This window comes from Danio rerio, chromosome 21, assembly GCF_052040795.2.
Source record: "Danio rerio strain M-AB ecotype USA chromosome 21, GRCz13ab, whole genome shotgun sequence".
Classification (NCBI taxonomy): Eukaryota; Metazoa; Chordata; class Actinopteri; order Cypriniformes; family Danionidae; genus Danio; species Danio rerio.
The window spans coordinates 48,255,530-48,327,618 of record NC_141041.1 but is presented as its reverse complement, the minus strand read 5'-3'; the positions used below and the strand labels follow the sequence as shown (position 1 = coordinate 48,327,618).

At 39.0% G+C, this 72,089-nt stretch overlaps 2 protein-coding genes and 1 long non-coding RNA gene across 12 annotated transcripts in view; 2 read left to right on the top strand and 1 right to left on the bottom strand.

The window, feature by feature from the left end:
- Window positions 1-8,790, top strand: part of jakmip2 (janus kinase and microtubule interacting protein 2) — a 55,768-nt gene extending 46,978 nt beyond the window's left edge. For 2 of the 7 annotated variants that reach the window (XR_015520739.1, XR_015520740.1), the window contains exons 20-23: window positions 2,689-2,754; window positions 2,969-3,042; window positions 5,456-6,034; window positions 8,344-8,790. Coding sequence is in view for 4 of the 7 variants with exons in the window: in XM_087301915.1 (XP_087158041.1) it covers window positions 2,689-2,754; window positions 5,456-5,605 (216 nt within the window). In the remaining 3 variants the exon portion in view is untranslated. Of the gene's footprint in view, window positions 1-2,688; window positions 2,755-2,968; window positions 3,043-5,455 lie in introns of all 7 variants that reach the window. The other 5 variants (XM_087301917.1, XM_087301918.1, XM_087301915.1 and 2 more) reach the window with 3 other exon arrangements.
- Window positions 8,791-17,513: 8,723 nt separating this feature from the next.
- dpysl3 (dihydropyrimidinase like 3) lies at window positions 17,514-67,726 on the top strand. Of its 3 annotated transcripts, NM_001020512.1 has the most exon segments (15): window positions 24,240-24,349; window positions 31,439-31,527; window positions 35,528-35,712; window positions 39,098-39,262; window positions 41,773-41,834; window positions 44,267-44,347; window positions 44,900-44,968; window positions 46,028-46,148; window positions 50,312-50,468; window positions 51,320-51,461; window positions 53,416-53,586; window positions 59,022-59,201; window positions 62,066-62,222; window positions 64,359-66,768; window positions 66,815-67,726. In NM_001020512.1, coding segments are annotated over 14 exon segments (1,704 nt in total). In that variant the 5' UTR covers window positions 24,240-24,310; the 3' UTR covers window positions 64,445-66,768; window positions 66,815-67,726.
- Window positions 53,945-70,570, bottom strand: LOC141379920 (uncharacterized). 2 transcript variants are annotated; one of them, XR_015520817.1, is made up of 2 exons: window positions 58,993-59,216; window positions 53,945-56,708 (listed from the first exon to the last, which is right to left on the bottom strand). It is a non-coding gene; the product is annotated as an uncharacterized LOC141379920 (long non-coding RNA). The 2 variants fall into 2 exon arrangements; XR_015520818.1 differs by lacking the exon at window positions 58,993-59,216 and adding an exon at window positions 70,449-70,570 and having other exon boundaries at window positions 54,128-56,708.
- Window positions 70,571-72,089: the final 1,519 nt, after the last annotated feature.

Below are 72,089 nucleotides of genomic sequence, written 5' to 3'. Positions count from 1 at the left end.
GTAAAAAGTGGATTTTGTGATCAGTTTTAAGTTGAAAAGTCTTTTTTTTTGCCTTGTTGTAAAAAAATAAATGATTGAAGAAGAAGAGAAGAACCCAGTCCAGTCCAGGAAACAAGCAGAATACTTTTATTGAGACGTGTTGGTTAATCTGCAGTCATACAGCGTCTTTAAGAAGTCCATGTGTCTGCAGAGCCTACTGGAAGTTTGCAGTCTGCGAGTTTTATCACAAGTCTGATTTAAGACAACGCTGTTCTGTCTATAATGTGTTCTTAGGAGGAGGGGAGATGGCTAAACAAAGCATGCAAATTCAGTATTGGAGTCAGCATGGCAAATTGGCATATATGTTTTAGAAACCGGCCCAGCTACTGACCACACAAGTTAATCAACAAAAGGGTTTCTGTAGCATAAAAGCAACACCCGAAGACAGAGTCATTAAAAACATGCCCGTAGCAGTTGCATCCCTTTATCTTAGCCAGTAGTCAGAAAGACAAAGGGTAAATATCCCGCATGGCTGGGCTGTTAATGAAATGGTATAATCAAAAACCAAAGCATATAACTTTTCAGTTATATGTAGATTATTGTTTATTTGAAATTAGATTATATGAATTGATATTCCCACAGCTCCTCCATTAATTTCAAATAATATTTCCCAAGTGATATTTAACAAACCAATGAAATTTTTACAGTATTTCTTATAAAACAAAAAAAATTCTTCTGGAGTCATATAAAGTCTTATTTCTTATAGTTTATTTCTTGAATGAAAGCAGTTTTTAATTATTTTAAAAACTATATTAAGGTCAGTATTAATAGCCTCCTCAAGAAATATTTACAGTAGATTGTTTTGATTGTCTACTCCAGTGTTTCTCAACTGGTGGGTCGCAACCCAAAAGTGGGTCGCAGAGTGTGTGGTCAAAAAAAAACAACAAATGTTTAATTTTTTACTTATTTTGCTTACATAAGACTTTTATTTTGAAATGCGCGAGCAACAACTGTACCGTTTGACATGTGAAATTTCATTTAATTATAGCAACAAATATGTCGAAGCGCAAGTACAACCCCGAATATGTAAAGTATGGGTTTACATATATTGATGACAGAAAAGGCTTAAAGCCTCAGTGTGTCATATGTAGTGATGTGCTCTCACAAGAGGACTTTTAGAAACGTTTCTTTTAGAATCGTTTTTACTTTGTAATATTTCTATAATTTGATGCATTTTGTTAAATGACATTAATAAAATATTGTTTATTTGTAAGATTTTCCTATTATTTATCGGTCACTACTTGTGTATGTTAACAAATAAACACAAATTAATTATAATTACTATAAACTATATTATTGTTCCTAAAAATTTGGGTCGCGGGTTGATGACCATGTAAAAATGTGGGTCCCATGGCCAAACCAGTTGAGAACCACTGGTCTACACAACAAACCAGTTATACAATAACTTGACCAATTATTCTAACTTTCCTAGCTAGCATAACGTAGTTAAGTCTTTAAATTAAACTTTAATCTGAGTACAACTATCTTGCAAAATAACTAGTCAAATATTATGCTTATATAATATTATTACTTTGATATTAGCGTGACTGAAAACTAAGTTTGATCAATGTGTTACATCTGTTCTCTGGTACTTGCAGACTGTTTGTATATTCAGGACTGCATTTCCTAACGTAAATCTGTGCACACTCAATTTCTGATTAATCAAACCCCTGCATAGCTGAAGACTTCATATATTTAAAGTAAAAAAATCGCTATTAAAAACATAAGTCAAATATAATCAACAGTGGACATTTTGATGTCTTAACATGACTGAGGTTGAATTTTTAAATTACCTGTGTCAATTTGGGGCTTTACTTTTGACGAATGTGGGAAATGTGGCCAGAGGGGGGGCCAAGCATGTTGACACGAGCCGCCACTGCATTTACTACAGGATTATTACCTGCCTATTATTAAGACATGAACTGTTTATTAGCACTTATAAAGTATGATCTCATTTTACTGCTCATCCCTTATCCTAAACCCACCTAATACCCTACTAAGCATTAATATGCAGCTAATTAGTAGTTTATTGAGCTTATTAAGTCTTAGTTAACGGTTTGTCAATAGCGTAAACTGTACATTAAAATAAAGCGTGAATGAAAAGTCAAATGTAATACAAACAGAAGATAATACGCATAATAACCACTCATAAGGACTTCTATATTCGTTGGTTTTGTGTGCTGTTGCTGTATGCTGATCTGATGCAATAGCCTTTACATTCAGAAGAGGGCAGCAGATTATCAGCACATAACAAATGCTTTGTGTAAATCCCAAACTTTTTTAACCCCAATTTACATTTCAAATGATTATACTATTTATGTTAAAGGAAACACTCCACATTTTGTTTGTTATAAGCTCATTTTAGAAGCTCCCTAGAGTTAAACAGCTGTGCTTTAACACTTTTGAATCCATTCAGCTGATTTCAGTCTAGTGGGAGCACTTTTAGCTTAGCTTAGCATAAATCAGTGAATCAAATTAGACCGTTAGCTTCAAATGCAGACAGAGAGTGCAGCACTTGCTCAAAGTCCCAGAAATCATATTTACAGTTCAGATGTAAAACTTGTTTATCTCTGAGATTCCCTAAATGAGTAGTAGAGGATGTTTAAGTTGGACTTACAGCGTCTGATGTGTGTTTTTTTGTGGATGCAGAGGATCAGAGACCTGGAGGATAAGACTGACATTCAGAGAAGACAGATTAAAGATCTAGAGGAGAAGGTAAGACACGTGTGGATGCTTTATTTTAGAGGATCTTCTGCTGGAATGATCACGTCTGTTCTGATATTGTGTATTTTCCTATATCCTGAAACCCTAATTAATACATTTCTCTAATCTTTCTTTCTTTCTTTCTTTCTTTCTTTCTTTCTTTCTTTCTTTCTTTCTTTCTTTCTTTCTTTCTTTCTTTCTTTCTTTCTTTCTTTCTCTCCTACAGTTTTTATTTCTCTTTTTATTCTTCTCTCTTGCCTTTATTCTTTGGCCTTGATGTCTGTGACATCTCCTGCAGAGGTGAGTGGAGGAGCGTTTCTGCTTGCTTTCGTTCTTTCTGTTCTTAAAAAAAATATTTGTTTACACTTGACTTGCTCGTAAGACTATCATGACACCTTTATAATCATGCGTTTATGCTAATAAAATCACTCTAATTCACTGAATGTATTTGTTTATATTTTATTCATTCATATTTTACTAATGCATAAGACTGAAACACACTGTAAATTAATTCTCTCATTTTATACAGAGCTAGTAGTATTAGTATACACAACTGTTTCTTCAGATACGCACTCAGGTATCGGTTAGTGATCCGTTCAATTTGAACGAATCTTTTGTGTGACTCGAGAATGATGAGTCCTCTCTGGAAGTGATTCGTTCATTCGCACATGCACACATTTGTGCAGGTGGAGGAGAAGATTAGTTCCTTTTTCGAATCTTCTATTAGGTTTAAGTCGTTCATTCATCACTTGAAAGGCAGAAAGCAATCATATACAGTTAGAGCTGGAAAAATCTTGGCTAACCATGGCTTCTTTCGGCTCAGACTGTGAGCATTGGTTAAAGCCCCGTTTAGATCATATGATTTTTTTTGTCGGTTATGAATGTCACTATGTCAGATAATGGGATTTTGTCAACCCAGGCTCATTCTGAGAACGTAGTCCCGTGGATGTTTCTGGAGACCGTGAAATACGTCCAGGGAGGTACGTATTTTTGCAGTTTTTGTTTTCGCGAATCTGCGAGAGGCTGCTGTGCGCGCTTTTTCACGTCTCGAACGTCTCCCGCAAGCGCCGTTCACGCCTGTGCCGTTTTTGCATGAACCCGCCAGAGGCCGCTGTCGAACGACCTTCCGTCTGTTTGTCTGAATGACAGAATGATTGACCGTGCGACCGGCCAACCGGCTGACCCACCCTCCTCCTACCCTAAATCCAACCAACGACGATTCACAAATGCCGTCCAGAAAAAGAAAAGCATCTCTGATTTTTACCACGTTTTCGGATTTTGACCACATTCTCACCGTGTGATGAACTCGTTCGCTTTATTTTTTGGATTTTGTTTTAGTTTTCTTACCTGATTTCTGGAACCGCTCTTCCCCAGACTCCAACCCGGTCGTCGTCGTGGTCAGCCCCTCTCTGCGCCTCCAGTCCGCCGAAGTACACAAAGAGCTAACCGGACAAACTGGTTGTAGCGGGAAAGCCCTCCACATGGAGGCGAGCGGCCGGCCGGCAAGCGCCGAAAGGAACGGCGTCACACCGCCCCGCAGCGTTTGCTTAAAAAAATTAAATGCAGCTGTACATACCTCCAGCACGTATTTCGCGGCCTCCAGAAACGTCTACGGAACTACGTTTTCAGAATGAGCCTGGATTTTGTCTTCTTGACTTGTGGGTAATAAATGTGCCAGACTACATGTTCCTTCACGATCAGTCATCCCATTACGTTAACCATAAGCGTTATACATGGATAGGATCAAACATGTATATCCTTTTTAATATTAAGATATTTTCTTGTATATCTAAAAGTATATTTTCCAGCCATGGGTTGCCTCTTAAACACTCCGTCGCCTGAACTTGCCGCAAGTGAGACGGAGAAAATGAAAGCACATCAGCAGCAAGGAAAAATCAGATTCTCAAGACATAATCTTTAAATAATTGAATAATGAGCAAATATAATAAATAATAAAAATAATGAGGTTTGTGATACAACAATTACAGTGAAGCATTAAATAAATCCTTATTTTCCACAAAGCGAAACAAATCATCCACCTGCACAGTTGAGTAGTGGAGGAGCACAGACAAAAATCAAATTCGTATATTTTCTTGGTATAATTTGTATCTTAATTTTAATGTATTTTTTAATGTTGGTGCATTATGTACTAGATCAGGGGTCACCAATCCTGGTCCTGGAGGGCCGGTGTCCCTGCAGGGTTTAGCTCCATCTTGCCTCAACACACCTGTCTGGATGTTTCAAGTATACCTAGCTAGACCTTGATTAGGTTGTTCAGGTGTGTTTGATTAGGGTTGGAGCTAAAATCTGATGGACACCGGCCCTCTAGGAACAAGTTTGGTGACCTCTGCGCTAGATAAACAAGAATAACGAATCACATCTGGTGCTTCAAAACCAGTCTGCTATATGCTTCAGTGCCAAAGCACAAACTGGTTTGTTAAATAAAATAAAATCTAGCCTAATTAAAATTAGAGAATGATCTAAAATCTCCCATCACTAGTATCAACTCAGTACTCTGTATCAGCCGATACCCTGAGCTTAGGTATCGAAATGGCTATTGTGAAGGGAAAAAGGGTATCAGAACATCCCTAACGGTTTCCTATCTGCACATTTGTGTCTACTTCAGAATTAGAAATGTTTTATTTTTTGCAAAACTTCCAACATTTTGTCTCATATTGTGTTTTTGTCTCCACACACACACGCACACACACAGGATTTGAAGCAACCTGGAGCTGTCGCATGCAAGCTTGAGTCGTCCGGTTGTAAAGACTCAAGGTGTATTAGTGGATCTTTTGTTTTGCTTGTGTGGAAGTGGGACAACTTTATTTGGGATCACCTGCTCTGGATTGGACCTCCGGATTAAACCGGGATGTTTGAAATCACACTTACAGATCAATACAAAGTTTGACTCCGTCATCAACCCAGATTGTGGATTATCTCTGCCATGCAGGGACCTGCTTTTACACCGTCTTTACTGCATCTGCCAACCCGCAAACCTCTTTCTTTCTCGCTCTGTCTTTCTGTCTCTCCTCCAACAATCACTTTGGGGAATTAAAAATGAACTGCTGCACAGGATTTATGGCTGCTGACTCAGGGCCTGTCGGTGCGGTGACTGTCGCAGGACCCCCTTAGGAGAGGTGTCTTCCTCACTGCCTGAACAAAAAAAGGACAAAGAGACAGACTGAGAGAGAAAGCAAGACCGTCCACTACAAACCATCCACACTGGCCGTTTCTGTTCACCCCTTGAAAGATGAGTACACGACTGCCTGGTGGCTTTTACTTCCTATATTGGGCCTCATTCTTCTATCACAAACAAATGTATCGTGTAAATCCTTCCTAAAGGCATAATTCAAAGCAAACATGACGGTAAAACACGAACGCGGTTATGAATGTAATAAAACATTTGCTTGTTTGTTGTAAAAATTCATAATAATGACAAAGAGTACTAATTTGAGCCATGCTGCCATTGTAGCTAGTGTATTTTGGGAATTTTTTTTAACGAAAATTTTGAGTGTGGTCCAAAAAAATCTCTGTTTTAAGGGGTATCTAGCCCTTCCCTTTAGCCCTACCCCCTAAATCTAAAGAGAATTGAGACACCCCTACCCCTTCACGTGATTGTGCGAGGTAAGGGGAAGGGCTAAGGGGTAGAATTAGGATTGGGCCTAAATTTGACGAAACATAACTTACGTTTTGTCTATTTAGTGGCTAATTCGTACGAATTCAGTTGTACAACGACGAGTTCAGTCATACAAAATTTCAAGAGTTCACACTTAGCTCATGATTTATACATAGCTTGTTTGGCATGCTGTCCCGGGAGAGAGCCCTGAGCTCAAGGGATCCTCGAGCCCAGGGCTCCCCCCCTTTTGCAGGGCGAGTGGAGATTGAGCTCAGGTCTATCTCAAACTCCCCCGCTGCTGAGGCCAAGGCGAACTTCCTGAGAGTGAGATGTTATAAAAAAGGTTTAGGCTTATTTTATCTATAATATAGAGCACATTTGGATGGTGGGAGGAAACCGGGGAACCCGGGGAAAACCCACGCGGACACGGGGAGAACATGCAAACTCCACACAGAAATACCAGATGGCTCAGCGACGACCCAACACCATTGGTATTCTTGCTGTGAGGCAACAGTGCTAGTCACTGGGCCACCATGCCATCCATTCTGGATAAAGGAGGAAGAAGAGGAGGAGGGGGGTTTCTTCCAAACGAAGATAGTTGTAGAAAGGAAATGAGGATATATATAGTGATTTGGGATCCTTTGATTGGAGGATCATAATCAGCTAATGTAGACCAGCTGGGTCAATCATGAGCACATGCTCCTCTCGAAATTAGTTTAAAATGAAACTTCACTTTTTAAAAGGAGGCGTGCCACCAAGCCACACCCCTAAACCCAACCGTCATTGAGTGATGAGCAAATCATACTATTTAGTACAGGGCCGGAGTGGGACTCGTTTTCAGCCCTGGAGTTTCAAGCCAGACCGGCCCACCTCAGTTCACGACTGATTCCAATTCAGTTACTAATGGCACTATCATGTCTTTTTCAAGAAAACTGCTGCTTTAGAAATTCAAATGTTCAACAGCCCTAACAGTATTTTATGTCTTAACAATAAAATCGAAAAAAAACAACAACAGATTTTTCATGGGAAATTCAATCCCAGATCTGTGCCATTGAATTGCAATGTGCTTACCACTGGACCACATTGGCGCCATTACAGTGAGAGTAAAAAATAACTAATGACTTGCGACCCTTAAGACACAGCACTACTTTCTTTTGATGGCTCAATCTTTTTCTCCTATTTTTAGATTTCTGATCAAGTTATGTCAGATTTATCAATGTAGTGAATCATTTGATTTTCATTGAGCAGGTGTTTTATTCATTTTATTCGAATTCTTATATTCACTAAGGTGCCGCTGTTTGGGGTCGATAGTTGCATTACATCATCATCATTAACGTTAGTTAACCTGCAGGCTGCATTTTTCTCACGGGGCTGCGAGAAAATAAATCAAAAGAGCGGCACTACGGTAAAATAATGATTAAAAAGAGTAAAGCTATGTTCAAATAAATAAATAGAAGAAAAAAGTGTGACTGCTGAGAGTGCAAGCAGCTAGGGACACCGGCCCTCGCGGCCAAAAAACAGACCGGCCCACCGGGAATTCTCCCGGTCCTCCTGATTAGCCAATCCGGGCCTGATTTAGTATCAAAGAGTTACGAATTGGCGTGAAATTGCATTGGTAAATTAATTGTGAATTTTCATATTTGGCTGAACTATCCCCAGGGGTCTCCTTTATTTCAAACCAATCTCCCGTCCTTCTCCCGTATTGTCCTGTATGCCAGAAAACTCCCGGAATTCAACCCCATCCCAACCCCCACCCCCCTTGCCCCTCAGCTTGTTGGTTCAGTCCTAAATCACCATGCGTGCCAAACCCAACACGCAACCATCTTCATACGCGCTCCCCATGTGGCGCGCACCTTCCCCCCCGCTCTTCACTTCGTGTGCACCCCCCGATAAAATCTCCCAGATATTATGATACGAATGTTGGCCTGTATGTTTACGATTGATTTACACAGATTCTGCTTGTGGTTGAAGAATGAGGCCTATAGTCCAATACTATCCCATGATGATCAACAGTTCCTCCTTCTGACTGCTGTGTAATATAAATGTTTGTTGATATGTACATGTGTCTCTAGTTCCTCCCCATGTGAATACACTTCTCCTCCTGCAGCTTGAGCAGTAGAGTCACTTTGCAGTTTAGACTTTATTCACGACTGTAAATTGCAAATGTGTATTGTGGTGACGGCTGCAAGGTCAAATTGTTTCTCGATTGTCCCCTGTATTTAATCATCTCTTTCCCCAGAGCCTAATCCTTTTCTACTCTAAGGAAACAGCTGTAGAGTTACCAGCAGGACTTTCACTAACTGGTTTGTACTGAATGATCTTTCTAACTCCCTTTAACTGGCTGTGTCTCTGGCTTGTAAATATGTTTTGGGGCATTCTGTATTATACCAGGTTTGGCTTCATTTCATTAAAGTCTAAATACCTCCTCAGAATTATGATCGGCTGTGCTTTTTCTCCATCGCACATTGTCTAAAATACACAAGATTTTGAATCACGGTAGAATATGATACGTTTTAAACCACAAACACTTTAATCTAGTGCCTCGATATATCAAATTTATAATTAGACTTTATTGTAAATGTTTATGTCAATAAAAATGATGCATGATTAAAATGTAAATTCCAGGGCAAGAGATGAGTAGGGTTGTGGTTATACAGTGATCAAATGTAGGATAGTTTGGGTCAACAGTCGTGAATGTTAATGAGAAATTCAGATAATTAAAAGTATGAAAATTGTTCTTGTTTGACATGTTTGGACCCCCTTTGTGCTGCCCTTTTCTGTGCAGGAAAAAAAGTTAACACATCTTGTTGCTGGCAGGGGAATCCTTGTACTGTATGTCAAAAACCCACTGCTTTTCAAGAAGAAAAAACTGTATTTTTAACATAAATAAACACTATGTGATATGGTAAAGTTGATACTACGACTATGAGTAATTACTTAAAGTCGGCATGAAATGTAAGATTGTCCTTTTTTGCCCTATCATAACGTATAAAAAATGTTAGGCTGGTGCATGATTTCATCCTTTGGGAACCGATTAAATCATCCTAAAATACTGATATAGAAAAGCACTACAAGCACTGATAGCTCCACCCTAAAGCACTGATAGCCCCACCCTAAAGCACTAATAGCCCCACCCTAAAGCACTGATAGCCCCACCCTAAAGCACTAATAGCCCCACCCTAAAGCACTGATAGCTCCACCCTAAAGCACTGATAGCTCCACCCTAAAGCACTGATAGCACTACCCTACAGCAATGATAGCCCCACCCTAAAGCACTGATAGCTCAACCCTAAATCACTGATAGCCCCACCCTAAAGCACTGATAGCCCCACCCTAAAGCACTGATAGCTCCACCCTAAAGCACTGATAGCCCCACCCTAAAACACTGATAGCCCTACCCTACAGCAATGATAGCTCCACCCTAAAGCACTGATAGCCCCACCCTAAAGCACTGATAGCTCAACCCTAAATCACTGATAGCCCCACCCTAAAGCACTGATAGCACTGATAGCTCCACCCTAAAGCACTTATAGCCCCACCCTAAATCACTGATAGCCCTACACTAAAGCACTGATAGCTCCACCCTAAAGCACTGATAGCCCCACCCTAAAACACTGATAGCCCTACCCTACAGCAATGATAGCTCCACCCTAAAGCACTGATAGCTCAACCCTAAATCACTGATAGCCCCACCCTAAAGCACTGATAGCCCCACCCTAAAGCACTGATAGCACTGATAGCTCCACCCTAAAGCACTCATAGCCCCACCCTAAAGCACTGATAGCCCTACACTAAAGCACTGATAGCCCCACCCTAAAGCACTGATAGCCCCACCCTAAAACACTGATAGCCCTACCCTACAGCAATGATAGCTCCACCCTAAAGCACTGAGAGCCCCACCTTAAAGCACTGATAGCTCCACCCTAAAGCACTGATAGCCCCACCCTAAAACACTGATAGCCCTACCCTACAGCAATGATAGCTCCACCCTAAAGCACTGAGAGCCCCACCCTAAAGCACTGATAGCTCCACCCAAAAGCACTGATAGCCCCACCCTTAAACACTGATAGCCCTACCCTACAGCAATGATAGCTCCACCCTAAAGCACTGACAGCCCCACCCTAAAGTACTGATAGCTCCACCCTAAAGCACTGATAGCCCCACCCTAAAGAACCGATTGCTCCGCCCTAAATGACTGATAACTCCGCCCTAAATTATTAATAGCCCTGCCCTAAAGCACTGATAAATCCACCCTAAAGCACTGATACTCCCGCCCTAAAGCACTGATAGTCCCGCCCTAAAGGACTGATAGTCCCGCCCTAAAGGACTGATAGCCTCGTACTAAAGCACTTAAGCTATGGTCACACTGGACTCTTCTCCCCATAGACTTCCATTCATACGCACGCGAATGCGTCAGACCGGAAACGCAGGGTCATTTGTTAAGTTTCGCAGGTCGCTGCTGTGCAAAGTTCAAGCTTGGTGAACTTTGACCCTTTGCGAAATCGCATCACTTGACTGTGTGAGACCAATCGAGGATCAAAACATGACCTCTCTGAACAGAAATTTAAAACATGGAGCATTTCTGGAGATCACGAATTATGTAGCCAGAGCTACGTATGGCTGCATTTCATCTTTAAAATGAATGCTACAGGTGCGGTATGATGCCATTCCTTTTCCAATAACCAACTGACTGCTTACCCCCTTATAAGGGTGGCTTTACCATTGTTTCCAGTTTGCCAAGTGGCTCATCGAGTACATTGGCAGACTTGAGACGCAGAGGGAAGTTGACCACGACGTTGGGGTTCGAGTGCGGCGAAGAACGGTGCCAAAAATCAGGTAAGACAAAAACAGAAGCGGGCCAATTGGTGCTTTAGAAAACACTATCAGTTGGGCTTAGGGAAGAACACTGCAAAAAATGCTTTTCTTACTTACATTTTTTTGTCTTGTTTCTAGTCCAAATATCATTTTGGCATATTATTTCTTAAAACAAGACAATATGTTTTGCTTGTCTAGAAAATGCTTCTTGATTTAAGAATTTTGTAGATATTTGGACTAGAAACAAGACTAAAAATGTAAGTAAGAAAAGCATTTTTTGCGGTGGAGGAGAGTCGATCGCGCAGTCAATTGGTCTGTGATTCAGTCGACAGCGCCCTCTGGTGGATTTACGTGAGAACATCAGGAACAAATGGCATTTGTGAGAGAAATTTGAGATCTGAAAAAGCGCACAAAGCGGCCTCTGATGGATTTGCGAAAACAAAAACTGCAAAAAAAAATTGCTCCTGGGATGTATTTGGCGTTCTCCAGAAATGTATACAGGGGTACATTTTCACATCGAGCCTGGGATGTATTCACCTTATTCCTTTCAGCCATTTGAACCTTTTTGGCTCGTGTCTTATTCACTTCCATTCATTTTTGGACATTAAAAACTGCTCGTTTCGCTGTTTGATGTTGCAAACTGATATTTCCTGATTATATTATTCTACTTGGTCTGTATAGTCATGCAAACATTTGTTTGTAGAGCAAGTAGTTTGACCGTTTTCTGCCGTTTACTATTCCTAGTCATTTCTCCCATAGGCGAGTGATTCGGAAGTTCTGAAACAATCGCGAAAACAGGCGCACTTCCGCATCTTACAATAAGGTCAATACAACAGTTAAACAGAGGACGGTTAGTTTGGTCTGGTAAGAAAGAGTGAACTACAAGCATATTAAGTATTAGTTGTAACCTGTCTGTAACCAGAGAAAGTTCCTGCAGCCTAAACCTGTTGTGTTTCTCTTCTCGCTGACACTCATGCAATATTAACAGCTTCTCTGCTTCCTCTGACAAGAGTAACTTCAGCCACCTCCGCTGAGATAACCCTCTATGGAGATCACGCTGAGTCGAAAGCGTATTGAGAGTAAAATTGTGAGTTTGTGGATTCAAATATTCAGGCTGAATTTATGCTCAGTGGTTAGCACTGCCCCTGCACAGCACAAGGGGGGCTGGTTCGGAGTTTGCATGTTCTCCCCGTGTTGGCGTGGGTTTACTCCGGGTGCTACGGTTCCCCCCACAGTCCAAACACATGCGCTATACAGTAGGTGAATCGAATAAACTAAATTGTCCCAGCTGAGGCTCGAACCAGCGACCTTCTTGCTGTGAGGTGATCGTGCTAACCACTGCGCCACCGTGACGCCCCCTCGCTGGAATTAAAAAGGAAATAAACAGTGTTAAAGGGACAGTTCACACACACAAAAAAAAATCGGTCATCATTTAGTCTCCGTTCACCTGTTCCAAACATATTTAAGCGTCTTTCTTCTGTCGAACACAAAGTAAGATACTTGGAAAAATGTTGGAAACCTGTAACCATTGACTTCCATGGCATTCGTTTGGAAGTCAAGGTTTTCAGCTTTCTGTGTTCATTTTATAACCACATGAGGGTGAGTAAATAGAGAGTAAATGTTCATCTTTTGGGTGAGCTATCCCTTTAAAACAGCAGGTGAATGTTGTCTGACAGAAATACAAAAACCAGAGCTCCCCGTTAATAAGCCGATCATTTCATTAAGGCTTCTCTAAGTGAATTTACAGCACTCCAGACGGATGTAGCTGCTCGGAAATCTTTGCTTGCTTATAACATTGATTATAAATGAATAGAAATGGTGTTTTGAATGGGGAAGAGTATGTCGCTGTTTGGCATTCAGCTCTTATGAAGGGCCGGGGTGAATGTTGGTTCACAGTAGGCCTACAGCAAAATAATCACATGAAAAATGCTCAATTGAACTATACAGCTGAATCAGAATTACATTCGCCCTCCTGATTATTTTCCCCCAATTTCTGTTCAACAGAGAAAAGATTTTTGGTTTAACACGTTTCATAACGATAGTTTTAAAAACTCACTTCTAATAACTATTTTTGGAGATGCTAGTATTCAACTAAAAGTGACATTTAAAGCATTAGGGTATTGTGTGGGTTTTCTTGGCCTTTGCTACACGGTGAGCACAGTAAGATGCGCCGCCTATTGGAGTCGTCTTTGAAAATAGTCCTCAGGTTTGTCCTTGCAGCTGGGATGTTTGGTTTCTAAATGTCGTTTTAATTTAGAAGGTTTCATGCTTTCTAGTGAGAGTCTGGGCCTGTCACCCTCATACACTCACACACTCATACACTACGGACAATTTAGCCTACCCAATTCACCTACAGCATGTCTTTATACTGTGGGGGAAACCGGAGCACCCGGAGGAAACCCACGCGAACGCAGGGAGAACATGCAAACTCCTTACAGAAATGCCAACTAGGCGGAGGTTCGACCCAGCGAGCTTCTTGATGTGAGGCGGCAGCACTACCTACTGCGCCACTGCTTCGCCAACAAACCGAAACTACAGATAAATGAATTAATTATTGCGCAGTTGAACAGAAGCGCATCGTGATCATCAATGATTTATTAAGCAGATAAGGCTTGTATAGGAACTGCATCCTATAGCCTCATGAGCACATCATTCATACATTTTTAATTCTTAATAGGCCAATGATCTCTTTTCTGCATTGTACCGGAGGAAGACATGAACCCTGAGAGACTCAGAATACAAGACCCTTCATCTAAAATGCAGATTATTAAAGGAACACTCTTTTTTTTTTTTTTGGAAACTTCAGCCGATCTCTGGCTCTGGTGGAAGCACTTTAGCTTAGCTTAGCATAAATCATTGAATCGGATTAGACCATTAGCATCTTGCTCAAAAAAATGCCCCCTACTTAATATTGCGTTTTAGTTGGAAGTACATCAACACACTCAAATAAAAGTCTCACAGACTTTAATATCATGTAACTTTTGTTTTTCACAGTGGGACAAACTATTTAAGCAGAAAGCGCTGGCTCATATAATCCAGTCCAATGTGCCTCTTCCGGTTTTATATGTGTTGATTCCTTGCTTGACATTGAATGGTGTCATCTTTGTTTTTGTCTGCGCCTCTGGCTGGACTGAAATGTCATGTTCAGTATCGTGTCCTACTTCACCGCCAGACACACTCCAACATGACCTCTTTACCAGGACAACAATCTATTGACAAACGGTTTCCATGTGTACATGAGAGCATAGTTCCTAGACATATCGGCCTAGAGGATTGCAGCTTTCCATCACTTTCCATTGATGCAACAACAGAAGAGTCATGCTTTAAAGAGGAAGATCGTCGAAAACTCTTCGGTTATTTTTAAATTAGATGCTAATGGTCTAATCTGTTTCCATGATTTATGCTAAGCTAACATATCCAGACCTGAGATCAACTGAACGGATAAAAAAAGGTAAAACATTGTAAATCTGTGCAAAACAACTCTTTAGCTATATGGGAGTTGTAAAATTAGTGTATTAGTTGTAAATAATGTCAACCAGTTAAACTCTGCAGACTTGGTACCGGAGCCGTGACGTCAAAGACTTTCGCTTTAGGATTTAGGCTAGCATTGCACCAGATCCCCGTAAGTGGTTTCGATTGAAAGTGTAGGATCTGTATTTTATGCACATATGCATCACTTTGGTGTTTAATCTACTGTACAAAAGTTATTTACACTGAAATGCACAGTATTTTGGATATTCGAGCTGGGTATTTTACATTGGGTCATTTTCATATTTTTCATATGACACATGTACAAGTTATAGCTCAAATGAAAGCTCTTGCCGGTGCTCATACGGTTCTAGCGTTCTTTTTACTGAATTATATTCACATATCAAACAGTTGTTGAATGAATCGCGGTGTTTCCATGGTGCAGAAGTGAAAACAATACATTTATGATCAATAAGCAGCCCCAGATAGCACAGACAGTTGTCATCTCTTACCTTATGCTGTGCGCATCAGGGCCATTCTCCTCTGTTTTTGAGGTGATGTGCATAAGTAATACGTTTATATGTCTGACGTGCTCCAAACACAGTGAATTATGTTTGATCAAACAAAAGAATAGTGAAATATGAAAACAATGATCGCTCCCTGTGGCTTGTACAACACCTCTCATCAGTTGGAATACAATAACTTTAGCATAGTGGAATTATGGTGGAGACATTTTTCTTTTCTCCTATGATTACAGACATGTGCAGGAACCACCAAAATTAATTACAGCACACTATAACCACACACAACCTAAAAGGTACACTTTCAAATATGAGTTTATAAAAAAATAAAAATACAAAAAGCGCCTCTTTTTTTAGGTGTTTATTGTAACACAGACAACATATACAGATATTTTAAACACTTTCAATAGTGTTTTATGAAAATTAAAAAGGTTTTCTTTAAAATGAGACCAAATCTTTGCATTTATACCTCTGCATGTGAATTTGGGAAGCTTTTAAATTTGGTTAGGCAAAATCCAGGCGGAAATCCCAAAATAACAGCAGAGTTTGAGTGGTTAAGTACCAATTCTCACTATTAACTAGTGGCTTAAAGGCTTAATTGCTAATTGTTAAGATATTGGCTGTTTATTAGTACTTATTAAGCACATATTCTGCATGATCTTATTCTACATAATCCTACCCAATACCAAATCCCAACTATTACTTGTTAGTTATTAATAATCAGTAGATTAGGAGTTTATTGAGCAAAAGGTCATAGTTGATGGCATGATTATAGCGAGAATTGGCTCTTAAAAAAGTGTAATCTGATTCCTTTCTTATGTTGAACACAAAACAAGATATTCTGAAGAATGTTTGAAAAAAAAAAACACAGCCATTGACTTCCATTGTATTTTTGGTTCCACAAGTCAGTTGTGTTTTCCCCAAATTCTTCAGAATATCTTGTTGTGTGGTCAACAGAAGAAATACCTTAATGTTAAGTGTGTAATACCTTCACGGTTTTGGCAGAGCTGTCCCTTTAATGCTAAAAAATCAACAATTGTGTCAATATGATTGCAATGTTTAGGGTTGGCATTAATAGAGCTTTCAGAATCTGAAATGCTGTTAAATTGGGAAAATGTATTGAATATCCCTACTCATGTTAACTAGTTACAATAATGGTAACAAATTTGGTGGTATTGTGGTTTAGATTGCAGATTTAGTCCTCATGTTGTCATCAGCATTCTCTCCATCAGTGTTCAGAGTCTTGTCATTGTGCTGACTGGAGAAATCGCAGCATCATCAGTGACACATCTGCTCTGCAACCAAAACAGCTTTTAAAGGTACAGAACCAGAACTGGGTGCCAACGACTTCTTGAGAAATAGGTTTTCTGAGAAAAAAAAGTATATATACAAATATATGCAGTTGAAACCAGAAGACACTCTAAAACAAGGAACATAACCATTTTTAAAAATGTCTGATGGTAAATCATACGTTTAATATTTTAGATCCATTAGGATTACCTAAATGATTTACATTTGCTAAATGCCAGAATAATAAAATCTTTTTTTTTTAGTTAAAAGTTTACACACATTTCCTTGGTATTTTTGAGCCTATGCTACTAACAGAGTTGTAAATAGGCCAACTATATTATACACGCTACCATAGCATGGTTCAAAACACTAGTATTTACAGTACTATAAATTACGTTTTTTTTCATGTGGCTACTGACTTAAATACAGACTTAAAAAATACACACACGATGTAGATGTTTAAGAGAGCACAGAGTATTTCCTATAATATATTTTCTTCTCTAGTAGCCTAAGTCTTATCGTTTTTTTTTTCGGCTAGAGTAAAAGCAGTTTTAAATGTTGGAAAATGAAATAAAATGTTAAGGTTAATATTATGAGCCCCTTAAGCAACATTCATACCACTGTTATCGACTTGCCTTACCCTAGCTAAGCCTTAAAATTGCACTTTAGGATCCTGAAGCTCTAGTATTATGTACAGTAGGCTAGTGTCATCATTGCAAATATGCAAATAAATAGATTTAGTTATTTAATTAAGTTATTTAATAGTTATCTAATTTAATTATTAGAAATTAGTTATTAAAACTATTACGTTTAGAAATGTGCTGCAAAATTGGATGGTGGGAAACATACAGGGTGGCTAATAATAATAATTCAGGAGTGCTAATAATTCTGACTTTAACTGCAACGTTAAATGGACGTCTGTTAAACAAGAGATAGCTAAAACTGAACGAAATGAAGATCGGCTTACCTAAATAAGCCGGCCGGTCTGCAGATGTGTGACAGTGCGGCAGTGGCTCTGCTTGTGTGAAGTTTAATTCTGGCTGATCTCCAGTCAGTCTCTCAGTCAGTCTGTCTCACACCATGGCTGAGGGCAGACGCCTGGACCGGGACGATGATCTGCCGGTTTACCTGGCTCGACCGAGCACGGCGGACCCGGTGGCGCGACAAAAATACGGAGGTTTGTTTTGTAACGTAGAAGGAGCGTATGAGAGCAAAACCATCGATTTCGACGCTCTTAGTGTCGGTCAGCGAGGCTCCAGAAGCCCGAGAGCCACAAACACAGAAGAGCAGAAACCCTCAAAACAACAAACCAACTTTACAGCTTCACAAAGTGGAGGAGAAACTGAAGACAAGACACAGAGCGCGTTTGAAAGGGAGGATCTGCAACCGACGGTTACCAAGGTATGTATGTATGTATGTATGTATGTATGTATGTATGTATGTATGTATGTATGTATGTATGTATGTATCTATCTATCTATCTATCTATCTATCTATCTATCTATCTATCTATCTATCTATCTATCTATCTATCTATCTATCTATCTATCTATCGCGTTTAACCATTTCAAGTGTAATAATTTACCACTGTTTGTTTATACACAGCAAACTATTGTGTATTTGTTTATAAGTTGGTGTTACCATAGCAACTATAAAATCACCAAAAATTCAAGTACATTACTATGGTATTGTAACTATAGTAAGCTACTCTTGTGTATTTTTATGTGGTTGACTAACTATCTATCTATCTATCTATCTATCTATCTATCTATCTATCTATCTATCTATCTATCTATCTATCTATCTATCTATCTATCTATCTATCTATCTATCTATCTATCTATCTATCTATCTATCTATCTAAATTTATTTGCCAAAGCATGAATAATTACAATGTTATACTAATTTTCTTCTGTAATGTAATAATGTGTGTGAAAAACGAGGAAACAGGGTGCTTTTAATGCAGAGTCACATGTCAGCGCTGTTTTCAACAGTTCTGACTGAAAATCTATAGCTGTGAGGCCTACACATTTTCTACCGACAGCCTTCAGGCTTGACAGCTCATTTATTACTCAAGTTAAGTCAGGTTTAATGTTCTTCACACAACTGTTATACATTTCCAGGCATAAAACAACTTCTTATTTCAATCAGTCCTACATTATGTCTGACCTTGACACATCAAGTCTTCAGTTATTAGTTAAACTTTAGTTTTACCTAAATCTTATTTAATTATGCAAAATCATACCTGTTAATCTGTTTTTGAAACAATTGAACATTCTTCATTCATTCATTCATTCATTCATTCATTCATTCATTCATTCATTCATTCATTCATTCATTCATTTATTCATTTATTTCTTTATTCATTTATTTCTTTATTCATTCATTTATTTATTCATTCATTTGTTCATTTATTTATTTATTTATTCATTTATTCATTCATTTTTTTATTAATTAATTAATTAATTAATTTATTTATTTATTTATTTATTTATTTATTTATTTATTTATTTATTCATTTATTCATTTATTTCTTTATTCATTTATTTCTTTATTCATTCATTCATTTATTTATTCATTCATTTGTTAATTCATTTGTTCATTTATTTATTTATTTATTTATTTATTTATTTATTCATTTATTCATTTATTTATTTATTCATTCATAGTTATAATTGTTAATTTATTGGGTAACACTTTAATATAATGGTCCAATAGTTAATATTTATACACATGAAAAATTAATAAACAACAATACATATATTATAGTATATATTTAACTTTTGCTAATGTTAGTTAATTAAAATTAAAGTGATTTATTGTTCATTCATGTTACCTCGCATTGTAACAAGCACAACTATGAATTTTAATAACGCATTAGTAAATGTTAATTTATTTGACTTTTTTTAACATGTCTATTTAGGTTATTGTATTCAAAATGCATTCATTGAAAAATGTAGTTACACAAACCAGGGTGTTTGAGATGTATCTTTATATGTATTATAAGTTTATTTAGGTTTATTCTTGCTAAAATTCTAGAAAATGAAGTATAAAATGTTTTTCTCCCAATATTCTTGTATTCTGCCTTATCTTAATCTAAAAGCACCATATTTCACAAAACTGTTTGAAACTTTGACTTGCATTTTGTACCTTTTTTTGTTGTTGTGAAGATCTTATTGCTGTCAGGTGATAGATGGAGTCTCTTATTAAATGTGGCCTTGATTTAATAGACATTTTGCTTAATTTAGCGTACCAGCTGAATAAATCTCGTTCAATGTTGGCTTGTTTTTGATGGAAGCAACAGGAAGCAGCTGCTCCTGTCAAGACAAATTATATGAAATAATTTGCTTTCATAATGTCATTAGCCTGCACACGCTCATTTGGTACGTTTAAATATATATATATATATATATATATATATATATATATATATATATATATATATATATATATATATATACACACACACACACACACACACACACACACACACACACACACATATATATATATATATATATATATATATATATATATATATATATATATATATATATATATATATATATGTTTCAGTCTCCGACTTGTTGTGGTTTTTTTGTTTAGGTTTATTTATATTATTTATGCACAATAATACACAACATAATACAGTAGGTGCAATTGTGTTTTCCATTCAAATTTCCATTCCCTATAAAACCCATGTTTCCTAAGTGCACGTCCTTATACTGTAAAAAAATAGTAAATGCATTTAAATGTGAAAACACAGGTCTGTACAGGCAGGCAGCTTACAACATAAACAAACAAGACGAGGGTCAAAAAACAGGGCAAAGCAAGGCAAGGAAAATGCATTGTAACAGTATAGGAAGACTCATGAAAGAGGTGTGCATGTATGTGTTCCATGTAATCAGTTGATGAGCAGCTCCCAGCCTTGAGTGTGTGAATCACTTGACCAGCTTAGCCAGGCTAGGAGTCCAGCCAAAACCAGCTTAGTCCAGCTTAAATCAGGCTGGTCAAGCTGGTTTTAGCTGGTTTTGGCTGGTCATTTTCCAGCCTGACCAGCTAAGAACAGGCTGGAAACCAGCCTAGAAGTGGCAAAACCCCTCTAAAACCAGCCTGGTCAACTAGCTAAAACCAGCCAACCAGGCTGGTTTAAGCTGTTTTTTTTCAGCAGGGTGATTATTCAGATTGCTAATAATTCAACTGTGGGTATTGTAGACCAGTGGTTCTCAAAGTGGGGGTCGGGACCCCCCGAGGGGTCGCGGGGCAATGAAGGGGGGTCGCCTGGTGATTTCCAAAAATCGGTTTATTTTTATTAAACCATAAGAATTAACATATTTTATCCATAACTATACTGAAAATTAAAATAGTCGTTTATAGTTACTATATACTTTATAGTTACTATAGTAGCTTATAGTTACTAGTTCTATTGGATTGCGACCCCTGGGGTAATTACATTATATTAAAGGCAGCAATAGCGTCAGATGCATTTTGATTTTATAACATCAGGTTATACTTTCTGGCACATTTAAAGCACTGACACAAATTTAATTGGTGTGTCTGCGTCATTGCATGCAAGGTTTTTGTATTTATAACCACCTCAGAGGATATTGGGGGTCGCGAGTCACTGGCATTGTTATTTTGGGGGTCGCGGGCTGAAAAGTTTGGGAACCCCTGTTGTAGACAAGCAGATTATGCTCTAAAAATGTCTTTCAGATGTAAACACTCCAAACCACAGCGTGCTGTCAATATCACATACAACATGTGCTGATTTACATAAAACAGAAACAGTTCTTGTGTACTATATTAAAAACCTTTTGTTACTTATTTCAGCTCTCTGTTTTTAAACAATCAAATAAACCATCGAACTGTGCTTAATATATTTATCCTGCGAATTTGATCAGCTTTGCTAATGTTTACACACACATAGCCTTGTTCTGAGTTTACATTGCAGCACACTATGACCATAAAAAAAGTGCATGTTTTTGTGTAGAATTTGACTGAAAGCACTGAGCAGATTGTAAAGGGTGTGTAAACCTGAATTATTAATCATGCTCGGGGAAAAATTGTGCCAACTTTATCGGTTTATAGTGTTAGCAATGGCAAACCGTCTTAATCAAACACCGCCATCTAGTGGACAGGAATAGCGCTGACTCAACTAGAAGCTGAAGAAGCAGCTCATTATTTCTTTCAATCATGATTTGGCTAACAGTTTCAGAACATTGATGTCATTTTTTTAAAAACTCTAAAAGTCATTACTTTAACACAAACTCTTAAGTGTTTAAAGCTTTATTTCTGTATAGGGTCACTTATATAATCCAATTATCATACCCCTGCTGAAAAATCCAGCTTAAACCAGTTTAGGCTGGTTGGCTGGTTTTAGCTGGTTGAACAGCCTGGTTTTAGAGGGGTTTTGGCCATTTCCAGGCTGGTTTCCAGCCATTTCCAGCCTGGTTTTAGCTGGTCAGGGTGGAAAATTACCAGCCAAATCCAACTAAAACCAGCTTGACCAGCCTGGTTTAAGCTGAATATAGCTGGTTTTGACTGGACTCCCAGCTTGGCTAGGCTGGTCAAGCTGGTTTTAGCTGGTCATCTCCCAGCCTGACCAGCTAATACCAGGCTGGAAACCAGCCTGGAAGTGGCCAAAACCCCTCTAAACCCAGCCTGGTCGGCCAGCTAAAACCAGCCAACCAGCCTAGGCTGGTTTAAGCTGGATTTTTCAACAAGGACACTCTCAGAAATAAAGGTACGCGAGCCGTCACTGGGGTGGAATACACATTTGTACTTGAAGGGTCCATGCTGGTACCTCAAAAGTATATTTTAATACCTAAAAATTTTAAGAGGAATACTTTTGCACTTTTGAGGTACTAATATGTACCCTTGAGGTATTAATATGGATCTTTCAGGTACAAATGTGTACCTTTCGAGAAGGTATCACCTGAGTGACAGCTCACGTACCTTTAATTCTGAGAGTGTACAAATACCATAGGAACATTACTTATAACGTACACATTGCTTCATTAAATAATCATTAAATATTGTTGTTTAAAATGTAATTAATGTTTTCTTATCATTTTGAGCACTTGTATATCAGTTTACCTCGTTTTAATCACTGTTATTTCTGGTGTAATGTGTGAGACTTGCGATTTGAGACTGAAATAATTAGATGTTTTATTGGGTTATTTTTGAACAGCTGATTTTAGTTCAAAGAAATGAGGATGATTGATTGCATTGCAGGCGACGCAGTGGCGTAGTGGGTAGCACGTTCACCTCACAGCAAGAAGGTCGCTGGTTCGATCCTCAGCTCAGTTGGTGTTTCTGTTTGGAGTTTGCATGTTCTCCCAGCGTTTGCGTGGGTTTCCTCTGGGTGCTCCAGTTTCCCCCACAGTCCAAAGACATGCGGAACAGGTGAATTGGGTAGGCTAAATTGTCCGTAGTGTGTGTGTGTGTGTGTGTGTGGATGTTTCCCACAGATGGGTTGCGGCTGGAAGGGCATCTGCTGCGTAAAAACTTGCTGGATAAGTTGGTGGTTCATTACGCTGTGGCGAACCCGGATTAATAAAGGGACTAAGCCGACAAGAAAATGAATGAATGAATGCATTGCAGTAAAAAATACACTGGTTTTCTGTTTGTTTGAATTTACAGATGTGAATGAAAATGTTGCTCTTGTATTCAGTTCTGCATTATTTTATTGTTTTACACTTTCAACCTTTTGAAAAGAGATGTGTAAATGTGCAAAATGTCCTGTACTGCTTGTTAGCCAATGTTTCGGGTGTGAATGTTGACTTAAGTTTTGAGAATTTGATCCTGCGGACATGATGAGGATATGCAGTACTGATCCACATAATATTATCTAATCCTTTTAGACTGAGAAGATCCTGTAGTAGCTGATCTGTATGTCATCAGGCAGATGCATTACAAATGTGTGTGTGTGTCTGTCTGTGTGCATGTAAGTGTCTCTGTGCGTCTGTGTGTGTGTGTGTGTGTGTGTGGGGTGGTCTGGACAGGGGGGCTCTGCTCAGACAAAGGAGCCTCATGTCAGGGTGGATCAGAGCAGCTGTTCTCCTCAACACACACTCCTCTTTTGTTCACCGTCACTGAGAAACTGCCTGTCTAGTCTTTGATTAGCAACATTACAAAGGTAGATGTAGTAGACACGTCTGATGCATTCAAATAACATTCAGGCTTAAAAATGCAAGCCAATATAGCCTTTGCAGATAGAAATATCTGAGATCAATTCTCTTGAGAATAAAATTGTTTTATTGTAATGTTAATAAAGGCTTTTTTTCTAAAAATGAGCAAATAATCTAATATTGTTTGATAAAAGTGCATTTAAAGAAGTTAGGGATAAAGCAGCCTACATCCAGGAAGGTGGAAGGTGGCAGAATAAAGCTGACAGAAACTAAAACAGCTGATGGAGTATACACTATTTTTTTTTGCTATTAATTGGCTAGCCTATCATAATAATTAATATATTATATGTTCATGATTCATAGCCTTTATGAACTTCTGACACAAGTAGGCTAATAAATCACCAATACAAATTAGTGTTCAATTTAGATAAGTAAATAAGTTGTAATTAATTAATGCATCAATTAATAATGTACAATATAAGTTCTTACACAACATCAAACTGTAAATCACTTTTTGTTTTAAGCCGGTTCAGTGAAAAGAGCTGTTCGAATGAACCGATTCAGTTGAATAAGATCCCAGCACCGCCCTCTGGCGGTTGAAATCCCACATGACACCCGGCGGGGCGGAGGGAGGAGCCCTTAAATCAGACAATCCCGAGCAGTGTGCGCCACCACTAACATCAGCAAAAGGGCAGAATAAAGACAGCTGCATCCACCGACAACTAACCATGTCTTACCAAGGCAAAAAGAACATCCCAAAGATCACTGTAAGTCCGTGCATTTATATTCATCCTTCAATTAACGCAATCTTTAATTGTCTGCATGTTTGCAGCAAAAACACTGCAGGATTAAATGCCAGGCTTCAGTCGTGTTGGGCTGAACTGATTGTAAAGCATTGCACTGTTCGGACAGAGTCGCATATGTTGATCTCCAGGATTTAAACATGTTAATTATCCCCAAAATGGGCGTGGTTTTGTTTTTCTCGGCTATTATGAACTGCGTTTGTGGATGTTATATTGCCGGACTGAGCGTGTGTGTGGCCGGTGTACTGCAGCAAGACTATCACGCCCATAAATGAGAGCACACACTACAGTTACTCACACAACATGCAACTATTGCATCAATTTGATTTCAGTCCTGCTTTTTAAAGATCAGCAGTGTGTGTGTGGGCGGTGGTGTGGGTTTTGTTGTGATTTGGAGTGTTCTGTTGCGGATTTTACAGGGATGTTCTTTGTCTCAGATCTTCAGCCTCATGGTGCTGATGCTGGAACTGCGCAGTACGCACACACACACTCACACGAGCATCACACGGCTTTATTTAGTGTGTAATAAACATGGAGCATAAAAAAAGTCTAAATGTTATTGAAAAAATGTAGTAAAAGCAAACGAATTGAATTGAGCGGAGTTCAGTAGTCTGGCTGTCTGCAAAATGAGGTGTGGTTTTCTCTTCTCTGACTGACGCCGCTGTCAGATGCTCTGGACATCAATATTATTGTTCAGCATGACCTACCCAAAAGACTGATCCATCTCTGCACATTAGCTTCAGGCCTGCACTGCTGTCTGAACGCACAATGCTCACTGGTGTCTGACACACACACACTCACACACACACACAACCCTATTATTTTGCTTGCCCCTCCTAAAATTAATCTCAAATCTTAGTAATGCAGTTTTAAAGGGAACCTATTTTTTTTTACAAGATGTAAAGTAAGTCTGTGATGTGCCTAGAGTGTATGTGTGAAAATTCAGCTCAAAATATCACACAGATAATCTTTTATAGCTCTTAAAACTGTTCTTTTAGGCTTTGATTGTTATGTCGTTTTGGTGACTGTCACTTTAAATTCCAATTTTTAAAGAGGGCGGAGCTACAGATGCCTTTGTGTCAGCATAGTAGCAGATTCAACGTCTTGTGCCATTGAGAGGTGGTCACTAGTGGGCGGGGCTTTCCCCCTCTGATGACACGTACAAAGGGAGAATGTCAATCAAAGTGTTCCTGCAGACTGATTCTCTCAAGTGTGATTATAAAAATAAAATGAATAAAATTTGACCATTAGGAGCTGGTTATATTCACACACTGCTGCCACACAACTGTGTTTAAACCCCTTATAAAAGGGATTTTTGCATAATAGCTCCCCTTTAATATACTGTAAGTGTGCGAGGACTAAAGAAGCAGCAATGCGCACCTTACATTCTTATTAAACAAAGCTTTGTGCAGTTGTTTGAAATTTTGAAATGTCATGCTGTGTTCACACCAGACGCAGAACGCGCGGATAAATCACGATATTTGCGCGTAAATAGCTGCAAGAGCATTTGAGTTTACTCGCTTCATTCGCGGGTCAAATTCCTTTCAGAACACACGCAGATTCGCGTGATGGGCAGGGCTTCTGTCTGCCCGGTGACTCTAGCTTCGTTGGATTTTATTAAGAAAATAACAGTGTTCATGTGCTTTATGAAGGCTGAAAAACAGCGTCGATACGCTTAGGGCCGTGTCTGAGTCCACTAGATCCTTTCAGAGGCGCACCCAGCTCAGTGAGCTCATCAACTCCTCCAGAAACTTAACTGGATGATGAAGGCTTTCAACGGTGCTTTTGATTGAGCTGACCCCAGTTTGATGAGCTGTTGTCGGTGTCAGCTGGAGGATTTCCCCCCAGGACACCAACAACAGGCGCTTCGTCAAAATCATGCCCCCATAAGAGCAAGCTCCTGATTGGTTATTGCGGCGCCGCCATTCGGGCGTATCGCGCCGTTTGTGCGAATCGCGCCATTCACACCATGCCATTCGTGCAATTTGCGTCATTCACACCACGCCATTCGTGCAATTCGCGTCATTCGCGCCGCGCCATTCGTGCAATTCGCATCATTCGCGCCGCGCCATTCGTGCGTATCCCACATCAGAAGCACCAGAAGTGTTCTGCAATACTATATGAACACAATCAATGCATTCTAGTTATTTTTCTGATGTAAATACATGGTGATTACACCATTGATCCATTCCTTACTTTAACCCAAACTTTAACCTACATCTACCTCCAGCCCGGTCCCTTGCCCTACCCGAATCCCTCCTCAGGAGCATCAGAAGTGATCTGTAATACTATATGAACACATTAAGTAACTTTTACTCATTTTCTAATGTAAGTACATCTTAAATACACTGTTGACCTATCTCTTAACCTTTAACCAACCCATATCCTCAGACCAGTCTCTAACCCCACCAGTGTCCCACCTTAAGATCACCAGAAGTGTTCTGCAATAATATATAAACACAATAAGTACATAGCACTTATTATCTGATGTAAGTAGATGGCTATTACACTGTTGACCTATCCCTTACCTTAACCCAACCCTTAATGTAACCTACCCATGCTTCCAGACCTGTCCCTAATCTCATCCACCCTCAAGAGCACCAGAAGTGTTTAATAATACTATATGAACACAATAAGTACATTCTACCTATTTTCTGATGTAAGTACATAGTAATTACACTGTTGACCCATCCTTTATCTTAACGAAGCTTTAACCTACCCATAACCCCAGACCAGTCCCTAACCCTACCCATAATCCACCTCAAGAGCACCAGAAGTGTTCTGCAATACTACAATATATGAACACAATAAGTACATTCTACTTATTTTCTGATGTAAATACATGGTTGATCCATTCCTTACTTTAACCCAACCTTAAACCTACTCATACCCCCAGACCAGTTCCTAACCTATACTTGTATCCTACTTCAAGATTACCTAGAGTGTTCTGCAATACTATTCAAACAGAATAAGTACATTCTACCTATTTTCTGATGTAAGTACATGGTAGTTGTACACTGTTGACCCATCTCTTCACCCAGGGATGTCAAACTGAATTCCTGGAAGGCTGCAGCCCTGCACAGTTTAGTTCCAACCCTAATTAAACACACCTGATTAAACTAATTGAATCCTTCAGGCTTGTTTGAAACCTACAGGTAAGTGTGTTGGAGCAGGATTGGAACTAACTCTGCAGGGCTGCGACCCTCCAGGAATTCAGTTTGACATCCCTGCCTTAACCCAACCTTAAACCTACCCATACCCCCAAACCAGTCCTTAACCTATACTTGTATCTTACCTCAAGATTACCAAGAGTGTTCTGCAATACTATATGAACAGAATAAGTACGTTCTACCTATTTTCTGATGTAAGTACATGGTAGTTACACTGTTGACCCATCCCTTACCCTAACCCTGTCCCTAACCCTACCCATATCTCTCCTTAAGAGCATCAGAAGTGATCTGCAATACTATATGAACACACTAAGCACATTCTGCTTATTTTCTGATGTAGTAATTAAGGCCACTTGATTTATTTTTTAGGGATGTTAGGATGTGAACTAGATGATCATGGCTCACTGTCTTATGCTGAATTCTCTCTGGGGAGTCTGATGCTCCTGGCTATAGCAGCACCCATAATTCAGTCACAGGGCAGGGTGGATGTGTGGATGTGTTGATGTGTAATGGTGGTTGGTCATTATGCATCTAAACGGGTATGTTCCAGTGTTTTGACTGCTATGTTGGCAGAATAGACGAAATTCTCATGAGCGTACGGTAAATATTTTGGTCACCCAGGCAACAAGGCTGCAGCTCTGGATGCATACAGAGAGGTTTTCTTCAATCGCGGCCCATTATTCTGCACAAGCATGGCTAATGCTCCACGCCTTAATGTCCTTTGGCTCGGCGTTCTTTGGCTGCGTCTTCCCCCCACTCCCCACACACGCATAACAAATGACAGCACTGTTTGTGTGCAAGGCTCAGACTGGACTCTGGCATTTGTTGAATTGTCCGTCCCCTTTGAGTGAATGCGCTTTCTACACATTCAGATTGTTCCTTTATCAGCATCCTGCAGTAACAGTTCTTGCCCCCAAATGATGTATGAATACTTTTGCTGTTGTCTTTCAAACAAGACATGCTTTTTCTATTGTGTTCCTCATATTAAAGTTGAGTTACAGTGTTTATTTTGCTAGCTCTAGCTCTCACAAGACTAATTTAATCAACCCAGGCTCATTCTGAAAACATAGTCCCGCAGACGTTTCTGGAGACCGTGAAATACGTCCCGGGAGGTACGTATTTGCAAAGTTTTTGTTTGTGCTTTTTCGCATCTCGATTTGCGCCCGCGCTGTTCTCGCGCAAAGCCGCCGTCGAGTGACTGTCTGTCTGACTGATTGATGGACTGAGCGACCGGCAAATCGGCTGACCCACCCACCTCCTTCCCTAAACCAACTGGTTTTACAGAAATTCCCACCTGCTTGCTTTCCTAAACCCAAGCAACGATTTACAAATGACGTCCTCGTCTGATTTTGACCGCGTTTTCGGATTTCACCACCCTCTCACCCTGTGATGAACTCGTTCACTTTATTTTTTGGATTCTGTTTTTGTCTTACCTGATTTCTGGAACCACTCTTCCGTGGACTCGAACCCGGTCGTCACGGTCAGCTCCCCTCCTAGTCTCCTCTCCGCCGACGTACAGGAAGAGCTAACCGGACTTACTGGTTGCAGCGGGAAAGCCCTCGACACAGAGGTAAGCTGTCAGCCAGCGAGCGCGAAGAGGAGCGGCGTCACACCGTCCTGTAGCATTTGCTTAAAGCAATTAAATGCAGCCATACATACCTCAGGCTACGTAACTCGCGGTCTCCAGAAACGTCCACAGGGCTACGTTTTCAAAAAGAGCTTGGGTTGAATTTATTTTGACAATGTTTCAAGCTACTTAACACCGACACACAAGAAAGCCCTGAATTTCTTAAATGTCAATCGCTCTTTTATGGTCACTGAAACCTTATTATATTCTTTGCCAACATGATGGGTTGTTTATTGTGAATAGTCACTCTGTTAAAGGTGTGATTGGGTCCATTTGGAAAAATTACTTCTTTAATTTTTTAGAGACCGTGACAATTAATACCAAACTCGACCATGTCTGGGACTCAGCTTGGGCGATGTCGACAAATTTGGCATTGTATGATGTCTAATGTGAAACATCACAATCGATGATGGCATTGTTGGATTGCCATCGTCTATCGACCCAACCCTGTCTGGGACATATCAAAGTTTTCAACCCAGGCTCATTCTGGAAACATAGCCCCACGGACGTTTCTGGAGACTGTGAAATATGTCCCGGGAGGTACGTATTTGTGCAGTGTTTGTGTTCACGAATCTGTGAAAGGCAGCTGTGCGCGCTTTTTCGCACCCGCACTGTTCTCGCGTAAAAAGGCGCCGGAGGCCGTCTGTCTGTCTGACTGACTGACTGAATGAATGACTGAACGATTGACTGGGAGGCCAACCCAGCCACCCTCCTCCTCCTTCTTCCCCAAACCCAAGCGACGATTTACAAAAGCCGTCCAGAAAAAGAAAAGCCCTTGTCAGATTTTGACTGGGTTTTCGGATTTCACCACATTCTCGCCCCGTTACGAACTCGTTCGTTCTATTTTTTGGATTCTGTTTTTTGTCTTACCTGATTTCTGGAACGGCTCTTCTCCGGACTTGAACCCAGTCGTCGAATGCAGCCGGCTCCGCCAGCCTAACATGACTAGCTAACCAGACAAACTGGTTGCTGCGGGAAAGCCCTTCACACAGAGGAGGTGAGACATCAGCCAGCGAGTGCAAAGAGGAGCGGCGTCACACCGCCCCGCTTGAAAAAAATTAAATGCAGCCATACATACCACCGACCACGTAAATCGCGGTCTCCAGAAACGTCCACGGGGCTACGTTTTCAGAGTGAGCTTGGGTTGAAAATTTTGGACCCAAAATCTCTTGTTAGATCTCAGGTTTTCAGGTCCAAGTAGACTTGTGAAGATCTCTAGCTCATCTTACTGTAACTTGCCTCTGTTTCACATGCTTAAATTTAAAGGTAATGTAGGATTGACCTAGTGGTTGAACTAGGAATTGCACTCTAAATTCAAAAGATTGGAGAGGAGCTTTTTTCACCTGGCCCCTCTTCCTCCAACATGACACACAAAGGTTGCAAGATTGACGACACCAACAGATCGTACTCATTTCTGAAGATCAAGCCTTACACAATTAAGTATTTAAGATTTGTGAAGTCATAGAGCTCTGGATAACTCGAAACAGCAACTGCTAGTCACTCTTCCATCTTTAAAAGTCTCCGTAGTCATATTGACAACACAAACACTGCTGTCACCTCGACAGAAACCCCACCTCTGCTTTCATTTGATTGCACAATAAAAAAAGATGTGACTGTTGTAGCTTATTTTTCCATTTAAGTGTTATTTAAATAACACTTAATTTTCAACTGCGGGCGCACAGTGCGCAATGGCAAAAACACGAGGTGCACCAGCAAAACACTCAAAAAAGATGCCTTTTAATGCAAAAAATGCGTTCGGTGTGGTCAAGTCCTTACACATTAATAGTTCTGCAGTGTTTAACCTGATATATTCTACATTTCTGGGTTCTGTTTCAACATTCAGAACTATTGTTATGGCATTCATCCTCTTTTCTTCACCTATGTTTAGCTGCTTTGGCACAGTCTACTTTTTAAAAAGCACTGTAGAGTTTAATCTGTGACGGTGCAAAATGGTTCCTGCCAAAATAAAGGTCAATGATAATGTCCCCTGTTTGAACTTACTGTAATGAACCGAAGTGACTCCATTCTGCTTCTAAACTGACTATTCAGAAGAATGTCACTCTGGGGATTTTAAGCCCAAATTGATGTGACACATAGAGCGATGCATGATGCAACATCCAGCTAATTTGAAGCCATGACTTAATTTGAAAGTACAGGACAATATAAATTGGACATTTTTAGTATCAGAAGTTGTTTTGTAATAGAAATAGAACCTCATATGACCTCTTTCTGTCTTTGTGTGTCTTGTTTTGACAGAGCGAGAGGCTCCTGATTAAAGGTGGTCGGATTGTGAACGATGACCAGTCCTTCTACGCAGACATCTATATGGAGGATGGAGTCATCAAGTAAGCTGCATGCACACACACACACACCACACACACATACAGTGGGTGACAGTTCAAAATGGCCACATGTGATGCCACGGCGGGACAAAGGGATTAAGAAAATGTTTTTAGCTGTAACAGCAGTCTCCGACTATGCCACCAGGGGGCACAAAGGGACGAGATGCGAACGAACAGAAATATACAGTAGCTGTAAATAGCCTGTGTAACGAATGTGGCCGGATCAGACACATAATTATTTTGCTTTATCCACAACCTCTCCTACCCAGAAAATGTATATGTGGGGCCCGTAAGTTTGGCCTATCTTGACCCACTTTTGATATATATATGAATTGTTTTTGAAGAAAGAAAAAATTCTATCAATCAGGTCGCTTCAAGAAAAAGCACAGCCATAAAGCGAAATGCTTCAAGGGTTTATAAAAACATTCTAGTCGCGACACATCAACATATTTGACCCAGTTCAGGCCCAGCTATAGGTTATTAACTTGGCTGAGACTTGGCCCAGATATGGTCCACGTTTGCCTCTTGTATGGAAGCCAGACTGAAGCCGCCTTTCCATTGCACACAACGTTTGGACACGACTGTCGGAATACGCCCCCTTGTGGCAGTCGCACAGTATTTTCAGTGTTGTCGTGCACAATGGGGGAGAAGCTGATTCTCACAGTGTCTGAAATAAAGGAGTGCAAGAGCAAGGGCCTTTATTCTGTGTGCCTTTGCATGGTTTAATGAATGAATGAATGCTAGAAACTCATAGACCGCTAAAATATTGAAGGGAATGTGGAGACAACATTAAAAATGTATATTTTTATTACTTTCTTACTTATATTTATAAAAAGAATTTTATTTTAAATTTATTAATATACACTTTTTATAATTCAAAAAATAACCATATAAACTCCTATTTCTCATCTCGCACGCACGGACCTGCTTGTACAACTCTGGAAAACATCACATCCGGTCAACCGGTCGCATACGGTCTAGTCGCAGGAGTTCAAATATTTCCACGGATCCGAATTTTCCGCATATGGAGATGATAGGAGAGAAGTATTGCTACAGGGGTATTGAAGCGTTTTGAATTACGAGTACATCAGGCATGTCCTTATAAACCACAGTTATAGAGTACAACTAGGTTGTACCCATAAACTAGAGACCTGCGCGGGACTAAATTTTGAATCCCGCTCCAGCCTGTACCCGGCAGATTTTACCCTGAACCAGACCGCTCCCGCTTACGTTCAGCATTTGTTGTCCCGACCCGCCCCGTTTTCTACCCGGCGCGCCCGATCCCGCTAAAGAGCGGGGGGGAGAACAAAACTGAAAACCACCCAGCTATACAGTTTCCAGACAGCCTATAACAAGCTGTCTGTATATAAACACACACACACAGCACCAAGCACACACACACAAAGCTCTCTCTCATTCGTGCGCGCGGACTAACACAAACACACATACACACGCACACACACACACGCACACACACACACGCACACATAAGCACCAAGCACTCACACAGGCAAAGCTCTCTCTCTCTCATTCGCGTGCGCACACACACACCTCTCATTCGTGCGGGCGCACACATACACATACACACACAGCAACAAACAAGCTAAACACAGCATCGCGCTATTTCATTTACACACATACATACGCGTGCTCGCTCGGGAGTCGGGAGCAATATTGCTAGACGGCCCGCTCTCGTCCAAAATGAAACCCGTTACCGACTGCTCCCGCTCTTTTTTGGAAATTTGTCCCGCGCCGCAGAAATCTGGTCCGGTCCCGCGGGAATGCAGACCTCTACCATAAACCACCAAAACCAGTTCTCTCACACACACACGCACACACAAACACATTAAAGTTCATCTTCTTCTGGAGGTTTTCCGATATGTAGGCTCTGCTTAATGGATGGTCACTCCTCTTCCTGTTCGACTCATATAGATTATCTGCATGTGTTTATCTCATGCACAATGCACTGATAATGCACTTCACCGTTACAAACACTTAACCACAGGGATAAACACAGGGATATCATGATTTATCATTTGGCTTGTATGAGCCACTGTTTTAGTGTGTTGGAAACTACACAGATGTCATGTAAAATTGCCTGCCTCAATGTAGAGCATTTCGTGCTTTCTTACAATCATTGTTTGTGTTCATTTGAACAAAGAAAATCCTATTTTGCATGCCACGAGGGTGTAAAGCATGGATTATCCCTTTCAAAGGAATTTCAAACAGTTTCACTGTGCTGCTTTTCGATTGTTTAGAGTTGATGGTAAAATGATTAGCCCTCCTGTGAAAGTGTTATGAAGGGGAGTGACACAAACAACAGAAGTTTGGATCCACACGCAGGTTTATTCAAAGTCAGGCAAGCAATGGTCTATATGGGTGCAAACCGGTGTTTAGAGGCAGTCCAGAATCGTAATCAGAAAACAGGCGAGAGGTCGTGAGGCAGGCGGCAGACTAGGACAAATGGTTAACAAGGCTAAGGTCTAAACACAGGCAAACAAGACAAGAGATACACTTTGTAATGTCACTATACAGCGAACAAGACTCTGCAAACTGAATGGGTGAGTGTGTGGCTCTAAATAGAGTGTGCAATCAGTCTCTGACAATCCTCAGGTGGTGCAGGTAATCAGTCTAGATGAGGAAGCATGTGTGAGTGTGACCGGAGTGCATGTATGAATATGTAGTCCAACAATGGCGGAATTGTAGTCCAAGGTTATGGTGAGTGAGAACTAGTCAGATCTAATGGAATACGATTGCTCGTAATCGTGACAGAAATGTAATTAACTTTTGTATACATCCCAAGTGCTGTTTAACCGAGAGAAGATTTTAAATGTTTCAAATTTATTAATTTTAATAACTGGCTTCTTTTGTCTTTGCCATGATGATTGCACATTTCATTTCACTCGCTTTTCTGGAAGATACTAGTATTCATCTATTCAATGATTTTCTTTCAGCTTAGTCCCTTTAATAATCAGGGATCGCCACTGCGGAATGAACCGCCAACTCTTCCAGCATATGTTTTAGACAGCGGATGATCTTCCAGCTGCAACCCAGTACTGGGAAAAATCCACTCTCATTCACACACATACACTACAGCCAATTTAGTGTATTCAATTCACCTGTTTGGACTGTGGGAGAAACCAGAGCACCCAGAGGAAACCCACGCCAACATGGGGAGAACATGCAAACTCCACACATAAATGCCAACTGACTCAGCCGGGACTTGAATCAGCATACTTCTTGCTGTGAGGTGGCAGTGCTAACCACTGAGCCACTATGTCGCCAATGCTAGTGTTTAGCTTCAGCAATTTAAATGTTTAAATCAATCAAAGGCCTTTATTTGTCACATAAACTTCCATGCAGTCAAATACACCGTCATGTAGTGAAATTGGACCCCTCCGAACATACACAAACATCACATTCCAGGGCAAGACAAGTCAACGGGAGGTAGCATTTAGAAAAAGGAAGAAGATATATTTGGGGGAGGCGAAAAAAACTCCCTCTCACCTTGCCCTTGAATTAGGTAAATGTTAGGCAAATGTGTCATGTAGTGCATTGATTGTTCTGCTGTCTACATAGTAGGTTTGTAGCTTAGGGAAGTTTAAAATGTTTACAGAAGTGGTTTTATATGCTCATTTATTACCTACAGAATATATCCCTAGACTCAGTATGTCTTTATTGACCTTATTTGGAATGGTCGTGAATATTAATGAGGGTGCAAGCGAAGTGATGAGCGGGTATGCAGATGGTTACGCATTGGGTTTGGTGCGTATGGGGACTGAGGGAGGGGGGGGGTGTATGGGAATTCCGGGAGTTTTCAATATGGGAAATAGGCGAGACTTCCGGGAAAAACGGGTGTGTTGGCAGGTATGGTGCGGACTCGAACTATTGACCTTCTTAATGCGAGGCAACAGCGCTAACCACTGAGCCACCGTGCCACCCACCTTTAAATGATAGTGTGATAAATAAAAAATACCAAATTACTTTTTTTGTCAACTTTAAGGCAGATTGGTGACAACCTGATCGTACCTGGAGGAGTGAAGACCATTGAAGCCAATGGGAAGATGGTGATCCCTGGAGGAATTGACATCCACACCCACCTACAGATGCCCTTCAGGGGTACAACCACCGCTGATGACTTCACCCAGGGCACCAAGGCTGCTCTGGCTGGAGGAACCACCATGATTGGTAAGCAGGGGTGGAAAGTCACAATTTACATCTACTCACAATACTGCAATTGAGTAGCTTTTCCATACTTTTAATGTTTTTAAATCTGCACTTTTTACTTTTAAAGGGGATTTTAAATTCGCTTTTAAGAGTTCACACTTAGCTCATGACTTATGAAAGCTCGTTTGGCATGCTGTCCCGGGAGAGAGCCCTGAGCTCAAGGCATTCCTCGAGTCCAGGGCTCCCTCCCTTTGTGGGGCGAGTGGAGATTGAGCTCAGGGTGATCTCAAAACTCCCCCGCAGCTAAGGCCAAGGTGAACTTCTTGAGAGCGAGACGACTAGTAAAAGAGACTTGGGTTTAAGAGGTCTATGATGCAGAGCAATTTATTTATTTATTTTTTATTATTAGGCTTTGGGAGAGAACTGAAACCCCTGCGGGGGAAACGTGCTAGCACCACGCAGAGATACCAGAAGCTCAAGTAGGGAGCCAGAGCTAATGCTATTCCTACTGGTTGCTGGGCCGCCGAGCCACCTATTTTGGATAAAGGTGGAAGAAGGGGGAGGAGGGGGGGATTCTTCAAGACGAAGATAGTTGTAAATGCAAAAGGAGGAGATATATATAGGAACTAGGGATGCTTGATTGGAGGATCGTGATTAGCTAATATGAGCCAGCTGGTTTAATCATGAGCACGTACTCCTCTCGAAATGAGTTTAGTAAATTAAACTTTACTTAAATTCAAATGAGATTGTGCTCTTTTCAAAAGAGGGCAGGGCTACAAATGCCTGTGTGTCAGCATAGTGGCAGATTTAAAGCAGAACTAACGTTATCTGTGCGAAAAAGTGAAAACGTCAAAAGAAGTGGCTCAGAATAAAGTAGTTTACTGTGATTATGCTGTTCATTTGTGCATCTAGACTGAAGCTTAAAGGGGCTAATAATTTTGTCCCTAAAATGGTGTTTAAAAAATTAAAAGCTGCTTTTATTCTAGTCGAAATAAAACAAATAAGACTTTCTCCAGAAGAAAAAATATTATCAGACATACTGTGAAAATTTCCTTGCTCTGTTAAACATCATATGGGAAATATTTAAAAAAAAGAAGAAAAAAAATCGAAGGGGGCTAATAATTCTGACGTCAACTGTATATGTAATGATTAAGCACTTTAAAACCACCATTCTTGAGAAACTGAGACATTGTTTTAAAGGATCACTGAACTCCTTTAACAAAACATGTCCCATGCTGTCAGTCATTGAGAACCTTAACATTTCAGGAACTGCTGACTAGAATTTCGAAAGGGAGAAAGAGAGACTTCTAGTTTTTATTTTACATTTTCATCCTTTGTATTTACCCATATATTTATTTTTATTTATTTTATTTATAATTTTTTTTCTAATGTTATTATTTATTTGTTTATATGTTAATTATTTATTTATCAGTGTCTTGATTCACCGTTACATACTTATTGAAGGCCTCAGAAAATAGGGAGGGGTGGGAGATGGGAGGGATGGTGCATAGAAGGGGGTAGAAAAATGTAAGGTTGTTTTAAGAGTTCTACAGATTTCTTGTTTTTATTGCTATGTATTTCATGTCATCCTTTTGCTGATAGGACTTCTATTTTTCATATACATTTGTAAGTTTGTATAATATCTGGAAAAAATGCAATAAAAATATTGGAAATAAAACCACCATTCTGAAATAGGACCCTTTTAATGGACTCAGAAGGTTGCACTAGAAGCTTCACATACATGGGAAAGTGAGTGTGTGTGTTAACAAATGAGATTCACGTTGACAACAACTGCTGGTTTCCTGCATGAAGAAAACCTGACAGCAGCTGCTTTCTAAGACTGGCCTAAACCCTGTGTTTACCAGGAACTGTTAGCAGCGATTAATTTTAGAGTGAAAGACCAGCTGTAAGAATCTCTTTTGTTCCCAGAGGAAACGTGAGCTAGATTCGACGCGCAGATAAAGGAGAGACAATGAAGAAGCAGTGAATATACAGAGGTTCTATACTTAATATGGCTTGGAGAGGTTTGCTTTAATACGAGATGCATTTGCTGCATTGTAGTTTGAAGTCTGCAATAAGAAGACCTTCGTTTATGGTGAACAAATTCAAAGTGAAGCTAGTCCCTGCTGAAAAATCCAGCTTAAACCAGCCTAGGCTGGTTGGCTGGTTTTAGCTGGTCGACCAGGCTGGTTTTAGAGGGGTTTTGGCCACTTCCAGGCTGGTTTCCAACCATTTCCAGCCTGGTCTTAGCTGGTCAGGCTGGGAGATGACCAGCTAAAACCAGCTTGACCAGCCTTGCCAAGCTGGGAGTCCAGCCAAAACCAGCTATATCCAGCTTAAACCAGGCTGGTCAAGCTGGTTTTAGCTGGATTTGGCTGGTCATTTTCCAGCCTGACCAGCTAAGACCAGGCTGGAAATGGTTGGAAACCAGCCCGGAAATGGCCAAAACCCCTCTAAAACCAGCCTGGTCAACCAGCTAAAACCAGCCAACCAGCCTAGGCTGGTTTAAGCTGGATTTTTCAGCAGGGGTAACATACATTTGAAGGCTAACCCTGCTGAAAAATCCAGCTTAAACCAGCCTAGGCTGGTTGGCTGGTTTTAGCTGGTTGACCAGCCTGGTTTTAGAGGGGTTTTGGCCATTTCCAGGCTGGTTTCCACCCAATTCCAGCCTGGTCTTAGCTGGTCAGGCTGGAAAATGACTGGTTGAGCTGGTTTTAGCTGGATTTGGCTGGTTTTGGCTGGACTCCCAGCTTGGCTAGGCTGGTCAAGCTGGTTTTAGCTGGTCATCTCCCAGCCTGACCAGCTAAGACCAGGCTGGAAATGGCTGGAAACCAGCCTGGATGTGGCCAAAACTCCTCTAAAACCAGCCTGGTCGATCAGCTAAAACCAGCCAACCAGCCTAGGCTGGTTTAAGCTAGATTTTTCAGCAGGGAAATGACTAGCCCTCCTGGTAAATTTGTATTATTTGTTTTGATGTTGCTGCGGTATGGTGGCTCAGGGGTTAGCACTTTCGGCTAACAGCAAGAAGGTCACTGGTTCGAGTCCTGGCTGGGCCAGTTGGCTTTTCAGTGTGGGGTTTGCATGTTCCCTCCATGTTGCCGTGGGCTTTCTCCTGGTGCTCCGGTTTCCCCTACAGTCCAAACACATGCGCTATAGCTGAACTGAATAAACTAAATTGGCCGTACAGTATGAGTGTGTGTCTGAATCTGAGAGTGTATGGGTTTCCCAGTACTGGGTTGCGGCTGTAGCATCCGCTGTGTAAAACATATGCCAGAATAGTTGGTAGTTCATTCTACTGTGGCGACCCCTGATAAATAAGGGACTAAGCTGAAGGAAAATTAATAAATGAATGGATGGAAATGCTAATGCTAAAAAGCTAACGTCAGTACGTGTGTGTGTTCTCCAGTGGATCATGTGATCCCGGAGCCGGGCTGCAGTCTGCTGGAAGCGTTCGATCGCTGGAGTAAATGGGCGGATGAGAAAGCCTGCTGCGATTACTCTCTGCATGTGGACATCACCCACTGGAACGACAGCGTCAAGCAGGAGGTCGAGACCCTCATCAAGGAGAAAGGTCAGAAATATATTACTGTTTATTTTTACCATGCGTTTACTGCACTTTAAGCATCCAAATGTACATTGGCGGAGAGAGCCTAACATGCTGCAATTTAGGAAAACACATGCAGTTACAAAAAACACCAGCAAATTAGGAATAGAGCATTGATTTGACCAAAACAATCTCACGGCAATTCGTAACATTTTGATGTAATGGCTAATTCGTATGAATTCGTTTGATCTCATTCATACAATTTAGTACGATTTGCTAATGACGTTACAAATTACCAATCAATCAATCAATCAATCAATCAATCAATCAATCAATCAATCAAAGGCAAATACACTTCCATGTAGTCAAATACACTGTCATGTAGTGAAATTGGACCCCCCCTCCCGACCATACATAAACATCACATTTCAGGGAAAGACAGGTCAACGTTAAGGGTAAAATGATTACGTTTCCTTTGAGATCAAGCTGGATTGACAGCATACGTGTTGCAAATCTTCACAACGCAAACATGTTAAGAAAATGCGCTGCAATTTCTATCAAAACATGCAGAAAGCACGCGGAAAACAACGTAAATGTTTCAAGGGGACCCTAAAACGTGATTGACTGGTTGGGATTTGTTTATTGTGCACTGATTATTGCTCTGGGGTGCGTTTCCCAAACAACGACATAACTCACGGCGGAACTATCATAGTACGATGTACGATTGTGATGTAGTGACGAGTGTTTCCCGAAACTCGTAGTTTCTCTGTCGCAGATCCATCGCTTGAACCATGTTAGTTATAACGTTAAACGCCCATAATGATGCTCTAAACAGGGCGGAGTAACTACTTCTTTAGAGAAGAGCCCATCATTTCTTTGCGGAAAATTTACTGTTTTACACAAACACGCAATTAAAATAAAATCCAATATTAGTTTTGGTAAAAATATGCACTTGCTTTCCATAATTACTGAAATATATGTAAACGGCACATATAGGGCCTGTGTTTCCTTTACTAATATTGTTTAGAGCATTTCAGATTTTATTCTAACACATAAAATCACTTACAAAAGCTAACACGTATTCTAATAGCACACATAAATCATAGAAATAAATAAATAAATAATTAGGCTATTTATATAAAATGAAATTTAATATTTGTTATGTAACTTATAATTTTGTTATGTATGTTATGTTATGTAACTAATAATAATATTAATAATATTAATGATGAAGATGATTATTATTATTATGTAGGATAATGTTTATTTATTTTTTTGAAAAGTCTACTTTTACAATTTGACACATGCAAACCACTGCAGAAATGTTCTAACCAGCAGGCCTATGTCATAGACAGCACAGATACTTAATAAATAACCTACTATAGATTAAAAGCATTAACGCATGCCGTGTTTTTTGTTTTCACAAGCTTTGAAGACGTAACAAATTCCACTTTTAAATAATAGGTCACCTATAGCTTTCATCATGAGGCTGTGTTCAGAATGACATCAATGTTTTCAAAGTGCACTGCGAAGGGAGCGCAATTATAAACGTGAAGATCGCTTAAACTGAACTGTAAAGTTACTTTGAAAGCAAATTACACCTAAGAGAAATGACCTTAATGCTTTTTTATTTTTAATCTTTTAGGTTTAAATGTTGGAACATTCTAAATGAATGGGGCATAGGGGGGATAACTGGGAATAGAACACAGCCAGGAACTATGTTTCTAACTACAGCTCTAGAAGTGTAGTTACAAGTGCACAAGTTTGCGATGCTTTTTGCGAATGTTCATTGGAATGATGGATTTGGAAAATGCCAAATCAACAAACTATGTTTGTAACGACAGAAATTGCAACCTTAGTTGGCTAAAGATGGTTTTGGGAAACGCACCCCGGCACGTTAAGCTCTCTCAGCTACCATACACATGATATCTTTTTCCTGTATTGTTCTAGATGGTTCAGCACACTAAAAATAAATCCCCTGTGAACTTCTAAATATAACAAGCAGTATGGTGTCCCACAGGGAATGTGTTTTTTTTCTCTTCTTTATGACTGAAGACTTGATCTTTGAGTTATTTTTGAGTAACTTGCTTCAAAACAGGCTGCACAACCACAAAATGAGTGTCACAGTGTTTTCAGAGCGTCACAGATCACAGTATCCTCAATTAATTAGGCAGAAAAAAACGATAGGCTGCTAGGCATTTTATGGACCGATCAGATTATAAGAAGACGATCAACCTGGCCCAAAAAGTATGTCGGCCCAGTGAGAAACGACGTGGCCGGCCAGATGGCCAGTCCGCCCGTGACTGGGTTGCAGCTGGAAGAGCATCCGTTGCGTAAAACATACGCTGGATAAGTTGGCAGTTCATTACACTGTGGCGACCCCAGATTAATAACGGAACTAAGCATAAAAAATGAACGAATGAATGAATGAATGAATGAATGAATGAATGAATGAATGTGAATTTGTCTTGTTGACTTGGCAGAGCTTTTTAAATTTGTTTTTTAATTTAGCTGATTTATTCTTTCTGTCCATACAGGAGTGAACTCGTTCCAGGTCTACATGGCTTTTAAAGACCTCTATCAGATGAGCAACACCGAGGTGAGATAAAGAAATGTTTTTATTTATTCATTCATTTCATTTCTTTTATTATTGCTGTGGTGAATACACACATTCTGTCACAGTGCCAGTAGGAGAATGGGCTGTTTAAAAGAAGTCCAATAGATGTCTAACAGATTAACATTTAGTCATTGTGCAGACTCTTTTGTCCAAAGCAACTTACAATGGAGGAGGTATTCAGCGATTCAATATGAAGAAACAAAGGAAGTGCTAATTATCTGAAGAAACTGTTAGTGCTCACAGAATAAGGAGGGGAGTGTTTTTATAGAGAGTTTTTTTACAGGTGGTTTGTCAAGCCCACTCACCTGTGTGACGCTCACTTCACAAATGTACAATTTATTTATTTATTTAATTATTTATTTATTTTAGAGAGATGGAGTGACTGTAAGAAAGTGTCTTGTGCAAATGTGCAAAAACTGGCACACCTGTAGAGAAGGGCTGGGTACCGAAACTAGGTAACCGGTACGTACTGGTATTAAATCAGCGTATGAATTTCGGTGCCTAATTTCGGTGCTGCGGCAAGGACGTTACGCCTGTTTCACACCGCAAGCGAAAGCAGTGCATGAGCAGAGCGTGTTGTTTTACATGTTTTACAAAATTGTTTTACATTTGGTTTTGTAGTTCGGGCCTAAATAAATGTTTGCTGCAGTTTTTAATCGTTTTAAGTTCATTTGAATGACTATATATAAATCAGTTGATATTATTAACGCATTTATTGGGTAAAATTGCTACTTTTTACTGTCATTCAATGTGTTTTGGTCATTATCAATGCACGAAATAAACAATAAGAAATACGGCTTATTATGACTCCAGAATAATAGTTTTTTTAGGAAACAGTGTAAAAATGTTCAGAAACATTATTGTGAATGAATGGGAGGGCAAAATAAATTGACTTCAACTGTAAACTTTAACAGACCTACAGTTGCAGCAATGTGCCTTGATGTACTCGAATGTTATAAATGTGTTTCCTACAGCAGTATAACGTTACTTGTCAAATAAATAAACAAGGAAGATTATTTTGAGTTGAAGTTATTTAATTATTTTGTTTATGAAGACTGCAGAGTGATGCATGAAAACAAATTAATTCCAATAATGTTAAGTATTTTGTGATATTTATGTTAAAATGTGCTCCTAAAAGTGCCCCTGCCCGCCCCCCACAGGTTAATTGTAAGCTAATGTAATTTCATAATGCAAATCTTAAATTCATGCTAATCAACAAATGATCAAAGGAAATGTATTAATGTAATACAATATGAATTGAGGTTTACTTTAAACTGTAATTATGTTGTTCTAATAAAATTATTTAAAAAAATATTTTGTCAAATAAAAAATAGTATTGAAGAGTCATCCACCATCATTTTGTGGCTAAAAAGTATCGATTCAGGCACCATTTTGGCACCGGTATCGTTTTAAAAGTATCGATTAGGCACCGGTATCGAAAAAAACCCAAACGATACCCAACCCTACTGTAGAGTGTGTTTTCTAAAGGTGGTTTGTCAAACTCACTCACCTGTGGGAAGCACACTCGGAATTGCATAACAGATGTCTGAACATAAACAGCTTGACTAAAACAAGGCTACATTTGGGCTCCCTGTGTAAAACTAATATGTTTATTTGATTACTAGTATATTTTGACTTAAATGGTGATGTATGTGAAGTTTCAGCTCAAAAAACCTCACAGATAGTGTTTTATAACCCTTTTAGGCTTTGATCCTAACTTAGCTAATTTGGTGACTGTCCCTTTAAATTCAAAATAGATTGTGCTCTTTACAGAAGAGGGCGGAACTACAAATGCCTGTGTGTCAGCAAGGTGGCAGATTCAAAACAAGACTAACGTCCTATGCTAATGAGGGAGAGATGGTCACTAGTGGGCGGGGCTTTCCACCTCTGATGACACGTGCAAATGCGTGACTGTCAATCAAAGTGTTTCTGCAGACTGTTTCTATCAAGCCTGATTATAAAAACATTTAATTAATACATTTTACCATTGGAAGCTGGTTATATTCACACACTGCTGCCTCACAACTGTGATTGTAAAAGTGATTTTGCATAATAGGTGCCCTTTAATGAAACCTGCAGAAACCCTGATTCACTTTAATGCAAAAACTAGAAATTATGAAGGCAGCAAAACACAAACTATACAATTCACACATTTTCCCCACTTAAAACCATACAATTTATATATATATATATATATATATATATATATATATATATATATATATATATATATATATATATATATATATATGAACATATATATATATATATATATATATATATATATATATATATATATATATATATATGAACAATATATATACATATATATAACAATATATATACATATATATAACAATATATATACATGAACAATATATATATATATGCCTTTTTTCTGTGTTTTTAAACAGCTGTATGAGGTCTTCACCTTCCTTGGAGAGCATGGAGGAATTGCTCAGGTCCACGCAGAAAATGGAGAAATAATTGCTGAGGTTTGTGCACTTTATGAATATCAAGATTCACTTTATTACACTGGGTGATGCAGTGGCGCAGTAGGTAGTGCTGTCACCTCACAGCAAGAAGGTCACTGGTTCGAGCCTCGGCTGGGTTAGTTGGCTTTTCTATGTGGAGTTTGCATGTTCTCCCTGCGTAGGCTAAATTGTCCGTAGTGTATGAGTGTGTGTGTGTGTGGATGTTTCCCAGAGATGGGTTGCGGCTGGAAGGGCATCCGCTGCGTAAAAATGTGCTGCATAAGTTGGCGGTTCATTCCGCTGTGGCGACCTCGGATTAATAAAGAGACTAAGACGACAAGAAAATGAATGAATGAAACATAGATTTATATCAGGGTATGCAGTGCCCACCAACGACTCCGGACACTGTTCATATTTCTGCCGTGCCACAGAGCGCCATCTGAATAGTTTCATTTTAAATAACATGCAAATATGTGCATCTGGTGCGCAATACTTCCAACTGTCATGTGCACTCTGTCTTGTGCTGTCATCTGGTGTGCGACATCCATTAATGTGTTATGTGTGTGTTTTCAGGAGCAGGCCCGTATGCTGGAGATGGGCATCACTGGACCCGAGGGACACGTCCTCAGCCGCCCTGAGGAGGTCAGTCAACACAAACACAAAGCTGCATCACTTCACATGAACATCACTGCAGTTCACAGTAATACATTTGTTTTCCAGTCTTTAATATAAGACATGGAACTCATGATAATATAATTCAATTACAGTTTATTTTGACAAAATATGACCTCCCCTGTAGATTTAATTTGACGTTCCTCATCTGGTTTTCTTGAGGTCAGCCATGAGAGTAGAGAGGAAAACTAGATGTATATGGTATTTTAGTAAATTAAATCAACAGTGTGTGTTTGTAAACCATATACAGTCATGTGCAAAAGTTAGTACATCCTATTGAATTTCATGGTTTTTGATTTCATAAGGTGTCCAATTTCTTTTCACATGACTGAATGCGCTACTGTAGAAACACTGAGGTTCATGTGTAAGCCAAAGCTGACATGTTTTCATTTCTTTATTTATTTACCAGGTAAAAACTCACTGAGATTCAAATGTCTTTGTAAGAGTGATCTGGCGAACAAAAAGAAATACTGTAAACATATAGGTTTACATTAAACCCATTTATACATCACAGAAACAGTTCTTAAGTGAACACATGATTTGATACTCATTTAGGGACAGAAGCGTGGTCAGCTATAGCATGTTTAGCAAATTATTCCATGTCAGTGCGGCTTTATGTACAAAATTATTATCGTTTTTTTAAAGCTCTGTTTGAAGTGGGACCTGAATTAAATATATCAATAAATGTAGTTGATCATTCACACTCACCGGCCACTTTATTAGGTACACCTTACTAGTACTGTGGCTGAAGTGTCAAACTGACATCATCAGAGAAGGAGACAATCCAAACGCAGGCACAAATGCTCAGATTTTAATAAAGATTACCAAAGCTACTGCAATTTTTTTATTGGATTAACTTGCACTGATGAATTGTTCTCCTAAAGAAAAGCCATTGTTAAAATAAACATTTCAAACTGACTTTAAACGGGTCATTACTGATATCAAAATCTCTTTTATGCCTTGAAATGTTTGTGTCTGTATGTGTGTCTGTATGTGTGTGTGTGTGTGTGTGTGTGTGTGTGTGTGTAGCTGGAGGCTGAAGCAGTGTTTCGAGCTGTCACTATTGCCAGTCAAACCAACTGTCCTCTCTATGTGACCCGCGTGATGAGCAAGAGTGCGGCAGACATCATCTCACAGGCCAGGAAAAAAGGTACACAACATGACATGTACTTAAAGGGTTAGTTCACCCAAAAATGACAAATCTGTCAATAATTACTCACTCTCATGTCATTCCAATCCCTCCATTCATCTTCAGAAAACAAATTAAGAAGTGTCGAGATGAAATAGCTTCCTCGTTCTCATTAAACAGCAAGGGCCTTGAAATGTCAAAGTGGCTTTAATTTTTCAACTGGAATCTTAAGAATCTCCAAGAGCTCTTTTGTGTGACAGAAAACTGTAAATACAACTTTATTCGACAATATCTTCTCTCTCATGTCAGGTTAAATTGAATTTGAATTTAAATTTATTCGACAGATTACAAACGTAGCACCCTGACCATGATGATGAAGACATTAGCTATTTTTCCAGCCACCTATTTTTATGCACATTTTGAATTAACACATAAAAAAATGCTTGATGGAAAGCTGAACTTTATAGTGTTGTTATTATTAGTATTATTATTATTAGTATTATTAGTAATATTATCATAATAATTATTATTAGTATAATAATAAAAATTATTATTATTATTATTATTATTAGTAGTAGTAGTATTACTATTATTATTATTATTATTATTATTATTAGTAGTAGTAGTAGTAGTAGTAGTAGTATTAGTATAATAATAATAGTAATAATAATAATCTGTTTTGTGTTAATGTGACATGTTTCTGTCCGATATCGCATATTCCATGCATGCTGCCACTATAAATAAAAATTATTTTTTGAAGGATTTGACATGTGACCCTTCGCTCGGTTTGCAAAACTTGATGTGACCCTCTGGTCTAAAAAGTTTGCCCACTACTGGTGTAGAGTATATGTGTGAGTCCAATGCAGAAGTGCATTAAAGCAGTGCAGTTTCACCCCAGCCTATTTCTCTATTCTTAACCACGACGCACATTCAGTATTAATCCACACAGTGGCAAAAGCTGAACTATTTTGAAACTTGACCGCAAAAACAATTAGCCCTGTTTTAGTCAAGATGACTATGTTTAGACGTCTATTAGACATATTGTAAAAACAAAAGATGCTTGCTGGTAATATCTGAAGTAGGTACTCCTTCATTACTTAAGTGTACTTAAGTATTTCGGTACTTTTGAATTACTTTTTTTTAAGGGTTACAACAGTTCAGAGCACCTAGTCATGGATCAGTGACCAAAATTTAGTTCCCCGGGGAACTGACTTCTAGTTCCTGTCTGTGCAAAAGCCCTTGATATTAACTGTGCTGTACCTAAGGTCTCCAAAATTGAAGTATTTTCAGTTCTTATAAGGAAGTTCAAATGAATGCGCTAGCAAATTCATTAATCTCACTAAAGTTGTCATATAGATAGCTGGATTTAATCTAGAAAGCACTAAAGATGTCAGCCAGCAATGATAAATTCTGAGAAATTAACTGTACTGTAAACAATGTAGGGTTCCATACAATTCCTTCATGCTATCCCAGCATAAACTGATTAAGTTAACTTAAGTTTAAGCGGATTGGACATAAAACAATTAAGTTATCCCCCAAAACTCTCAAGAATTGTGTTGTTTCAGCTTGTTATACATAAGTAGTTTGAACAAGCAGCACTTTTTGAGTGTACTCCTCTCCTCTGTCTCATTCGAAATAATTCATTTCACCCTGTGACCTATAAATCTTTATTTAGTTTACTTCATCGCTGAAAATAAACTGCAGTTCATATTTATGGCTGTTTTGGGTCTCTGAAATGGTTGAGGGCATTTCCGAAAGTGTTATCTGTTGTGCTAAATTGGGTGGTTGATCACTGTCTTCAGAGCAATGGGTACGGACCACACCGCTTTAATCTTTCTGACTGCCCTGTCACTGGAGATTTATACTGTAAGCTAGTTCTGCAGCGCTGCATCCTCTGGAGGCTTTTAAAGGTCGCAGATGTATTTTGTTAGTGGCGTTTGCTAAGTACCAGCGTTCAAATGGTTCATAGATAGGTCTAGGGATTTAAACAAAGCCATAGTCACTCTAAGTGATTATCTTATACTGTGTCCGAACAACAAGCGACTTTGTCTGTCTGCAACAAAACACGATGCGACAGAAGCATTTAAATATTAGCCACTGCACTCCCAAGATAATAGCAGAGGCTTTTGATCTAATTAATATATATTAAACCTTTTTAAGATTATTAATAGGTACTGAGTGGCTGATGTTGTTGGTTTGCATTGAGTCACATAACTATCTTTCATTTTCAAGTCGTCAGCCAGTTATTTTATTTTGATGATCTGACATTGCTTTTAGAGGTATGACAATAAAAGTAATGTAAGATGGTATTTAAACTCACATTGATAGCATTTAACACTGAGTAAAGCCCATAATCAGTACCTGAGGGCATCATTGTCATGGTAGTTTATTCTGTTGTTCTGTTATATTCACATATGTAGCATTTAACACTGAATAAAGGCCATAATCAGTACCTGAGGTGATCAATGTCATAGTAGTTTATGCTGTTGTTCTGCTATATTCACATGGGTAGTGTTTAACACTGAATAAAGCCCATTATCAGTACCTGAGGTGATCATTGTCATAGTACTTTATGTTGTTGTTCTGTTGTGAAGTCACAAACATATAAATTTAGCAGATGGTTAGCCATTATTAGCCATTATAAATGTCATGATATTTATAACAGCTTCATTAATATATTTGTTTGACATCAGCTACAAGCTGAATTTGTCCTTTACTGTTTCTTGACCAAAAGCTGTAGTTTTAGAAAGTTTTAAAGATTTAAAAACAGAAATATTTTATTATATTTAATCCAAATGTTTCTTGGCCAATAGCTTTTTTTTCAATATTTTAGTTTGACTAAAAATTCATTTCCAATTATTATTTTATTTTTTGTTCGTTTTTTTCAGTTAAGTTTTAGTATTGTTTATTTTTATTTTTATTTATTTATAGTGAAAAATGTACGAAAATGTTTCTTGGCCAATAGTTTTAGTCTTAATTTTATAAAGTTTTTGTTTGAGTAAAATGTATTAATTTATTTTGCCACTTATTTAATTTAAGTATTTTTTTATTTTTTATTTATTGTGAATTCCTGTATTTTATTGAGATAGATTTAAATTATATTATTTCAGTTTGCTTTTTAATTTAGTTTTAGCTTTTCATTTATTTATTTTATTTCAATTGATGAAAATGTTTCTTGGTCAGTAGTTTTAGTTTTACTAAATTTCAGTTTGTACTAAAAATACATTTATTGTGATTTTTTAAAAATGTTATTTCAGTCAAAGAAAATGTTTTTTGACTAATAGATGTAGTCTTATAGTTTTACAAAAACTTTTTTTTTAGTAAAAATTAATTTATTGTGAATTGTTTCAATTTAATTCCAGTTAAAATATATATATATTTTAACCATTAGGTTAAGTTTTACTTTTACAAAAATAGTCGTGTTTCAATGTAAATCTTCTTCCTGCAAACACTGAAGCCAATAAGGAAAATGATCTTTGAATCTGTCGTTCCCATAGATACAAAGCAGAATCCAGCAGCTCTGCATCTCCTCTAGAGAACTCTTCAACACAGTTAGCAGTCTTATCCAGATGTTCCTGCAATAATAGATGATTGATCCCCAGACACTGTTGTATAATGAGCTGCTTATGTGTTTATTTTCCACATAACGTTTACTATTGAGCAGATGTGTTCAGTTGATAAGACTCCCTGACTGTATTCTTGCCAGTAGAAATAATAATAATACACTGCAAAAGTGCTTTTCTTACTTAGATTTTTCATCTTGTTTCTACTCCTAATATCTAAAAATTGTTAAATCAAGGAGCAGGTTATAGACAATCCAAACAGAATTGTCTTTACTTATGAAGTAATGCGTCAAAAATTAAGCTTTAAGAGTTTTTTTCTTAAAACTAGCAAAAATAATCTGCCAATATGGTCCGTGAAATAATCTTGCTTTTCCTTTTGACATAAGATTATGCTTGTTTTGCTTCATTTTGACATATTATTTCTTAAAACACGACAGTATGTTTTGCTTGTCTGGTAAATGCTTCTTGATTTACAAATTTATAGATATTTGGACTAGAAACGAGACACAAAATCTAAGTAAAAAAGGTATTTATAGCAGTGTAGGTGATCTTTTTTGTGTGTTCTGTGTCCTTGAAACCGGAAACGAGCTACATAATGAGATTAAAACTGTTTATTTCCAGGTAACGTGGTGTTTGGAGAGCCAATCACGGCCAGTTTGGGAACTGATGGAACTCATTATTGGAGTAAGAACTGGGCGAAAGCTGCCTCTTTTGTGACATCACCACCTCTCAGTCCCGACCCAACCACTCCAGACTACCTGAACACCCTGTTGGCCAGGTAAACTTATTCAGTCATTCATTTTCCTTTCCGGCTTAGCCCCTTTATTCATCAGGGGTCGCCATAGTGGAATGAACCTATCAAGCATATGTTTTACACAGCGGATGCCCTTCCAGCTGCAACCCAGTACTGGGAAACACCCATACACTCTCACATTCATTATGGCCAATTTAGTTTATTCAGTTCACCTATAGTGCATGTGTTTGGACTGTGGGGGAAACCAAAGCACCCGGAGGAAACCCATGCCAACACGGGGAGAACATGCAAACTCCACAGAGAAATGCTAGCTGGTCCAATCACTTCAACCAGAGACCTTCTTGCTGAGCCACTTATTATTTACGTAAAAACGTATTTTAAAGTGTTCCAAATAGTATTGTGTTGGAGTTTCCTACAACAGGTTTAACTCTTGTGTACTGTTCAAACTGACTCCCCTTTCATTATGTTAGGGGCAGTTTTTGCCCCATTGACTTATATTATAATTACATGTTTTGATTGCAACTTCTTGACACCAAATAATCATGCATTCTTGATTGTGCAATTTAGGCTTAATTAGGTTAATCAGGCAATTCATTGTATAACAGTGGTTTGTTCTGTAGAAAATCCCAAAAAATATTGCTTAAATCAGCTAAAAATATTGACCTTAAAATGTTTTTAAAAAAAAATTAAAAAGCCAAAATAAAACAAATAAGACTTTCTCCAGAAGAAAAAATATTATAGGAAATACTGTGAAAAATGTCTTGCTCCGTGAAACATCGTTCGGGAAATATTTAAAAAAGAAAACAAACAGGAGGGCGAGTCATTGTGACTTCAGCTGTATATAGTGATGAATGTATTGTGTGTGTGTCCGTCAGTGGTGATCTGTCGGTGGTGGGCAGCGCTCACTGCACATTCTCTGTGGCTCAGAAGGCCATCGGGAAAGACGATTTCACCCAGATCCCTGAAGGAGTGAACGGGGCTGAGGAGAGGATGTCCATCATCTGGGACAAGGCTGTGGTGAGCATCAGACTGCAACTTTCTAAAGGCTGATTCATACAGTGCTCAACATATACGAGTACACAGATTCATATTTTGTTAAGGAAGCTTTATTTGTAAAATAGCTTTGTAGCTTTATTAATATTGTATTTGTGTATATACATTAGATTAATTACTACTGAAGCCAAATCTGGAGCTAATCTAACAAATTAACCCATGATTATAACAGTCCAAAATTAGTAAAGCCAAATATATATGTTAGGGAAAAATATTAAATAATAAATAAATAAATAAAGGGAAACCAAAAATATATCCAAAACTTTGTAGTTTATATTTTTCCCATTATTTCACATGAATTTAAATGCATTATCTTTCTGTTTATAAATGTTCAGTGAGTAAAATATGATTTTATTAAATATATCTGTTTAATAAATCTGTTTTGTTCAAGTGCAGCAAAATATATGACCTATATTCACAGAGAAATGGATACAAATATTCATTTTCAAAATGGGGTGTACTCAATTACGTATGTTGAACACTACTATAAATGCACTTACTGGCCACTTTATTAGGTACACCTTACTAGTCCCGAGATGGACCCACTTTTGCTTTCAGATCTGCCTTAATCCTTTTTTGGCATAAATTCAACAAGGTGCTGGAAATATTCCTTAGAGATTTTGCTCCATGTTGACATGACAGCATCACATGGTTGCTGCAGATTTGTCGGCTGCACATCCATGATGTGAATCTCCCATTCCATCACATCCCAAAGGTGCTCTATTGGATTGAGTTCTGGTGACTGTGGAGGCCATTTGAGTACAGTGAACTCATTTTCATGTTTAAGAAACCAGTCTGAGATGATTTACGCTTTATGACATGGTGTGTTATCCTGCTGGAAGTAGCCTTCAGAAGATGAGTACACTGTGGTCATAAAGGGATGAACATGGTCAGCAACAATACTCGGGTAGGCTGTGGCATTGACATGATGCTCAGTTGGTACTAATGTGCCCAAAGTGTGCCAAGAAAATCTCCCCCACACCATTACACCACCACCACCAGGCTGAATCCTTAATACAAGGCAGGATGGATCCATGCTTTAATGTTGTTGACCCCAAATTCTGACCTGACCATCCGAATTTTGCAGCAGAAATGGAGACTCATCAGAGCAGGCAACGTTTCTCCAATCTTCTATTGTCCAGTTTTGGTGAGCCTGTGTGAATTGTAGCCTCAGTTTCCTGTTCTTAGCTGACAGGAGCGGCACCCGGTGTGGTCTTCTGCTGCTGTAGCCCATCCGCCTCAAGGTTGGACGTGTTGGGCTTTCAGAGATGCTCCTCTGCAGACCTCAGTTGTAATGACCCTCTTCCTATTGAAAAAACAAAAGTTGGATCCAAGATGGCCGACTTCAAAATGGCCACCACAGTCACCACCCATTTTGGAAAGTTTCCCCACTCACATAAACTAATGTGCCACAAACAAGACGTTAATATCACCAACCATTCCCATTTTATTAAGGTGTATCCATATAAATGGCCCACCCTGTATATTAATTTAATCATTTTCCATTGGCTTAGTCTCTTTTTTATCAGGGGTCACCCCAGCAGAATGAACTGCCAACTATTCCACCAACTATATTTTTTTTGTGCTGCTCGCTATATACTGTGTGTGTGTGTATATATATATATATATATATATATATATATATATATATATATATATATATATATATATACATATAAAATATGTTTTTAGAGATTATACCAAATTGTCATCATTTTATTTATTAAATGCAGTTAAGTGATGCAAGTTTATTGTGAAAAAATGTATATATATTTTTAAATAAAAATACATTTTAATAAAAATATATAAACTAAAACTATATAAATACATAGAACTATATTTTAAAATAGAATAAAGCTTCACTTTATTCTCTAGAGAACGCTCCAAAACTAATTGCGTGTGTTTTTCCTTTGCTCAGGTCACTGGTAAAATGGACGAGAACATGTTTGTGGCTGTGACGAGCACCAATGCCGCCAAGATCCTGAACCTGTATCCACGCAAGGGCCGGATAGCTGTGGGCTCAGACAGTGATCTGGTTATCTGGGACACAGACGCCGTGCGGACCATCACTGCCAAAACACATCATTCTGTAGGTGCCCCATAAACAAATACAAGTGCATCAAATATCCAGTCAAGTCGCTAAATATACTCACATTTCAAAGCAAAATTAAGTCTAAGCCAGTCCTTTTGAGCAGAAATAGATGCTTCTAACACATCAAACCGTGTGTAAATACAGGAACCTGCTCTGCTTTCCCTCATAAATGTCTCCTCTGGAAGGAAACAGGCCACAAACAGGATCTTTCAGCTCAGCTTTTTCTGGCGTGGATATCCTTTTGTTGCCATATTAAGTTCAAGCAGATGTTTATTAGGAATTTATTGCATACTCCAAGCATAAGTCTAGCTTAGTACTGTGTTTAACTCTGCTGGAGATGTAAAATTAGCCAGTGTTTCTTTAAACTTTACTATAACAAGCACAAGTGAAGCTACTGATCGATTGACTGTAATCTGATTTTAGATTTGTGTGAGACGGGAACTTAAACTTCCTAACTACAGGATTGATGGAAATAAAACAGTATCCAGGGGAAAGATTCAGCAACCTCAGGCGCTGCCAAAATGACAACACACTTTCATTTTTGTGTGTGTGTGTGCATCCATACTGTCAGTCTCTTTTCCGGATTAATTTGTTCATGAAAAATAGTTTTATGTAGCTGCACTATTGCAAGGAAAAGTCTCAAAATGCCACAGATTTCATATCTATTTTCCATATCGACAAACTTTTCATTTAACTAACTTAGTAACTAAAGTCAAGCTTTGAACAGAAAAATTATCAAAACTCGGTGGTCATTTTTGAGTGAGATGCTAACGGTCTAATCCGATTCAATGATTTATGCTAAGCTAAGCTAAAAATAAGATCATCTGAATGGATTTAGAAATGGGAAAACTAAACAGTTTAACTCTTGAAGGGATGTAAAATGAGCCTATTTTCCAAAAAAAGGTGGAGTGTTACTTTAAACTTTACCATGACCAGCACAAGAGAAAGCTACTAATCGATTCACTGTAATCTGATTTTAGATTTGTGTGAGATGGGAACTAGAACTTCCTTACTACAGGATTGATGGAAATAAAACACTGTATCCAGGGGAAAGATTCAGCAAACCTCAGGCGCTGCCAAAATGACAGCACACTTTCATGTTTGTGTTTGTGCGTGCATCCATACTGTCAGTCACAGATTTCATATCTATTTTCCGAATCGACCAACTTTTCATTTTCAACTAACTAATTATTGAAAAATTATCAAAACTCTGTGGTCATTTTTGAGTGAGATGCTAACGGTCTAATCAGATTCAATGATTTATGCTAAGCTAAGCTAAAAAATTTAATCGGCTGAATGGATTTAAAAATGGGAAAACTAAACAGTTTTACTCTTGAAGAGATGTAAAATGAGCCTATTTTCTAAAAAAGGTGGAGTGTTGCTTTAAACTTTACCATGACCAGCACTGATTTAATTTTCTGTTGTTCGAGTGAGATGCTAATGGTCTAATCTGATTCAATGATTTATGCTAAGCTAAGCTAAGCTAAAGGGACTCCGCCAGACCTGGAGATCAGCTGAATGGATTCAAAAATGGTAAAACTCAACTCTTTAGAAAATGCGTGATTTAAAATTAGCCTATTTTTTTAAGGTTGAGTTTTCCATTAAACCATGACAAGCAGAAGAGAAAGCTACTAATCGATGCACTGCAGTCTGATTTTAGATTTGTGTGAGACGAGAACTGAAATTTCCTTACTACAGGATTGTGCGAAATAAAACACAGTATCCAGGGGAAAAGATTTAGCAAAACTCAGGCGCTGCCAAAATGACAACTCATGTTCGGCCTGTTTCATTTTCTGTTTTGAGTGTGATGCTAATGGTCTAATCCGATTCAATGATTTATGCTAAGCTAAGCTAAAAGTGCTCTGCCAGCTATATGGAGATGTAAAATAATCTTATTTTCCAAAAAAGTGGAGTGTTTCTTTAAACTCTACCATGACCAGCATATGAGAAAGCTACTAATCGATGCACTGCAATCTGATTTTAGATTTGTGTGAGACGAGAACTGGAATTTTCTCACTACAATATTGTTTGAAACAAAAAAAAACATTTAGGGGAAAGATTCAGCATATTTCAGGCGCAGCCAAGATGACAATACATTTTCATTTCCTGCTCGGCCTGTTTCATTTCCTGTTGTTCGAGTGAGATGCTAATGGTCTAATCCGATTCAATGATTTATGCTAAGCTAAGCTAAACGTGCCCCCGTCAGACCTGGAGATCGGCTGAAGGGATTCAAAATTGGTTAAATTCAATAGTTTAACTCTGGCAGAGACGTAAAATTAACATATTTGAAAAAATAAAAGTAGTGTTTTTATAACTTTACCATGACCATCACAAGTGAAAACTACTAATCGATGCCCGGAAGTCTGATTTTAGATTTGTGTTAGACGGGAACTGGAATTTCCCTACTACAGGATTGTTCGAAATAAAAAAAACATTCAGGGGAAAGATTCAGCAAATCTCAGGCACTGCCAAAATGACAACACACATTCATTTTCTGTTGTTAAAGTGAGATGCTAATGGTCTAATCAGATTCAATGATTTATGCTAAGCTAAGCTAAAAGTGCTCCCGTCAGACCCGAAGATCAGCTGAATGGATTCAAATAAATAGTCAAACTCAACTGTTTAACTTCAGGGGAGATGTAAAATTTTCCATTAAACTTTACCATGACCAGAACAAGAGAAAGCTACTAATCGATGCACTGCAGTGTGATTTTAGATTTGTGTGAGATGAGAACTCCTTACTTCCTTACTACAGGATTGTTTGAAATAAAAAACAGTATCCAGAGGAAAGATTCAGCAAAGCTCAGGCGCTGCCAAAATGACAACACATTTTCATTTCCTGTTCGGCCACTCCTCTAGGGACTATTACACATCCAAACAGCACTGGCTGCCATCCCTCCGGCCAGAACTGCGGCCGACTGACTGTTTATTGGTTGTTTATACTGTGGTTCTGTATCCTTGGTTCCCATGCTCCATGAAGTCGCCTAAAACACGGCTCCGTTACCTGCCAGCGTTGTGTTTTTCTACATGAGCTCATGCTAGCATTCTTGGCAGAAGCCAGAGAGCGTGTCATGTCCTGCTCCGGCACACAAAGGACAGATGAGAGCCAAACACAGAACCTGTGGATCAGATCAGTGTTAATGGACAGTATCAACTGGAGAGAATCAGAAAAATATCATCTAGACAGATGGGATATGTTGATTACAGAGAGGGATAGAGAAGAGCTTTGTATATGTGTGTGTGTGTGTGTGTTAAAGATGAGGAAATAGAGATGGATGTTTCCATCCTGGATCCAGCTGTTTGGCAGAAAGAGAGAGAGAGTGAATGAAGGACAGAGTCGTATCTCACTCTCCTACACATGATCTTCATTAGTTTCTCAGCCTGTCTCAAAGCTGTTTGTATAACTGTGTACGTGATCGAGTGTCAATAGCTGTGTCTCCATCCAAATATGGTGAATTAGGCTTATGCACAAAACTGAAATATTGAATAAAATATTCGCCAATAAAACACGGTTTTTATTTAATGAGTCAAAGAGAATAAAATCATCACTTCCTTATGAACTGGTGCTGAATATTGAATCGAAAAATGTAATTTATTGCAGTAGAAGCCAGTGTGAGCGTTTTTATATAATAAATAACTTGAGCCTCAGAACACATTGAACGCAATGCGGTGTATTTTGGAGACGCCGGACGCTTTTTGGGCGTGCAGACGCTCATGACAGTTCTGGAGGTAGTAATAGTATGATAATAATAATACCGAACCACTTCGATGACAGACTTTGGCTGAGGGATTTTAACCAAAACGACATTTCTGATGTTTTTTAATACAATCGGTCCACTGATTTGTCCATAAATGATGTTCCATAGCACAAAGTTGTGTTACCACATGATCAGTTCAAACAATCACATGATGCTTATACTGGAATTTATTCAGTAAATGTGTTTCCATTGTAGTTTAAGTGCATTTTTTCCTTATCGGATAAATGTTTATACTGCTTGGTTGTGTGTATATTTTAATGCACTTTTTCAAAAATAATGCACATCTTGGCTTTTCCATGAGACATTTATTACACAATATTCCAAAATGCACCTTAAAAAAAGGTGTATTAAAAATATATACTCACGGCCACTTTATTAGGTACACCTTACTAGTACCAGGTTGAACCCCCCCTTTGCCTTCAGAACTGCCTTAATTTATTTCTGAAGGCAAAAGGGGGTCCAACCCAGTACCTAATCCTTAAGCAATATATATTTTTTGATAGTCTACAGAACAAACTACACACATTATACAATGACTTGCCTAATTACCCTAACTTAAACCTAGTTAAGCCTTTCAATGTCACTTTAAGCTGAATACTATTATCTTGAACAATATCTAGTCAAATATCATGTGCTGTCATGATGGCAAAGATAAAAGAAATCAGTTATTAGAAATGACTTATTAAAACTATTATGTTTAGAAACAAATCTACTTTTCATTAAACAAAAAATTGGGGCAAAAACATACAGGGGGCTAATAATTCTGACCATCTCTATTTGGTGTTTTGTTTTGGTAGAGCAGCTAAAAAAATCTTGGAAGAGCCTCAAACTTTATGACATCACTGACTATGACATCAACAACTCGATCATTTGGAGCACAGCTTGTTTAGACATGGGGCATAAGTTTATTTATAAACTAATTTCGAGAGGATCACCTGCTTATGATTGCTTGCAGCCGGCCCCGCATTATTCAATTCATCATTCACCAATCAGACGATTCCTAAGCCATTATAAATACCCTCAGTTCCTCATAACAGCCATCTTCGTTTTGAAGAATCCCCCCTTCCACCCCTACTCCTCCTCCTTTCCTAGATGGGTGGCACGGTGGCCCAGTGGTTAGCACTGTTGCCTCACAGCTAGAACGTCACTGGTTCTAGTCTACGTACACGTTCTCCCCATGCTCACATGGGTTTCCCCCAGGTTCCTCCCACCATCCAAAAACATGCAGGTTAAGTTAATTGACTAATCTAAATCGGCACCATAGACATGCTCCTAGTAAATAGTTATCTCTTAAAAGCAATAACTATCTGTTCATTAGCAACTACAGCCGGGGAGTTCTCCAGATCTACCTGAGCTCAAACTCCCCCCTCGCCTCGCAAACGGGAGGGAGCCCCAGGCTCGAGGATCTCAGGGCTCTCTCCTGGGACAGCATGCCAAACAAGCTTTATAATCAATCATCAGCTAAGTGTGAACTCTTGAAACATATTTAAATAATAATACAATATTAATTCTGTAAAAATAAACAAGTACATGTTCTTCACTGTAAACTACTGAATTTCTGTTGTCAGATTGTTAGCCAATGTTTTGATAATGTTGTTAGTTAGCTGCTGTGCTCATTTTTAGGGCAGCAGTGTTGTTTTCTGACCTTTTGCCTGATGTTGTGTGTTCCTGCAGGCAGCCGAGTATAATGTGTTTGAGGGCATGGAGCTGAGGGGAGCCCCGATGCTTGTGGTCTGTCAGGGGAAGATCGTTCTGGAGGACGGGAACCTGCACGCCACCTCTGGCACCGGACGGTTCATTCCCTGCTCCCCGTTTCCGGACTTCGCTTACAAGCGCGTCAAAGCCAGGAAACAGGTACAGATCTGTGTCCTGCATGGACACACAGTGAGTGTGTGTTATCTGTGTTTACAGTGTGATTAAGGCAGAACGAGTGGCGAGGCTACATAAGGGTACTGGCCCACTCAAACTGAAGACAGAAATGTTTTGATCATGGAAAAACATTAATGTATAAAGAATTATTAATTAAATTTAATGTTGATGATTAACAGCATCCTTTAGTCATTGTTTGTACATAAAATGTCAATTCCCCCTCCATTGCACAAAAATGGAACTGTCCAACTGTTGCTCATACAGGCGCTTTTTTCTTTTTGATTTGACCGAGGCAGCAGCTCTGAAAACGAAGCTGTCCAGCTGACTATTCTTATTTGCTGGTCAAGAAAGAACATCAGTAGTAAAATGAGTAGTGTGAGAGGTATGATGGTAGGCTATCATAGATGCAGCGCTCACGGGCAGCGCATGCCTTCACTGCAAGGGCATATCTGTTGCGCAGCTGTGATCGCAGCTAGCCCTGGGCAAACCATCCCTGCTATCCCCTGCAAGTCACTTGTCACTAGGGCAGATCTGTGGGTGACAGTGGGGGCTAAAGCCTGGTTTATTCTTCTGTGTCAAGTGATCGGCGTGACCCACTGCGCATAGCCAAGCATTAATACTTGTGCGCGCTGTTTATGTTCTTATGCAATAACACCTTCTAAACGCTAGCGGACAGTGAGGTGTTTCTGTTCCCCTGTGTTGAGTTTCTTCGCTGGTGTTTTGTTATTTTCTGAATGCTACCTTAATGTACAAGTGGCTTAAACTCGCTCATTTTGAGGCAGGAACCGGCGGACATGCAACAACTTTAATCATAACGTAAACACAAAACAAAAGTTTTCATCTGGAGCTCCTTCACGGGACTCCACACTTGTAAACACTCGATGACTCACACTCGTAATCACTACCAAGTCACAATCACAATCGCTACCAATCACAAGAGCTTGCGCTAAGCGTCATTGCGACATGTAGTTAAATTTTTTGAGAGGTGCACGTCAACTATGGGTGTCAAAATTAATTGTTTCTTTGGTGCACCGCGATGCAGACGCGGACAATAAGGTATCGGTTCAGTAATAACCATAAGCGGTTATTATGTACTGACGTCATTTATCTCATATGCGCTCTGTCGCGAGGGAGGTGAGCGCGAGTATTTACAACCAGGGCCGGAGTGGGACTCTTTTTCAGACCTGGAGTTTCCAGCCTTAGACCGGCCCACCTCAGTTCACCACTGACTATATTAAAATAAGGTCATTTCCAATTCAGTTTCTAATTACACTATCACGTCTTTTTTGAGAAAACAGCTGTTTTAGAACTTAAAATATTCACAACCCTTACAGGGGTTAAAATGAAAAAAAAAAAGGTTTCGCTGACGAGGACCGAACCCGGGATGGCGGCGTCGTAACTTAATGTGCTAGTTATATCATCATTAACCTGTAGGCTCCATCTTGCTCACGAGGCTACGAAAAAATAGATAAATAGAGCAGAACTGCGGTAAAATAATGAATAAGAAGGCTGTGGTCAAGTAAATAAAAAATTATTTTTAAAAAGTGTGACTGCTGAGAGCAACAGATTCTGGAGCTAGGGAGACCGGCCCTCGCGGCCAAAAAACGGACCGGCCCACCGGGAATTCTCCCGGTCCTCCCGATTAGCCAATCCGGGCCTGTTTACAACACTCAGCCAACTCAGGGCCAGCCCGTGGCATAGGCACCATAGGCAAATGCTGAGGGTGCTGTATATCCAGGGGGGCGCCAGAAATGAGCGCGGTTTAGTTGGTTTTGTTTTTTCGATATTCTTGACACACATTCAGTTATAGATGGCAATAACTCAAAAACCTCTTACCCTAAAATAAATTGTGTTTCCTACAAAAAGACAAAGCTGGTTAGGTTTCACAGCTGTCTTTCTTTTTTTTTGCTCGACATTACGAGCACTGCTCCGTTTAAGCCCTCGCAATATGTGTTTAGCCGGGATAGCTCGCGCTAAGAGGAGGCCTAAGTAAGGGACCGTCGGAAAAGTGCTTCTTTTTTTTTGTTTTTCTGCTCCGCTCAGCGAGAGCTCTCCCTGTTGCGAGGGCTTAAGTGTGTGTGTGTGTGTGTGTGTATGTGTGAGTGTGTTTGTTTGTTTCTTTGGTGCTGTTTGTGTATGTGTTTGAATGAGACAGTGTGGTACTGTGTATCTTTGTGTTTATACAGACAGCTTGTTATATCCCCCCTAAAATATAACACTGTATATGGAAAGCGTAGGCCGCGCCGTAGCATATTCGTGCGTTTGACGCAAAAGTATAAAACAGCCTTAACCCTCTGCCTCTGGGCCTGTGGACCCCCCTCCACTCCTCAACGGCACCCTCCATGTAAGCTTCCAGCGAGAGTAGCAGTCCATGCTGATGCTGATTATGCTCGATGACACAGAGGACCAGATGTCCTTTGCGGCATTGGAGGGTGGGCTGTCATGCTCTAATGACAGTCCAAGCCCACTCCCACCCTCCGAGGTGGTGAGTGAGATCTTGGACCTGGAATCGGACATGATATCCATGCTATTCCAGGGCTGCTTTAGCACAAAAATTTAGTTTTTTCCTTTTTTTATCCAGGATTTTAATCCTCAAACTTATCTGGCTGATATTGCAGAAATAAAATTAATAGCACGACAGTCTGTCAGCAAAAATCTGGAAGCAATTTCCACAAAAACATGAAATGTTCAATTTTCGTGAACACACAGTTCCCCAGAACAGCCCACATGAGGATAAATGCATGCGTGGAATGTTGTTGCCAACACCCAGACTTTGCTTTTCTCTCTATAACTGTTTTGCACACGGTCCAGTCAGAAACTGCAGGGTTGTGTTTCTGTTTCTCTTTCAGCTGGCAATCCTGAAGGCCGTGCCCCGGGGCATGTATGACGGCCCCGTGTCTGAGTTTTCACCCATGTCGAGGGGTGGCACACCGTCAGCCTCCACCCGAACATCACCCACCAAAGTCCCCGTCAGGAACCTGCATCAGTCTGGATTCACACTATCAGGTATCACACGCAGGGTGCAGGAAATCCTTGAAAATGCTTTGAATCTTGTGTTTTTTAAGGTTTCAAAAGTGCTTAAATAGTTAAAAGTGTTAACTTAGTATCTGTATTGTTTGTTTTTAGGGTTTCTATAAGCTAGTGCGCAACAAAACCGTGATAAAGTTTGCGTTTAGGACGTATAAAACAGATGTAAACTTGTATAGCTTGTACTTTGTCATTCCCACCTAAATGGATCTACGGTTTTAGAAATGGATCAACCTCATACTTCAGTTTCTCATCAAAACTCCTGACCAATCAAATGCTCTCCAGTATCTCACATGCCCCGCCCCCTTCAAGACGCTTCACAGTTGATGCGCTTGAGCTCAACCACTCTCACTGGCAGAGTGGTGATAAATCAAAATGCTATTGGCTGTTTTTTAAAGGGGAGGGGCTACTCGATGCCCCACCCCCTCTTCATGTTTCAGTTACGTCAAACATCGAAAAACAAAATGCACATTTCAAAGCACTTCACGAGACCTTTCAGTTTCAGTTTAGTTTGCACCAATTCTAGCTTTTAGGTACAATGAGGGTAGCTCCGTTCGCTCCACAAAGAGTGATTAAAAACCCAAGATTGGTGCAAACTAAAGTGAAACATTACTGGCTTCAAGGTCACAGTCTATGCCAGGGGTCTCAAACTCAAATTGGCATTGCAGTAACTGACAACTGATTAACAAGTAATCTGCATGTGTGTTACTGAGAGAAACCGAAAGAGAACCTAAACCGTATATAGAGTGCAGTACCTTAAATGTTCAGTAGATGGCAAGTCAAAACCCACAAGTAGACCATTTCAATGTGGTCATGTCATTGGCCCATGAGCATTTCCTGCTTGTTATCAAACTATTTCATAAATGTTAAAAGAGGGAATTTATTCATAACTTAATATTAGAACAGCTACCATGATATTATTCATCAATTTGTGACTCTTTTGGGATTCTCTGAAGCTATAGAAATTAAAAATGCAAAACAGAAAATACGTTGGAAGCATTGTTGTTGTTTGCATCCCTCAAAATGGTCTATATGCGACTGCACAACAATGATAGTGATGCAAATATATACACTCACCGGCCACTTTATTAGGTACACCTTACTAATACCGGGTCGGACCCCCTTTTGCATTCAGATCTGCCTTAATCCTTCGTAGCATAGATTCAACAAGGTACTGGAAATATTCCTCAGACATTTTGCTCCATATTGACATGATAGCATCACGCAGTTTCAGATTTGTCAACTGCACATTCCACCACATCCAAAAGGTGCTCTATTGGATTGAGATCTGCTGACTGTGGAGGCCATTTGAGTACAGCGAACTCGTTGTCATGTTCAAGAAACCAGTCTGAGATGATTCGGGCTTTATGACATGGCACTAGAAGTAGCCATCAGAAGATGGGTACACTGTGGTCATAAAGGGATGGACATGGTCAGTTAGAATCCTCAGTTGGGCTGTGGCATTGACACAATGCCCAGTTGGTACTAATGGGCCCAACAACTGAACCGTTGCTACAATGCAGGATGGATCCATGCTTTCATGTTGTTGACGCCAAATTCTGACCCGACCATCCAAATGTGGCAGCAGAAATGGAGACTCATCAGAGCAGGCAACGTTTCTCCAATCTTCTAATGTCCAGTTTTGGTGAGCCTGTGTGAATTGTAGCCTCAGTTTCCTGTTCTTAGCTGACAGGAGGTGCATCCGGTGTGGTCTTCTGCTGCTGTAGCCCATCCGCCTCAAGGTTGGACGTGTTGTGCATTTAGAGATGCTCTTCTGCAGACCTCGGTTCCTCGGTGCCCACAAAACTGCCGCTTCTAGATATTTCCTCTTTTTCAGGCCATTTTCTGTAAACCCTAGAGGTGGTTGTGCGTGAAATTCCCAGTAGATCAGCAATTTCTGAAATACTTAGACCAGCCCGTCTGGCACCAACAACCATGCCACGTTAAATCAGTCACTTAAATCACCTTTCTTCCCCATTCTGATGCTTGGTTTGTCTATTGTATCTATTTTTGGGGGCTGAATCTCTTTATATTTTTGACGTCAGTTGTGGACGGAAGGGAAAGGGTGGGGGCACTAAACACTAAACTCATGCTGCATTTCTATGTCTCTCTCAGGTCCTGAAGAAGCCCCTATCAGACCGGCTGGCAGACGTATCGTTGTGCCTCCCGGCGGCCGCTCCAACATCACCTCCCTCAGTTAAACACAAAGAGCGCCATGATAAAAGCAACCATGTAGAAGTAAGGTGATTAGAGAGGTAAAGAAAGAAACGAAACCGTAAAACACTGAACTCAAGCCTTACCCTTCATGATTTATTCCTGCTGAATGACTGAAGGTCAGTAGTCCACCTCTGAGGAAGGCAAAAAAAAAACAAAAGCCCAGCAAACATTCACTCGGGCGTTTAGTGTAGCGACATGTTCATTTATGTGTTTAGATAAACGTAGGATTCCCGTGAAAATTTTTATTTTTTTTTGTGTGGATGTTTTTCAAAAGTTTGCGTTCGGTAGAGGAAGGACTACTGTCATGCATTGCAGAGGGCTTTATCTGAATAAAGAGGTGGAAGAATGACGTCAAAATCTGGACCAATAAATCCCTATGGGGTTTCCCTTTTTACAATAACGTGTGTGGAAAACATAACTTAAAGGGGTAGTTCACACAAAAATGTCAATTCTGTCATTATTAGCTGTTTTAAATCTGTTTGAGTTTCTTTCTTCTGTTAAACATAAAGAAAAATATACTGGTGAATGCAGAACAACTTGAAGTATGGATGTAAACGTCTGTTTTCTATCAGCATTCTTCATAATATCTTGTTTTGTGTTCAACAGAAGAATGAAATTAAGAAAAGTTTAGAGAGTAAATAGTGAGGAAATATAATTTTTTGGCGAACTATCCCTGTAATTATACTTTCGCTCTATAATGTAAATGAGAAAGAACAGGCTCATTGGGGATACATGCTCAGATCTACATATTTGGGAAACTGCAAATACGTACCCTGGTATACATCCAGCCAATGCTATCTCACGGAAATTCATAATTTTATTTTTTTAGTAGCCAATTCGTATGAATTTGTACGACATAATTCATACAATTTAATACAATTTGCTCAGCCATTGATGGTTGGGTTTATTTTTTGTGCCATGCCTTCTCTTAAAAATTGTACATTTTTGTATGACTGAACTTGTATGAATTCAGTGACTAAATTGACAAAATGTAAAATAGTTACGTTTCCTCGTAAGATCAGGCTGGTCCTTCTGCATTATGTGTGTAAAACTAAAACTATGGGGTGGTTTCAATTTGGCAGATTTTTCGCAATATACTGCTAACAGCTTACCATTATATGGACAACCTTTCCAGGAAGGACAGTTTGCTCGATAGCTTACCTTGTACAGCGTCGGACTGGAACGCAGACTGGAGTCCTGCATATGATGGTTCCAGAAACAAACAAAAAATTTGACAAAACAGGTTCATTGGGGATACATGTCCAGGGCTACATATTTGGGAAACCCCAAATACGTACCCAGGTATACATCCAACCAATGCTATCTCACGGAAAGTCATAACTTTTTTTAGTAGCCAATTCGTATGAATTTGTCAACATGATTTATACAGCTTAATACGATTTGCTCAGCCAATGACGGTTGGGTTTAGGGGTGAGGTTTTGTGCCATGCCTGATCTTAAAAATGTAACATTTTTGTATGACTGAACTCGTATGAATTCAGTGACTAAATTGACAAAATGTAAAATAGTTACGTTTCCTCGAAGCCTTACATTTCCTCGTAAGGCTGGTCCTTTTGCATTTTGTGTGTAAAACTAAAACTATGGGGTGGTTTCGATTTGGCAGATCTTTCGCAATTTACTGCTATTTGCTTACCGTTATATGGACGTTACCAGGAAGGACAGTTTGCTTGATAGCTTACCTTGTACAGCTTCAGACTGAAACACAAAGTGGACCAGGGTTTGAGTCCTGCATATGATGGTTCCAGAAACAAACAAAAAATTTGACAAAACAGGGTCATTGGGGGATACATGCCCAGGGCTACATATTTGGGAAACCGCAAATATGTACCCTGGTATACATCCAGCCAATGCTATCTCACGGCAATTCATAACTTTTTGATTTAGTAGCCAATTCGTATGAATCTGTATGATGTCATTTGTACAATTTAATACAATTTGCTCAGCCAATGATGATTGGGTCTAGGGGTGGGGATTTGTGCCAGGCCTCCTTTTTAAAAATCTGACATTTTCATACAACTGAACTCATATGAGTTCATGCGAATTAGCCACTAAACTGACAAAAAAATAAAATAGTTATGTTTCCCTCTGAGATCAGGCTGGTCCATCTGCATTTTGTGTGTAAAACAAATGCTACGGGACAGTTTCTATTTGGCTGATTTGTTCGCAATATACTGCTAACGGCTCACCATCATATGTACTACTTTTCCAGCAAGGTCAGTTTGCTTGATAGCTTACCTTGTACAGCATTGGACTGGGACGCAGAGTGGACCAGGGTTTAAGTCCAGCAAATGATGATCCCTGAAGTTAGACCCCTATATTGAAACCATGAAATAAATAAAAACTGAGGCGTGACTCAAAATGGTAAGCTTTAACAGACCCTGTTTTACTCATTAATTGATAATGCCGTCCTAAAACCTAATGGAAAAAATTTTGACGTCAATCCTGCAGCTGTTTATTCCCTCATAAGCTTTATTTGCGTACATCAGCTGTGATTATTCTAGTAAATGTTACTTTATTTAAAGTGCTGAGTTGGTATCACAAGCATTTCTTAAACGTATAACTGAATGTTAAGGCAAACATGCAATGATGTATTGCTAAATATAACCGGCATTTGTTTAAAGGGACAGTTCACGCACAATTGAGTATTCTGCCATAGTATGTTCAAAGGGTTTCTTCTGTTGAACACAAAAGAAGATATTTTGAAGAATGCTGGTTGCTGGCACCCATTGACTTCCATTCCACTATGGAAGTCAATGGGGGCGAGCATTCTTCAAACTCTCTTCTTTGGTGTTCAACAGAGGAAAGAAACAAATGGGTGAGCTATCCCTTTAATTCACACACAGTACTGCTCTCATTACCTGTTTTAGATGCGCGCTTTGAAGGAATACGTGAACTTCAGTGGGAAACATGAAGGAAAACATAACATTAAAAGATATAATAATTGTTTGAAAGCCTGCAGGGGAAAGATATTCAGCTTCTGCATTTCAGTTCAGCTCAGATGACCAGGTGCTACAATCTCTTTTCTTAAATGTATTGGAATACGTTTTTGATATCCAAATGTTTGACGGTAGTTTGAGGTGTAGTTCAGCAGGACAGGTTTAGGTTAAAGCAGTTCACCATACTGTATGCATTCAATGACGATGGCATAACGTGATCTACCAAATGATGTGGAGTACAGTAGGTTGTTTATTATATTTATGTAGGTTTGATTGTATTTTTTTTTACAGCTGTCTCAAAAAAAAGAAAGAAAAAAAGACGAATTAAACAAGCAGGTTGAAATGAATGTGTGATGTGCAAAATTTGTTCCTAAACAGAAGCTACAACTGATTTATGTTGTGTGAGCCGCATTATTTTTGTCCGCAACAACATTGTGAGCTTTAAAAAAATACACGTTTTCCAGTACTGGGTTGCTGCTGGAAGGGCATCCGCTGTGCAAAGCATGCTGGATAAGTTGTTGGCGGTTCATTCCGCTGTGGCGACCATTGATTAATAATGGGACTAAGCCAAAAAGAAAATGAATGAGTGAATGAATGCATGTGTGTGAATGGATGAGTGTGTATGTATGTTTTCCAGTGCTGGGAAGGCATTTGCTGCATGAAACATATGCTGGAATAAACGTTGGTTCATTCCGCTGTGGCGACCCCTGAGGAATAAATGGACTAAGCTAAAGGAAGATGAATGAATTACGCAAACAAATGTGGAGATTTGTTGGCATATGGACTACATTGAGGTTTAAAATACATATTAAAGTGTGTTATATGAAATACTTTAATTACATTTTCAGAAATCAAATGCACAAATTTGTGGCAAAAACTTAAATAATGAGATCAAACATCTGGATTTATCTAATATTTTATTAGCTGAGATGGTATTTTTCTTCTACAGAAGATCTGTTACAGATTGCATGGATATTCATGTAATAAAGAGTTTTTTATGAGGGAAATGTTTAGTATGATATTGTTTAAAAAAATATGACAATCAATTTAAATAAATGTTAATATCAATTATTAGTTGATTTTAGTAGTACTATGATAATGATGATGATGATAATAATAATATTAATAATAATAATAATTACACACACACACACACACACACACACACACACACACACACACACATATATATATATATATATATATATATATATATATATATATATATATATATATATATATATATATATATATATATATAATTTATTATTTTTTTCTTTTTAAAATATTTCCCAAATGATGTTTAACAGAGCAAGGAAATTTTCACAGTAAGTCTGACAATTTAGTATCTTCTGGAGAAAGTCTTATTTGTTTTATTTTAGCTAGCATAAAAGCAGTGTTTAGTAAAAAAAAATTAAATAAAAAAATTTTGGGACTATATTTTAGCCCCTTTAAGCTAATTTATTTTCGACAGTCTACAGAACAAACTATCGTTATACAATAACTTGCCTAATTACCCTAACCTGCCTAGTTAACCTAATTAACCTAGTTAAGCCTTTAAATGTCACTTTAAGCTGTGTAGAAGTCCATATAAAAATATCTTTACTGTCATCATGGCAAAGATACAATAAATCAGTTATTAGAAATGAGTTATTAAAACTATTATGATTAGAAATGTGTTGAAATTTCCATTAAACAGAAATTTGGGAAAAAAATAAACGGGGGCGCTAATAATTCAGTGGGCTAATAATTCTGACTTCAATTTTTATTTATTATATATATATATATATATATATATATATATATATATATATATATATATATATATATATATATATATATATATAAAATCATAAATAAAACAATACATATTTTTAAAATGTTTTTTTTTTAATTATTAAGTTATTATTAAGACTGCAGGGAATTAAATACTATTTCTGGCGCACCTTTAAAAATGAAGGTAAAAATGAAGCCTTTTTTTAAAATGAAGGGTATTTTGATATTAAAGCTTAAATATTTAATATTACATTTAAAATACATATTAAGTGTGCCTGGAAAAAGCCTCATATACGTTTAAATATCTTTACAGGAATCTTTCTGTACACCCACATAGCGATAAGTAAGTTAAATAACTGTGTTTTTAAACCATGCATTAGTAAAGTGTATTATACTGTACATTTTATAGTATTTACAACTCTCTAACTGATTAAATGTAATAAATACTGTAATATACTACATTTACACATACTTTTTTACTGTGGTGCATTAGAGTATAATATATTAATTCCTCCATTTTCTTTTTGGCTTAGTTCCTTAACTAATCTGGGGTCGCCACATTGGAATGAACCGCCAACTTATCCAGCATATGTTTTACACAGCGGATGCCCTTACAGCTGCAACCCATCTCTGGGAAACATCCATTCACAGTCATACACTACAGACTATTTAGCGTACCCAATTCACTTGCGGTGCATGTCTATGGACTGTTGGGGAAACCGGAGCACCCGGAGGAAACCCACGTGAACGCGGGCAGAACATGCAAACTCCACACAAAAACGCCAACTGACGCAGCTGAGGCTCGAACCCAGTATAATATATATATATATATATATATATATATATATATATATATATATATATATATATATATATATATATATATATATATATATATATGTGTGTATGTATGTATATATATATATATATATATATATATATATATATATATATATATATATATATATATATATATATATATATATATATATATATATATATTTAAAGAAAAATTTGAATTTGGGTCATTTGTTTACATTAGTATAGTCATTGTATGACCATAGCAAATATAGAATTACCACAACATCTTTCAAGTGCTTTACTATAGTATAAAACACAATATAGGCCTAATGCAGATTGTCTGAGCCACCATAAGAGGGCACCAAATATCAATGAAACAATATAATATTCTTGTTTACAGTGAACGCCGCGGCCCCCGCCACCAAATACAATGGTCGTCATTAGATAAAACTCACAGCAATGTTGTAAGAAAACTCTCTCCACACTTTGAGTCATTTAAAGCGAAGCTGTTCCTGAAGGTGTCCAGCATAGTGTCTCTCATCTGCTTCAACACCGGCCGGGGTGTTTCTGAGGACTCAAAGCTTCTTCATGTGTGTTTCATTAGTACCGCAGATGAACTCCACAGCACAGGTGTCCTCCTGCTGTCTCGCCTCATTCATTACACGCATTCATTGAGGGCACCTATTACGCAAAAATCACTTTTATAAGGGGTTTAAATACAGTTGTGTGGCAGCAGTGTGTGAATATAACTAGCTTCTAATGGTACAAATATATTAATTGTATTTTTTATCATCACACTTGACAAAAACAGTCTGCAGAAATACTTTGATTGACATTCTCGCTTTGTACATGTCATCAGAGGGGGAAAGCCCCGCTCACTAGTGACGATCTCTCCCTCATTAGCATAGCTAACTAGCATCTTGTTTTTGAATCTACAACTATCTGCTTGCTAAGTCGTGATGTACATTTGAATTGAGTTAATACCCAGATAGCAAATAATTCTGGCCCAGATTTGGCATAAATTTGGCACAGCAGGCATTCATCCGGCACTGGCATACAGAAATGTAGGTCAAACATGGCCCTGGTTTAGCAGAGGTGGCACCGTATTTAAGGAGGCACACAATACTTGGGCCAGATGTTAATAATTGATATGTGGGCCATGTAAGTTCGACCTATCTTGACCCAAAATACATTTTTATTATTTCCAAAAAAAGTCGCTTTATAAAAAGCACGCCCATAGCATACCTAAAGCACAATGATTAATGGATTTATCAGTTTCCCCACATAGCAAATGTTTTCTGGCCCAGCTCCAGGCCACACAATAACTTCCCACGGCACAAGTACCGCAAAGAATGACGGTCATGAAGTGGCCCATAACTGGATTAAAGACAAGGGCCACACATGGGCCACAAGTCCCGAATCTCAGCCAATTTATCACCCTTAACTGACCCTGAACTGGGTCAAAACAGGTTTATTATTGGTACAGATTCTCAGCTATAAGTTTATACTTTACCCACAACCCTGCTGAAAAATCCAGCTTAAACCAGCCTAGGCTGGTTGGCTGGTTTTAGCTGATCGACCAGGCTGGTTTTAGAGGGGTTTTGGCCACTTCCAGGCTAGTTTCCAGTCATTTCCAGCCTGGTCTTAGCTGGTCAGGCTGGAAAATGACCAGCCAAATCCAGCTAAAACCAGCTTGACCAGCCTGGTTTAAGCTGGATATAGCTGGTTTTGGCTGGACTCCCAGCTTGGCTAGGCTGGTCAGCTAAGACCAGGCTGGAAATGGCTGGAAACCAGCCTGGAAGTGGTCAAAACCCCTCTGAAACCAGCCTGGTCGACCAGCTAAAACCAGCCAACCAGCTTAGGCTGGTTTAAGCTGGATTTTTCAGCAGGGAAACCCCAAAAACTGAGCCATAATCCAGCCTAACGTTACCTGATGTGAACAATCGCTACACTGATCCAGGCCACACACCTACCATCCACAACTGGCCCAAATGTAGTTTGCCGTCATGCATGCAGTGCCATCATTCCATGCATGGCCCACATTCGGCTGACACGCATGCCAGTGTCGTCAACACGCCAGCAGTGCAATAATGAGG

Coding starts and splice junctions, on each gene's coding strand:
- dpysl3 (XM_087299673.1), top strand. CDS start 17,533: ATGGCTGAGGGCAGACGCCTGGACCGGGACGATGATCTGCCGGTTTAC. Junction 59,202..62,065: donor GCGTCAAAGCCAGGAAACAG/GTACAGATCTGT, acceptor TTTCTCTTTCAG/CTGGCAATCCTGAAGGCCGT. Junction 62,223..64,358: donor GTCTGGATTCACACTATCAG/GTATCACACGCA, acceptor TGTCTCTCTCAG/GTCCTGAAGAAGCCCCTATC.